The 72089-nt window shown below is 44.7% G+C and overlaps 2 protein-coding genes across 2 annotated transcripts; one reads left to right on the top strand and one right to left on the bottom strand.

The window, feature by feature from the left end:
- Positions 1–17667: 17667 nt before the first annotated feature.
- On the bottom strand, positions 17668–41746 carry COMMD5 (COMM domain containing 5). The gene is made up of 7 exons (XM_088482801.1): positions 41500–41746; positions 40559–40719; positions 40449–40477; positions 32657–32707; positions 30869–30964; positions 19960–20035; positions 17668–18978 (listed from the first exon to the last, which is right to left on the bottom strand). Exons 1-7 carry the CDS (start codon positions 41660–41662, stop codon positions 18877–18879), a joined length of 678 nt encoding a protein of 225 aa, XP_088338927.1. The 5' UTR covers positions 41663–41746; the 3' UTR covers positions 17668–18876.
- A 180-nt stretch (positions 41747–41926) lies between these two features.
- Positions 41927–70182, top strand: FAM199X (family with sequence similarity 199, X-linked). Its single transcript, XM_088482891.1, has 6 exons — positions 41927–42509; positions 51570–51789; positions 55262–55411; positions 66705–66866; positions 67592–67849; positions 69287–70182. Exons 1-6 carry the CDS (start codon positions 42340–42342, stop codon positions 69455–69457), a joined length of 1131 nt encoding a protein of 376 aa, XP_088339017.1. The 5' UTR covers positions 41927–42339; the 3' UTR covers positions 69458–70182.
- Positions 70183–72089: the final 1907 nt, after the last annotated feature.

Genomic DNA, 72089 nt, shown 5'->3' with positions numbered 1-72089 from the left:
AACTGTGCCAACGGTTGTAAAACTGAGTTACAAGAGGACACTATGGGACGACCAGGAGGAGCTGTGGTTGATTTGTGGATTTTGGGAATACTATAAAGAATGAGACACAACACAACCACAGCTCCTCCCCTATCAGCCATCCATATAACAATGTCATCATTGTTTTTTGATTGAAATGAATCTGATGTTTTTTACATTCACTCTTATAGTTATGCTCCACCATTCTAAGAAAAGTTTTAATGCTGTGATTGGTAGAATTAGGATCGAACATACTAGGCTGTTTGGGCAACTCATTCATTCTCTCATCAAACTGTGGGGTCATATCACTGAAATGTTCCCTTAACCTCAATTTGCATTCTGTTTTGAACAGATCTACCTGAAAATCAAAATAATGTCCTTTAAAGGTGGGTACAAAAGTGAGACCTAATGACAAAACTGACTCCTCATGTTCAGACAATTTGTATTTGGACATGTTAAAAACACTGTCCTTTACCGTCTCCATCTTCCTTTTCTTCCTACCCCCCCACCCTCCTCGTAATGGACCTTTTTCTCCGCCTGCACCTGGGTCTATAGAGGTCCCCTCTAGTGCTCCTAAAAAAGGCACCACCCCACTAGGCAGTAACTGTTGTTCAACATCCGTGGGGGAATAGGACGAATCTACCGTAAATGGAGTTCTCCTCCTATTTATTCTGAACCTAGGTCTATTAAATTTAGGTCCTTCACCTATGAGCCAAGGATACACCTTATGTGTCCTATAGTAATTTAATACTACTTCCAGTTTGTTCCTTTTAAAAGCTATCAGATCTTTTTATAGCATTCAACCCTTGACGTAAGTTTCTCCAACCATCTTTCAGACCTATCCTCAGTTAACTAGCCTGTGATTCACTCCTAAACTGTGACAAGTCAGCCCTCGTTTTTTTCAGCTCACTCCCTACCTCTTCCACAACCAATAGTATCAGGTCCAAGGAGCACTTATTCAACACCCCACACCATTTACTACAAAAAGCCGGATTAGTACGGCATATGGTGGGGGTCTTGTGGACCCTAAATCCCCTCGGGATCTTTTTTTTGTCTGAAGTAGTTGAATAAAAATTGCCCGTGTAGCACCAGATCTACCTCCCATTTACTTCATTTCAATATACTGTGATAAAGATCTAGTGCTGTCTCAACAGGCAAATCACCAAACTCCTCCACTTCAAACAGAACTTTTTCTGCATCCTCATCCGTAAGGCTGAGCTGCACATTTTCAAGTCACTGATCATCCAGAAATCTAAATCCACTTTGTGACATTATTCACAACAGTCTCTGGCGGGGAACGCCTGGCCAAATCAACAACAAATCACAATATCCTCTAGCATAAAGAGAGACACTTTTCCTTTTTAACCTCAATTTTCTATATAAAACAAGGAAATTTATATGGTTTATCTGGCACAGTAATATGATTTGTGTATGTTGCTCCAGCGACACCTACTGTAATATATGCACAGTTATTACAGTAGGTTTTACTAGATCACATTATATATTGTATATATTTATATAAAGCAACGGCACTCGCAGGACTATGAATCAGAAGAATGACACCATGCTGGAGTTCTGTTCAACGTCTCAGTCGATAGACTTTTATCAAGAACACAAGTGAAAAAAACACAGGTACATACCTTTATAGAACATAATTGATGGTGTGGTGCACAGGAGTCTGTCCCTCTCTCCTGTTGTCGGGCAGCTGACGTAATTGGCGTGCGGCCAGCGCGAGGACGCTGGTATTCTGACATCCGACGAATGACACTGCTTCATGACGCAATCACCTGGATGTCTGACACAGGAAGGGGAGACGGCAATGTGAAGGGGATAACCTGAGGTAGGGAATACAAATAGTGCAATGTACATGAAGGAATATACTTACTGGAGGGAAACATCATGTGGGCTAAAAGATATATGTGGAAAAAGGCATATTAAGGATACTGTAAAAGATGAAATAAAAAGGTTTAAGAAGTGCAAAAATATGCAAAAAAGTTTTTACGTAGGTCATAAATGTATGCGTCAAATAAATGTAAAGGGTAGACCAAGGATCACTGTGTAAGGGACATACATACACCTAGTGAATACGTGCACAAGTATGAATGAATATACCTGATCATAGACATAGTATATATATATATATATATATATATATATATATATATATATATATACACACACAAGAACGGTGGCACTCACGGGTCATACAATAAGGTAGAAATAATATACAAAAAAGTTTTTACACATGTCATAAATGTATGCATCAAAGAAATGAAAAGGGTAGACCAAGGGTCACTGTGTAAGGGACATACATACACCTAGTGAATACATGCACAAGTATGAACGAATATACCTGATCATAGACATAAAGTGTGTATATCCAAATTCAATGTTTCGGTTTATTCAACCTTTGTCAAGAATACAAAACAACTAAACATACGCACCTTATATACCACCAGTTCACTCTTGTGTCCCGACGTCCACCCGGCGTCTGAGGATGACGTCACCTGCACGCGATGATGGCCGAGGCACAATCACGTCACGCCCACTAGCCCGGCGCCCTGCACAGCTCTGCCCCCCGACACTCAAAAGGAGGATCTCCATCACCACGGTAACACCCAATGTAAACAAAACTGTGTTGTAGCAAAGACTCTAAGGGGCCCATTTATCAAAGTGCATTTGAGGTAAATTCCCCGAAAACACCTGTTTTCGGGGGTTTACCTCAAATACTAAGTATCCCCCGAATGTATGAAGGAGGGACCGCAGCAGGTATCTCTGATACATGCTGCGATCCCTCCATTGCCGCCGGCAGCCGCCTCCCCCATAGGTTTCTATGGGGGATGCGATGCTGCCAAATGTATCAATATCGGGAATGCGAAGCATTCCCGATATTGACCCCAGCAGCTAACGCTATCTGAAGATAGCGTTAGCCGCTGTATCCTATGGGCACTTACCGCATTTCAGCCGGCAGAGGGATCTTCCAGATCCCTCCGGCGGCAATGGGCGCCGCTCATGTGCAGTCCTCGGGACTGCGCATGCGCAGTAGCCCGGAATGCGCTCCGGCCACATCGCAGGGATGGGCTCTTTTCGGAGCCCGTCTCCCTGGGCGGTACTGCATGCCCTGATACACACATATCGATGAAAACAAAGTGTCAATACTATTAAGAGCAATGTAACAAAAATGCAGGTTATAAAAAGCAAGCAAAAGACAAAGTTTCGTTGAGGCTTTATGGCACTAGTGTGTTCATGGAATGTATCCATGCAGCCTCACGCTGTAACAATATACGGTCACAGTCCCCCCTCGTTTCAACATCGGGATATGATCCAGAATTTTATAGGACAGAGAAGCCAATGAGTGTTGTTGATCTTTAAAATGTTTGGCAACTGGTTGGTCCACCTCTCTACCATTCAGAGCCAGGCGGAAGGCTGATCGATGCTGCGCCATCCTTTTGCGAAAGGTTCAACTGGTTTTCTCTATATACATCAATCTGCAGAGACATTTAATACAGTAAACAACATATTTACTAGTGCAGGTAACCACATATTTGATCGGGATCCTTTTGCCAGATCTTGGATGTGACACAAAATTCCCTGTTTCAAGATATCTGCACGTGGTGTACCCAGTGCCCTTATAACATCCAGGCTATTTGGTAAGAAAGTGGGACGTGCTAGTTGGTGAGCAAACTCCAGTATCGCTACGAACCAACCAGTCTCGTAAATTCCTGCCCCTCTTGTGGCACATCATCAGTTTAGACTTCACCAGTGGTTTTAGTGAATTACCAGTATTAATTATGGGCCATCATTTTTTGGCTGTATGTTGCACTAGATGGTTAGTTGTGTTAAAGTCACTAATGAAAAACATCCTCTTTTGCTCATTTTTCTTTGTGGCTGTTGAGTAAGTCACAACGTTTAATATTCAGAACCTTGTTTTTAGAAACTATAAGATCTGTCTCTTTGTAACCCTGTTGTAAAAATGTAGCAAACATCTGGTCTATTTCGCAGCAGCCAGATTATCATCATTTGTAATGCATCATTGTAAATTTTGTTTATTTCTTTGGCTATAATTGTCTGATACCTGTAAATATACCAGGCATAGAGCACCAGGAAGGAGTATTGGATGTTTGAAGAGGAATTTTTCCTACATTTATTCTCCAAGGTGGTTAGAGCTATACTACTTTACAATTCTAGGAGGTTATTTACAATTGTGTACTTACTTTGAGAATACTATATTCATCGTTACACAACTCCAGAATTCTAATTGGCTAAATACAATTGTATATTTATTTGAGAACATTATATTTCGCCGCTACACCATTTTGGATACAATGTGTTTTTTGTTTTGGGGCGGACTTACCATTTTTTCTTTAGTCCGAATACTTAAACCCCTATTATTTTAATGGTACGAATAAAGGTTAAATTTTAACACATATCATTTTGATAAACTTACATAAAATAACATTTGAGACAACTAGTGCCCCAAATAAGGAAATTCTTCTTTTTTAGCACCTTTGCTAAGAACTATATAATTGTGTATTTACTTACATTTTCCTAGGGAGCACCGCCATTATATGCATTTAGATTACCTCATTCACATTTAAATAGCAAGTTGGTTCATTATATACTGTTACACTGTTGTCCGGTGTGGGATCACAAACAATTGTGAGTAAGTGACCTGTATGATGTCATAAATAGTCTGTGCTAGACAGTGCCGTAAATTCATTCCAGAGGCCTGGAGGCAAGTTATAATTTGGTGCACACCCATCACAGCCGATGATGCTGTAATTTAGCATTTGGTAAGCAGATACACCTGCAGTTACACACAGACTATAGGCATGCCATGCAGGAGTGAGACAGAGAGTTGTAGGTGAAGGGTGTGCCAGACGTGTCACACTGACATAAGAAACTGCTGAGGAGCAGCAACACCAATGAGTAGGGACAGGCTATAGATAGATGGACGTGGCAGCTGATGGTCTGACACAGAGCTCTCCACCAGTGTATAGTGGCTTCTCAGGTGCCAGGTAGAGGTGCCATGTATTGGGCATCTGTGATGGTACTCTTTGGGTACATAGTTACAGCCCTAAGTGGAATGAATATATTGTGGGCAATGAATGAGGTGCCCCTTCAGTGCTGGAGCCCGATGGCAGGTGCCTCCATTGCCTCCCATAGTTCTGCCCCTGGTGCTAGACTTCTAGCCAAGAATACAGTACGTAGTTCTACCGGATCAGAGGCAACCTCTTCAGGCATGTCTGATGGCGTCCCTACCTGTCCACACAGCAACTTAGAATGACACAAGTATAAGAAGTCACAAATGAAGCCCCACCAGCCTTAGGCCTTCCATTATACAAAAGCATAGGAAAAAGAGGAGGAAAAAAGAGAGATACAGTGTACACAGTAAGAAAAAGTGAATCAGGTGTAAACAGGTACAAGCAGAAGTTGTGCAGAAAATAACGCCCACACACCAATGCAATCCCTCACCAGCTGCAACTACTATTGCAGGTGGGAACACACAAGTGTGCAGGAGCAGCTGGTGCAATGTCCTCTTTAGTTTGGTTTTCTGTATATAGCTGTAAGCATCCAGGGGGAGGTGCAATTTATGCCACCTGAGGTCTGCAGCTTCCCCAGGCCCAGACACTTCAGTAGCCATTATCCTGGAGGACAGCCCCCTTGTGCAACAATTGTGCCAAGTGTAGGGCACCCACATAACTTAGCCTCATGAGTGGAGACAGAGCTCATGCTTTACAGCATGGAAGCCCTCTGACTGCAGTATTCCCCCTCCACCAGCACCAAGACATAGGAGGGTGAGGTAACAGAAGAAGCAGACATTGAGGATTCTGGAGCCTCTGCCACTGAGTACACAGATGTAGTGGTAGAATGAGATACGGCCCTGAAACGGTCGCAACACGCCTGCGTTTGACTCCCACAACGGTCACTGACTGTCAATCACTCTGCGACCACCAATCAAACTTTCCACATGCGTAGTGTGACTCATATGCATGTATAGTAAGCTAGCTGGAAACTTCCAGTTGCTAAATTAAACACAGGGAGGGGGGGGTTGGGTGGAAAGGGTCCAGAAGCAAATCCTAACATTTTTTCCTTAAAAGAAGGATTTAGGTAAAAATTAGACCTGCTCTGGAGGCACTCAAAAAACAAAACAAAAAAAACCCTGCACCCAATTGAATACCATAAATCATGGACGTGTGGGAAAAACCCTGCAGGTGTAAGATTGTTTGGTAAACATACACCTAATTGGATATGTCCCTTTGTAATCTTTATGTAGGTGGTCAATTTTTCATAAGAGTTGTACTTTATGTAAGGCAGAAGGATCAGTGGTGTAAATGTTATTTTCTGTACAATATGTGGATTGTGGCACTTTATATATTAGATTATTTTTCTTTCATGTTGTAAAATATTCTTTGGAATTATGGAAAAGTAGAGTATTTTGGTTATGCTGTATCAATTATTTACATGTTCCTCTATTCTACTATTAAATGGGAAAGATTATTTCATAACAATGACTTCTTGTTTTGTAAGTGACTGTTAGAGGTAAGCATATCAGCTTGTTATATACTGAGGCTCTAGCTGTAATCTCCGTACAGCTTTAGTGCGGGAAGGTATTGTGTTACTGGTTACATAGTGCCACTGACTTGCTACATAACCAACCTGTTATGCAGCTACGGTTAGAAAAAGTCTATGCATCTGTTTTTATACAGCTGCTTCTTACTCATGCAAGGCTTAATGGTACTTGGAGATATTGGATTTTTAAAGGAGAAGCATACATTCAATTTTATATTGTGCACATTGGAGGGAACCAACTACTAATTCAAATATGTAATGAATGAATTAATAATCCAAAGTTAAAGGTAATGAAAGATAATTTTGACGTATTGCAGTTGCTACTTTTTGCTGTTGTAGTTTATGGTGAGGTCTGGCAGCCAGTCAAACACTTGGGGGGCGGGCGAGGTGGAGAGAGAATTTGTATTATTTCTGTAATACCATTTAGGCCTGAAAGGATTAGTAACAAATGGTTGAGATCACATACAAAAGACAATATGTTAAATATTCTTCCATAAAGCAATCAGTGCTTACACTGGCTGCATCCTAATCTAATCTTCTGCAGCTGCCTCTGGGTAATAGAAGTGGTCAATAGCCATATAATCATGGAACAGAAGAGGTTCCTCCACATTTCATTAGAGGTATTCTTATAGTGTCCGATGTCAAGTTGAAAAGAAATGTATATTATTTAAAATTATATGGTATGATGTATCCTAGGTCATGAAAATAAGGTGCTGGCTCCTTTAAATAGGATTGCACCAATTCTTTAATTGTATTTTATTTAGTGACTAGTTAGCCTGTCACAATGACGGGACATTGTCGCGCTCGCGAAAGGTCCTGTTTGAGCACTGAAAGGGGTCACTTTCTGGTCATTTCTGCGAGTAGAATTGTCAGTTCCAGTGGCTGTGCGCGCCCGAACGGAGCAACAATTGAACTGCTCCGTCGGTCGCCATCTAGTGGCCTCCAGCTAGCAAAACACACTTGAATTCACCCCTCGGAGCAGCATTAGCCGTGTATATATATATCTCTATCTATCTAAAGTCCTCTCTCTACTTTGTATTGTTTATGACTGCTGCTTAAATAAGAAAGTTGAAAACATTTATGCTTGTAATAGCCGTGCTGGAGAATTGGACTGCGTTATGGGAGTGTGGCGGTTGTTCGCACACAGAAACATAATCGCTACATTAGAGGCCATACTCTGACTGACAATCTGCACTTACCATAGGACAGGTGCAAGGTTTGATGTGAACAATGGTTGCGTCTAAAGACACTGCAAGCAGTATTTGATCATCTAAAGGCAGTCAAAGTGGGAGTCTCAGTCCTTGCATATTCAGACACATGCTTGCGCTTAAGGGAAGACCTGGGTGCAGTATTTGCATCAAGTCACAGAAGCAATTAATTTTGCTGAAATATTAAGTCAAATTAGTGGAACAACCATCGGACTTTCAAAAGTATTTTGAGAAAACCATGAATAAAGCAAACATCATAGTGCTGAAAAAGTTTTTGCCCCCTTCTCAATTCCTTCTATTTTTGCATACAGTATTTATCACATTTCAGATCTCCAAGCACGATTGAATACAAGACAAAGACAACCTTTGTAAACAGAATATGCAGTTTTTAAATGATTATTTCATTTATTGAAGGAAAAAAAAATCCAACATAAACAGGAATTAGTGAAATAATATTTTCCCCCCTTAGAGGGCCTATAAACTTACTTTTAAGGGCCCCATCCATAAGGCAGCCATTTCACAGATTCCCCAATCCGATTGGAAATGCAGATCGGCGGCCATCAATGATCGTCGATCTGTCGGGGAATCTGTGAAATTCTTCATGTTAAAAATCCCTGATTTGCTCATCATGATCATATCTTAATCGCGATTAGCAAATCAGTGAGATCCAACTTTTTGGATTTCACTGTTGCCTCAATCCCGGCGTCTGTGGGTTGGAGAATTGGCTCAATACATTGTTGATGTATTGGGGGGGGGGGGGGGGTAGATTTAAGATTATCTGTCCAATCTGGCTGGTTGTAACAAAAATCTGGTAATGATTGAAGGCATGCCAATAAACCATTTGCTCCCGAACTACAGAAAACAGATTTAATCAATTTGTCTGAACGACCATTTGTGTCTGTTTTCCGGTGTTTGTGAACAAATGATCATTTGTCATTTGCTACATACATTACCAGATTTGTGTTCCAACCAGCCAGATTGGACAGATAATCTTAAAGTGTGTAGGCCCCTTTAGTTAAGGTCCCCATACATCAGCAATTGATTGTGTAAAAAATCGGCAATATATGGGGATTGAAGATTGCAACCAAAAAGTGAATGGAATTGGTAAATCAGGTTGTCCAACATGTTGGATTTCACAGATCAATTGGGTCTGTAGATTGCTAGTGTATGGAGAGGATCAGTAGATTTGCAGACCGTTACTAGTAAAATTATGGGCCTTTCAAGATTGGCAGATCTGTGTTAGCTGAAAATGATCTGAAAATCACTGAAAAAGATCTGTAATGTATGGGCGCAGATTGCTAGATTGGGATATCCTAATATCAGGCAACAAATCTTTAAATTGTTCAATTGTGGTTTTCAGACTGCTGATGTATAGAGGCCTTCACTCATTCAACCAATGAACCAAATAGAATTGATAATTGGGTTCAATTAGACTAGACACAAACAGGCTTGATTACCGCTAGCCCTGTTGAATCTAAAAGCCCCCATACATCAGCAATCAATTAGGGCAATTTCTCATTTAGCAGATGATTGTGTAAAACAATCTGCAATGTATGAGGTTCACAGATTACAGATTCTGACCAAAAAGTGATCGGAATTGATTAATCCAATATGCTGGATTTCACAGACCAATTGGGGCTGTATTGCTAGTGTATGGCAACGATCAGCCGATTTGCAGACCATTACTAGTAAAATGATGGGCCTTTTAAGATTGCAGATCATTTTCAGGAAAGACAGATCTGCCAAAGGACTAAAAAAATATCTGTAAAAAGTATGGGCGCTTTTTTTTTTTGCAATTGCTGATGTATGGGCCCCATTAGCATCACTTAAATAGAGACTTCCCAGCAATATGAAGTTGGCTCAAAGTAATCAACAAGCAGCACAGTATGGAAATTATTGAAATATATCAGTTTGGAAAGGGTTACAAGGCTGTTTCTAAAGCTCTGGGACTCAATTGAACCAACGAAAGTGATTATCTTTAAATGGAGAAAATTTGGAACAGTGGTGAATCCTCCCAGGAGCGGCCGGCCTACCAAATTCCTCCAAAGCGCATCAACAAGGAAGTCATAAAAGAACCCAAACAGACTTCTAAGGAACTGAAGGCCTCGCTCACTTCAGTTAAGTTCAGAATTAATGATTCCACCATAAGAAAGACTGTGCAAAAATAGTATCCATGGGGGAGTTACAAGAGGAACAAAAAGACTTGTCTCACATTTGCTAAAAAACAAAACAAAAAAAAACAAACACATTGCTAACCACAAGCATTTTGGGCTTATGTTCTGTGGACTAAAGGTGCCTACACCTTTGCGATGTGGTCACAATGCGATATCATGTCAGATTTCCCCTTGAACTCTCCCCCAGCAGCTCCCTGGCAGTCGTGGGCACGATTTGGTGTTAAAAACTGTCAAATGTAACGGACAATCTATTGTGCCTCCTAACTATTCCAGTGCATCGTGACTGAGATTGTCAGATCTGCCCTACAGCAAGGCAGACCTGAAGATGCGATGTACAACCTGCGGGGACATGCATCAGCATCGTGATCTTGAGTGGACACTCACGATTTGGGCATTTTTACACGATTTGTAGTCACGATGTGTCAGAATCGGGCAAATTGTGTAAAATATCGCTAAGTGTGTAGACACCTTAAGGAGTCAAGAATGTAACTTTATGGAAGCCATGGGTCCCATTATATCTGACATAAAGCCAACACAACATACCACAATAATTACATCATACCAAGGGCCATATCCAATTAGCCATTTTTTCACTGTTATAGAAAAATGCATATAAGCTGCATACAGATGTGGCCACATACATCTATCCTCCGTGTGCTACATGTCACGTTACACAATGAGCTCCATGTGACTCGTAGCTTGTGTGTCTTTTCATGCAACTATTTCCCTTAAAATGCATCTTATACGCAAAGCATCTTATGCTGATGAAAATGATATTTGGCATGCCTATATTCTGTGTGAGTGACTGCTGCTATATCTGCGTTCACAATGCTACAGTAGTGTCAGTAACGTACCATTTTGAATGCAGATTCGGCCGCAGTTGCACACAGAATATAGGCATGCCACATATTTTAATCAGCATAATGTGCTTGTGCGTTCTATTTGCATCACTTTGTGTACAAGATGCATTTTAAGGGAAAAAGTTACACGAAAATACCCTCAGCGCTACAGAGTCACGCCACGGCATTGTGCGACTAGAAGAGCTGTTTAACGTGCAAGGAGGCTAGATGTATGTGGACACATCTGCAATTTAAGAACCCCAAACCCTTTGTTTATGCCCACTGACACTTCTATACTATTCACCCATCTTAAATTACAGGCTGATCTCTGCATTTTCACCTGCACTTTTCGCCAGTCCCCAATGCAAGAATTATCGGGCAAATGTGTTATTGCATCTTTTGCAAAAGGGTTGCCCAATGAACGGGAGCGCGTAAACATGCAAAAAGCGCCAAATTTGGACGAATGGTCCTATTAATTTTCTCCGGAAAAAAAAAACTTCACAGTATTGTGGCCAATTGGTGGTAGTATGATGGTGCAAGTATGCCATCCTGCTTCGGGAGCTACACTTTAGGGTGGACGCTAATCCCACCGCGGCTACGTGTTTGTATGCAGCAGTACTGAGAAAAATATGAGATATGGTAAGAACTTACCCTTGTTATCTCTATTTCTACGAAGTCCATAGGGTTCCACAGGATACCTTGGGTATAGGTGTGACGTCAGTCGCTGGGCACCATAGAGTTAAGCTTTTCAGCCTCCCAGGATGCACTAGGGTCCCCCTCCTATACCCCGCCCCCGAGCCAAGGCACCTCAGTTAGTTATCAAGCCATAGGCCGGAGGAGGAGAAGGAAGAGAGAGAAAAAAGATCTGGACACATACAAGAATCACATTCTCACCAGAGGGAGACGGAAAACCGGTGACCAGAGCAAAGCCCATCTGCAGCACAGGTGCGACAGGGTGGGAGTCCTGTGGAACCCTATGGACTTCGTAGAAATAGAGATAACAAGGGTAAGTTCTTACCATATCTCATATTTTCTACTTCAGGGTCCATAGGGTATCCACAGGATACCTTGGGGATGTCCCAAAGCAGTATCCTTTAAGGGTGGGGACGCTCCTGTGCAGAAAGGAGAATCCGCCGCCCGAAGGAAGCATCCTGAGAGGCGAAGGTGTCAAACCTGTAATACCTCACAAAGGTATGGACAGAGGACCACGTAGCAGCCTTGCAGATCTGAACTGCCGAGGCACCACGTCGAGCTGCCCACGAAGGACCCACAGACCTAGTGGAATGAGCCTTCAGAGAAGGAGGGACCGGTAGGCCTTCATGAAGATAAGCTTCAGAAATAGCCATACAGATCCAGGCTGCCAAAGTTTGCTTTGAAGCAGGCCAACCCTTTTTACGGAAGCCATAGAGGACAAACAAAGCGTCCGACTTCCTAAACGAAGAAGTGCGGTCAACATAAGTCCTTAAGGCCCGCACAACATCCAAAGAGGCCTCACCCACGGAAAGACCCGGTGAGTTAAAGGCCGGAACAACTATTTCCTCGTTAACATGAAACTGGGAAACAACTTTGGGAAGAAACTCGGGCCGAGTGCGGAGCACTGCCCTGTTCCCATGAAAAACCAAGAAAGGGGGTCTACAAGAAAGAGCCCCTAACTCAGAAACACGTCTGGCCGAAGCAATGGCCAGAAGGAAAACAGTCTTAGCTGTTAGCCATTTAAGATCCACTGAGCCCAGTGGTTCAAACGGCGGTCCTTGGAGAGCCTTCAGGACCACAGCCAAATCCCAAGGCGCCACAGGTGGAACAAAGGGCGGCTGAATGCGGAGAACACCTTGCATAAAGGTGCGCACATCCGGGATTGTAGCAATCCTACGGTGAAACCAGACAGATAGGGCCGAAACCTGTACCTTCAAAGAAGCAAGGCGAAGCCCATGATCTAGTCCCGCTTGCAGGAAGGCGAGAATCCGAGACAGACGAAACTCCCGCGGTGCATAACCTCTCGGTCGACACCACTGGAAGAACGTATGCCACACGCGATGGTATATCCTCGCGGAAGACGGTTTCCGAGCTCGTAACATGGTACGCACCACAGAGCTGGAAAACCCCCGGGACCTCAGCATGACCGTCTCAACAGCCACGCCGTCAAAGACAGCGGAGTCAGATCCGGGTGAAGGCAAGGACCCTGAGACAGAAGGTCCGGTCGTAGCGGCAACCGCAGAGGACTGTCCACGGACAGACCCTGAAGGTCTGAGAACCAGTGCCGTCTGGGCCACGCGGGAGCTATCAACAGGAGCGTCCCTCCTTCCTGTTTGAATTTCCGGATTACCCGTGGAAGAAGGGAGACCGGAGGGAACAGGTATGCGAGCCGGAACATCCACCGGACGGACAGAGCATCCACCAGAGACGCCCCTTCGTCTCTTGTGCGAGACCCGTACACCAGCAACTTGTTGTTGTGCCGAGACGCCATGAGGTCGATTTCTGGAAGACCCCACCTGTCCACCAGTAGTTGAAAAACGTCCGGGTGCAGGGACCATTCCCCCGGATGAACGTCCTGGCGACTTAGAAAGTCCGCCTCCCAATTTAGCACTCCCGGGATGAAGACCGCTGATATGGCCGGAAGATTGCGCTCCGCCCAAACCAGGATCCGAGAGACCTCTACGAGAGCCGCCCGACTGCGAGTTCCTCCTTGCCTGTTTATGTAGGCCACGGTGGTAGCGTTGTCCGACTGGACCTGCACCGGGTGACCCTGGAGAAACCGCTGTGCCTGCTGGAGAGCATTGAAGACTGCACGGAGTTCCAAGATATTTATTGGAAGCTCCGCTTCTGTCGGCGTCCACCTTCCCTGGAACAAGTGTGGACCCGAAACTGCTCCCCAGCCCCGAAGACTGGCGTCCGTTGTCAACAGGACCCAATTTGGAACCCAGAATGGACGTCCCTTGTTGAGGTGGGTCGTCTGTAACCACCACGCAAGGGACAGGCGAACCTCCGGGGTGAGCACAATCGTCTGGGACTTCAGAGACTGAGGCAGCCCGTTCCACTTGGACAGGATCAGGTGCTGCAGAGGTCTGGAGTGAAACTGGGCATATTCCACCATGTCGAACACCGACACCATGGAGCCCAGTAACCTCATCGCCGAGTGTAAGGACACCCGGCGGCTGTGCAGACAACTGCGCACCCTTGACTGTAAAGCAGAGATCTTGTCCTCCGTCACGAAGATCCTTTGCTGTCCCGAGTCCAATAAGGCTCCAAGATGCAGAATCCTCCGAGACGGGATTAGAGTGGACTTCTGCCAGTTGATTAACCAGCCATGCCGTTGCAGCAGTGCAATGGTCAGGTCCAAGTGGCGTAACAGGAGCTCTGGAGATCCTGCCACCAATAACAGGTCGTCCAAGTACGGCAACATGCGGACTCCCTGCAGCCACAGAGAAGCCGCCATGACCGCCATCACCTTGGTGAAAACACGTGGTGCTGTCGCCAGGCCAAAAGGTAACGCCCGAAACTGGAAGTGGTCGCTGCGGATTGCAAACCTGAGGAACTGTTGATGGCGCAAAAGAATAGGGACATGCAGGTAAGCGTCCTGTATGTCCAATGACACCATGTAGTCCCCAGGTTCCAGCGCCAGAATGATGGACCGTAGGGTCTCCATCCGAAACTTCGGGACCCGCAAAGACTTGTTGAGTGCTTTGAGGTTGAGAATCGGACGATATGACCCATTGGGTTTCTGTACCAAAAATAGATTTGAATAGAAACCCTGGCCCCTCTGGGAGAATGGAACAGGCACTATAACTCCAGCCTGGAGCATAGTGTGCAATACCTTCCGCAGCTCCGTAGCCTTGTTCCGGTCTGATGGCAGACCCGTGGTGAAGAATCGAGCCGGGGGTCTGTGCCGGAAGGAGAGGGCGTATCCGTGGGAAACCACCTCCAGAACCCAAGTGTCTCTCGTAGTGGTCGACCAACACTGGGCGAACTGTAGCAGGCGGCCTCACACCCTGGGATCCCCCAAAGGGAGGCCCGGACCGTCAGGCCGCAGGCTTGTCATCTGGCTTGGGGGCCGGACGTCTGGTACTCCATGCCTGCTTCCGGGGCTTGGCCGATTTCTTAGGACCAGCCTGTCGAGGTAACGACTGTGGTTTGGGCCTGCCCTGGGCCCTAGATGACCGAAAGGACGATGGTCCAGAACCAGAAGGAGCAGCGGCCGACGGGAGACAAGCCGATTTGGCTGCCGCCAGCGTGGCCACAATCTTATCCAGATCCGGACCGAAGAGAACTTCTCCGGTAAACGGCAACGCCTCCAGACCCTTTTTGGAATCTGCGTCCGCCTTCCAGGATCGCAGCCACAAGGTGCGACGAGCAGCTACCGCTGCTGAAGAAATCCTAGACACCAGAGTACTAATGTCTAGGGCTGCCTCGTTGATGTAGGTGGCCGAATCACGGAGATTGCCAATCAACTCCGCCTGTTCGGCCGGACAGTCGGAATCAAAAGAAGCCTCTAATGAATCCGCCCAGCGCTCCATCACTCTGGCAACCCAGCAAATGGCCATAGCCGGCCGTGCTGCCCCCCCCGCAAGGGAATAAGCGGACTTCAGGCAGATTTCCACCTTGCGGTCCGTAGCATCCTTAAGGGAGGACATGGATGGCATCGGCAAAGTGGCACTACGGACAAGACGGGTCACGTGAGAATCCACCTGTGGAGGGGATTCCCACTTTGCAAAATAATTATCCGCGAACGGATAAGCCACCGCCAGGCGTCTCTGCGGCTGGTATCTTTTGCCAGGCTGTTTCCACGCCTCCTCTAAATGGTCCACCAACTGACCCGAAAGAGGAAAGACTGTGGCATCGCCCTTCACATCCTTGAAAAAGGCATACTTAGATTTAGCCACTGGGGGAACTTCGTCCTCAATCACCAAGGCTGTGCGGACCGCCCGAATAAGTCCAGGAATATATACTTTGGACTTAGCATCAGCGTCCTTAGTATGGAGAGGTTCCTGATCGTAAGGATCCAGAATCTCCCCATCATCAGACGTCCCCTCGTCATCCTCATAAGGAGCCGACAGAGACGCCACCGGCCGTTTATGCGGCCGCATCACAGACTCCCCTTGCAACACATCCGACAAGTGCTGTACAGAACTCGTCAGGGAGTTAACCCACGCTGGCTCCTGAGAAACCGGGAGCGGGGAAATAGGGAGACTGTGGGGCACCACCAATTGTCGTGGGAAACCCTGCATGGGTGACGACACCACTGACTGCTGGGATAACCCCATCGGTGTAAACGCGGGCTGCGGAGCTAACTGGCCCACTAAGGCTGTAAGCGCCTGAGCGAAACAAGCCCAGGGCGGCTCCTGTACCGGTGCTGTAACCGTAAGAGGCCGCGCCATGGACAAACACTGCCGGCAAAGGCCCTCCGCGCTACCCTCCCCCTCCGCTAACGGTACTTTACACGAAGTACACTGTAGCCGGAGGGGAAAATCACATTCGGACATGATGGCACCACGTATGTGACCTCTCTCACCAATTATAACTTAAATAGGCGAGAGACCACCCTGCAGCACCGCACCGCAAGGGCTTCGCAGAAAGAACAGGGACAGTAATAAAGCTGACAGTTTAGAGAAAAGTTACAGGCAGCAGCGCTAGCACAGTCACATACAATGCAATGAAAATCAATTTCTGCACTAACAGCGCTGATCACTCAACTACGCAGACACAGGGCCTGGTAGGACACAGCGCTGCATACACAGACCTGACCACAGCGGAGGAGAGGTATGCGGGGGGACCCAGACCACGATGCTTCCGTCCAGCGTTCACCATGCGTTCTGGAGAAGATGGCCGCCGAGGAGCAGAGAGGAGGCTGGCCTGGGGGAGGAGCGCTGCCACAGGACCAGTCGGCAGCATGCAGAGAGGGCTGTGTGCAGCGGGGGAGGCGCCGGCTGTGAGACAGGGAAGGCGCGCTCCCCTGGCATGCATTTAACCCCTGGGACGCCGCAGCGCTACCGCTCTGCTGCGGTCCGCTGTCCCAGGGGGTAGTGGAAAGCGCAGGTTGGTCGCCTGGCTCCACGCTGCAGCCAGTCCCCAGGGAGCCCCCTGCCTGGGGACTTAGGACCATGTGACCAGCGGGGACCCACCGCGGGACCCCGCTGCTTACCTTTGTCCCCCTTGGATCCGGCCATGGTCCGGAACATCTGGGGTCACCGCTAGCTGTGACCCCAGATGCTCACCAGCATCCCCGGATCGGTACCGGCGTTCTGGTACCGGCGGGGGTGTAGGGAAGACAGCATGGACGTCAGGACTGACTGTTCATGCTGTACATCCAGATGTGCAGCCACAGCTGCACTGAAGAAAGCTTCAGGGGCTCTTCTAGCCCCCACTCCGACAGGTGCACCCGACGCCGGCCGGGCACCAAACTAAACTGAGGTGCCTTGGCTCGGGGGCGGGGTATAGGAGGGGGACCCTAGTGCATCCTGGGAGGCTGAAAAGCTTAACTCTATGGTGCCCAGCGACTGACGTCACACCTATACCCAAGGTATCCTGTGGATACCCTATGGACCCTGAAGTAGAAATATGTTAATATCACTGCCGCCGGGATTTGTACAAAGACACAGCATCGGTCGCACCATCAAACTTCTGAGCAACCCTCTCCGTTGTAACATAGCCGCCGTGGCTAAAGATGCAGTCGCTGGCTGAGACGTGCCCAAAAAAGCTGGATACACACCCACGGTTGAATAGCCACCTTTCCCATTACCTCCCATAAAAGCTCACTAAATGTCAATCACTCTGCTCCCAATCCACACTATGACCGTCTCTGAGCCATATGTGCAGTACAAAAAATATCGGCCAAATGCGCAAACAGACTCTGCGTCCACATCTGAATCAAGCGATTTCTTTATTATTGGTCTGTTCATTTTCAGTATATTTTTAATGACAATCATTTTTCTAGTTAAGAATAGAGCACAGTTCAGCGCTACTCATTTTACATCAATTAGGATAGAATTACAATGTGCACTTTAAGATTTTTGTAATATGAACACTATAAATTTTTAATGAAATAACAAACATATGTACATTACATACAAATTATATATTACAGGTAAAATCTGTAGCTGAACAAATATTGACATGATATTCCTTAGATAGTGACATAGTGGATTCATTCCAAGAGGGTCTGCTTCCATTACACCCAGTGCTAACCTAAGGATTGTCCATGGAAGCATTAAAGGCACTCTTCCTTGAAACGTTTCCCTTTGTATTAGTCCATCAGAAATACTCTGTAATGACTGCAAAATAATCAACATATTATGGTACTTCATTTTTTATGAAGGCGATACCAAGGCTTTTCCCCTTCTAGAGACCTCCTACAGATGTCCTCATACATTTAGCCTCCTTGCGCGTTAAACAGCCCTTCTAAGCGCCATGCCATGTCAGGACTCGGTAGCACAGAGCGTCTTTTTGTGCGACTTTTTACCTTCGTGTTACAGCCACTGAGACTGTAAGGTAGCGTTTCGCATGCAGATACACCCACAGACACACAGAGAACATAGGCATGCTGCATATCATTTTAATCAGCAGGAGCTGCTTGTGCTAGCTATCCGCATCACTGAGTGAATAAGACGCATTTGAAGGTAAACAGGTTGCACAAAAAGATGCTCTGTGCTACTGAGGTACACTGAGCTCCCGTATTGTGTGCCACGACCTGCAGCACATGGAGGAATGATGTACGTGGACACATCTGTATCACTCCTATTAAGGTATAATAATGATCTCACAAATAGCTTGGGGAGGTGGCCTAGCGGCAAGTGTCTCATCTAGGGCAGGTATTGCAGCACTGGAGCCGTGTGGTCAGCCTTAAAATGACCATGAACAGAGAGGTGACAGACACAACAAAACTGTGCACTCTCTTTTTTACAGGCAATATTTTGCATATGATTTGCCCTGTATTAGGCACAAACAAACAAAGACCTTTCCAGCGTAGAATGCCTGTTAAATGTCAGCTCCTGTTGTATGATTTAATGCTGGGTATGGAGACACTTAGAATGGTATTCGCAGAAATAGGAACTAGAGGTAGTGATACATGACTCAGTCCTGGATTTTCAGAATGCTTTTCTTCTCAAGGTCATTCATTTCTTTGAGGATTAAAGCGACGTTATACCTCAGTTCCTGGAATTTAGCTACTGGAATCTGGAATATAACAAGAAATATAGAACATGAACAGGAAGAACATCACTATTTAAAGCAAAGTTGTTTATTAACTATGCAGCACTGGGCACCCATCAAAAATCTGAGGATTCTTGAGAAAACACTGACAAGTTTGATGCGCTTTAAAGACTAATGGGTATATTCATCATCATTAAAATTTCTACAAAAGTAGGTGGAAATTAAGTGCCAGGGTAATTCATCAAACATGTAACGCAGGATATATCACCGATAGCTTCTGGTTACAATTGTCATCCGATAATTTTCAGTCCCCATGCTATTGTATGGGGATGTGGAAATTTTGTAATTCATCAAGTTCCGAAAAAGCATTTTTTTTTCCAGGACCACAGTGATACTGTAAGCCACTCTGAGATGGCGTACAGCACCCAGTGTAGCAGAGGGATCTGAAAAGATCCCTCCCTGCTGTGTCCTCCTACCTTAATGAAGCTCCCTTCTGGCTCCCCGGGCAATCCTCCTGTGAGCTGGGGCCAAGGGAGAGGGTACAGCAGCGGCGGCAGCGAGGGACCTACACGGCGGGGCAGCAGGCCTGCGCTGGGGTCTCAGATTCCAGCGGCGGGAGGTAAGGGGGCGGAGACCTCAGTCTTCTCTCCTGCTGCTTCACTATCTCTTCGCTGCTTCAAGGCAGGCTGCGAATAGTCCACACAGCAGGAGCAAAGTACCCTATTTCCGAAAAACTGTCTCCGTACAAAGAGCAGCTTTTCGGAAGTGATAATTAAGTATTGGAGGCAGGATGATGTTAAATTCTTAATTATCACAGGGTATAATTTTATCACAATGAATAGACCTCTCACTACGAACTGACCTAATAGGAACACAACAGTCTCACAAATATGAAATACAGAAGTCAGATTTGTCAAAGCATTACAGAATCTGACATTGCTACGCTGTCAAGCACAGTCTTCTTGTTAACAAGCATTTCAACGAATGCAAAAACAAACAACTTACTTCTAGTCGATGGGACTCTCCATTGGAAAGTTTCATCTGCATTAGAATGGAAGGCTGCAAGGCCCGCGAAAGAGAACTAGGAGGATTGAAACCATACAAATAGAAATTATTTAATGTTAATATATTGAATGCACAGCAGAAAAATTTAACAAGTTTATATTGAATACAACATTACAACACTTACTGATTGGGACAGGGGCTGTTTTACTCACATGATGTCACAGCAGTGAACGTTGAAACACAATGTAGAGCTACATGTTACGCCAAGCAGTGTCATTGACCCAAGTATCGGGTTCTGTATATTTTGTCGGCGTCTAGAATGTTGACATTCATAATGACGTCACTGACAATGTTGACAATGATAAAATGTTGACATACTAACAATATTCACATATACTGTATATTGAAAATGATACAGCACTGCAGTGGGGTGAGTGCGGGAAGAGGGTGGGGGGAAAGACAAGAGGATTACGTTTAGGGTCACAATGCTCTTTAATTCAGGTGAATTAAAGAGCCCCATGATTCTAAAGCTGTATTAATAATAAACACTGTTTCCCACTCACGTTTTGTATGCTTTTCATTTAAAGAAAATACACATATCACCTCAGTTTATCCCCTCACTCCAGCCAGCGTATATACTTACAACTTAAACCTACTCCTCTTGTCTTTTCCCCATTGCAGTGCTGTATCCCTCTAGTGAGCACAGTATACTCAGTTATTTTACAATATTGACAATCGGCGGTGTTGCTATTCTGGGGTTATGTAAGGTAAGCTTAACCCTGTGGCCAATGTTCCAGTGGTATGCATGTCTATCCCTAATCCTAACATGCACATTTTACAAAATGTTCGCATTTCACATGTTGATATTTTGCATATGTAGACATGTAATCAGTCAACATTTTAACAATGTCAACATCAAAATTGTTTTTGTTTTTTTTAATGAAGTGTTTATTGATTTTTTTTTATACAAAACAAATAAATCATAGCAAATATGCACTTAATTCATAATAAAAAAAGTAATACAGAATAGAGTACTACCACGTATAAGAGTTACCATATCTCATATTTTTAGTGTATATGCTAAGAACTTAGGGTTCCACAGGATACCTTGGGGTATAGGTGATGACGTCAGGCATCGGGCACCATAGAGTTAAGTTTCAGCCTCCCAGGATGCACTAGGGTCCCCCTCCTATACCCCGCCCCTGAGCCAAGGCATCTCAGTTACGTACCAAGCCATAGGCCGGAGGAGGAGAAGGAAGAGAGAAAAAAGATCTGGACACACACAAGAATCACATTCTCACCAGAGGGAGACGGAAAAAAACCGGTGACCAGAGTAAAGACCATCTGCAGCACAGGTGCGACAGGACGGGAGTCCTGTGGAACCCTAATGACTTCGTATAAATAGAGATAACAAAGGTAAGTTCTTACCATATCTCATATTTTGTACATCAGGGTCCATAGGGTATCCACAGGATACCTTGGGGATGTCCCAAAGCAGTATCCTTTAAGGGTGGGGACGCTCCTGTGCTGAAAGGAGAATCCGCCGCCCGAAGGAAGCATCCTGAGAGGCAAAGGTGTCAAACGCGTAATACCTCACAAAAGGTATGGACAGAGGACCATGTGGCAGCCTTGCAGATCTGGACTGCAGAAGCACCACGTCGAGCTGCCCACGAAGGACCCACAGACCTAGTGGAATGAGCCCTCACAGAGGACGGAACCGGAAGGCCTTCATGAAGATAAGCTTCTGAAATTGCCATACGAATCCAACCTGCCAAAGTTTGCTTTGAAGCAGGCCAACCCTTTTTACGGAAGCCATAGAGGACAAACAAGGCGTCCGACTTCCTAAAAGAAGAAGTGCAGTCAACATAAATCCTTAAGGCCCGCACAACGTCCAAAGTGGCCTCACCCACTGAAAGATCAGGTGAGTTAAAAGCCGGCACAACTATTTCCTCATTGATATGGAAACTTGAAACAACTTTGGGAAGGAATCCAGGACGAGTGCGCAGCACCGCCCTGTTCCTCTGAAAAATCTTGAAAGGCGGTCTACAGGAGAGAGCCCCTAAATCAGAAACACGTCTGGCCAGAAGGAATATTGTTTTAGCTGTGAGCCATTTAAGGTCCACTGAGCCCAGTGGTTCAAACGGCGGTCCTTGGAGAGCCCTCAGGACCACAGCTAAATCCCAAGGCGCCACCGGTGGCTGAATTCGAAGAACACCTTACATAAAGGTGCGCACATCAGGGATCGCAGCAATCCTATGATGGAACCAGACTGACAGGGCAGACACCTGCACCTTCAGAGAAGCAAGGCGAAGCCCATGGTCTAGCCCCGCCTGTAGGAAAGCTAACACTCTAGACAGACGAAACTCCCGAGGGGCATAACCTCTCGGTTGACACCACTGGAAGAACGTTTGCCACACACGATGGTATATTCTTGCAGAGGATGGTTTCCGAGCTCTTAGCATGGTATGTACCACAGAGCTGGAAAACCCCCTGGACCTTAACATGGCCGTCTCAAAAGCCACGCCGTCAAAGACAGCAGAGTCAGGTCCGGGTGAAGACAAGGACCCTGTGATAGCAGGTCCGGGCGCAGCGGCAACCGCAGAGGAATGTCCACAGACTCTGAAGGTCTGAGAACCAGTGGCGCCTGGGCCACGCGGGAGCTATCAACAGGAGCGTACCTCCTTCCTGTTTGAATTTCCGGATTACCCGCGGAAGAAGGGAAAACTGAGGAAAGAGATAAGCAAACCGGAACGTCCACTGGACGGACAGAGCATCCACCAGAGACGCCTTTTCGTCTCTTGTTCGAGACCCGTACACCGACAACTTGTTGTTGTGCCGAGACGCCATGAGGTCTATCTCTGGAAGACCCCACCTGTCCACCAGAAGTTGAAAGACGTCCTGGTGCAGAGACCATTCCCCCGGATGTACGTCCTGGCGACTGAGAAAATCCGCCTCCCAGTTGAGGACTCCTGGGATGAATACTGCTGATATAGCCGGGAGATTGCGCTCCGCCCAGACCAGGATGCGGGACACCTCTACGAATGCCGCCCGAATTCGGGTTCCTCCTTGTCGATTTATGTAGGCCACGGTGGTGGCGTTGTCCGACTGGACCTGCACAGGGTGACCTTGGGGAACCCGATGTGCCTGCTGGAAAGCATTGAAAACCGCGCAGAGTTCCAAGATGTTTATTGGAAGCTCCAGTTCTGCCCGAGTCCACTTGCCCTGGAACAAGTGTGGACCCGTGACAGCTCCCCAGCCCCGAAGACTGGCGTCCGTTGTTAACAGGACCCAGTTCGCCACCCAAAATGGACGACCCTTGTTGAGATGGGTCGTCTGCAACCACCAGTCTAGAGACAGGCGAACCTTCGGAGTGAGCACCATTGTTTGGGACTTTAGACAATGAGGCAGTCCATTCCATTTGGACAGGATCAATTGTTGCTGAGGTCAGGGGTGAAACTGGGCATACTCCACCATGTCGAATATTGACACCATGGAGCCCAGCAACCTCATCGCGGAGTGCAGAGACACTCGGCGACTCTGTAGACAACTGCGCACCCTCAACTGTAAGGCAGAGATCTTTTCTTCCGTCACAAAGATCCACTGCTGTCTGGAGTCCAATAAGGCTCAGAGGTGCAGAATCCTCTGAGACGGGATCAGGGTGGACTTTTGCCAGTTTATTAACCAGCCGTGACGTTGCAGTACTGCAATCGTCAGGTCCAAATGGCGTAGAAGGAGCTCTGGAGATCCTGCCACCAACAGAAGGTCGTCCAGGTACGGCAACATGCGGACTCCCTGCAGCCGCAGGTAAGCCACCATGACCTTGGTGAACACTCGCGGTGCTGTTGCCAGGCCAAAAGGTAATGCCCGGAACTGGAAGTGATCGTTGCGGATTGCAAACCTGAGGAACTGCTGATGGCGCAAAAGAATAGGGACATGCAGGTAAGCGTCCTGTATGCCCAATGACACCATGTAATCCCCAGGTTCCAGCGCCAGAATGATGGACCGTAGGGTCTCCATCCGAAACCACGGCATCCGCAAGGACTTGTTGAGGGCCTTGAGGTTGAGAATCGGACGGTACGACCCATTGGGTTTATGCACCAAAAATAAATTGGAATAGAAACCCTGGCCCCTCTGGGAGAATGGAACAGGTACTATAACTCCAGCCTGGAGCAGTGTGCAAAACCTTCTGCAGTTCCAAGGCTTTGTTCCAGTCTAATGGAAGGCCCGTGGTGAAGAACCGGGATGGGGGCCTGTGCCGAAAGGAGAGGGCATACCCGTGAGAAACCACCTCGTGAACCCAATTGTCTGTCGTGGTTATCGACCAACACTGGGCGAACTGCAGAAGGCGGCCTCCCACTTTGGGATCCCCCAAAGGGAGGCCCAGACCGTCAGGCCGCAGGTTTGTCATCTGACTTAGGGGCCGGACGTCTGGTACTCCAGGCCTGTTTCCTGGGCTTGGCCGATTTCTTGGGCCCAGCCTGTCGGGGAAAAGACTGTGCTTTCGGCCTACCCTGGGCCCTGTAAGGCCGAAAGGACGACGTACCCGAACTTGAAGGGACCGCAGCCGACGGGAGACATGCAGATTTGGCTGCCGCCAGCGTGGCTGCAATTTTGTCCAGATCCGGACCAAATAAGACCTCCATTAAAGGGCAAAGCTTCTAAGCCCTTTTTGGAATCAGCGTCAGCCTTCCAAGATCGCAACCATAAGGTGCGACTAGCAGCAACAGCTGCCGAAGAAATCCTAGATGTGAGGATACTGATATCCAAGGCCGCTTCATTGATGTAAGTGGCCGAATCCCGGAGATTGCCTACCAACTCGGCCTGTTCAGCCGAACAGTCGGAATCCAAAGACGCCTCCAAACTATTAGCCCAGCGCTCCATAGCTCTGGCTACCCAACATACGGCCATAGCCGGTCCGGATGCCCCCACCCGCAAGGGAATAAATGGATTTAAGGCAGATCTCCACCTTGCGGTCCATAGCATCCTTCAAGGAGGACATGGAGGGCATGGGCAAGGTGGCACTTCGGACTAGGCGTGTCACATTAGAATCCACTTGTGGAGGGGATTCCCACTTAGAAAAATAATTGTCCGCAAACGGATAAGCCACAGCTAAGCGCCTCTGAGGCTGATACAGTTTACCAGGGTGTTTCCACACCTCCTCTAAATGGTCTACTAACTGACCCGAAAGAGGAAACACTGTGGCGTCACCCTTAATATCCTTGAAAAAGGCATATTTGGACTTGGACACCGGAGGATCGTCATCCTCAATAACTAAAGCCGTGCGGACTGCCCGAATAAGGCCAGGAATATAAACCTTGGACTTAGCGTCCGACTCTTTAGTACGAAGAGGTTCTTGGTCAGATAGATCCAGAATCTCCCCATCATCGGACGTCACGTCGTCATCCTCATAAGGAGCAAAGGAGCAAACGGACGCCACAGGCCGCAACACAGACTCCCCTTGTAACACGTCCGACAAATGCTGTACCGAATTTGTCAGTGAATTAACCCACACAGGCTCCTGTGAAACCTGGGGAGGGGGAAATAGGGAGACTGTGGGGTACCATCGGTTGTCTCGGGAACCCCTGCATGGGTGACGACACCACTGACTGCTGGGACAATCCCATCTGGGAAAACACAGATGGCGGAACTAACTGGCCCACTAGGGTTGTAAGCGCTTTAGCGAAACAAGCCCAGGGCGGTTCCTGTACCGGAGCCGTGACAGTAATTGGCCGCGCCAATAAATAACACTGCCGACATAGCCCCTCCACGTTACCCTCCCCCTCCGCTATTGGTAAATTGCACTTAGTACACATAAGCTGGAGAGGAAATTCACTCTCAGACATGATGGTAAGTATGTGACCCCTCTCACTGATACTCGTTAGTATAGTGGGAGAACCACCCTGCAATCACCGCACCTCAAGGGCTTTAGCAGAGGAAGAGCAGGGACAGTAAAATGGCTGACAGTAGAAAGTGAAAGTACAGGCAGCAGACGCTAGCAGAAGTCACATACAATGCAGAAGAAATCAATCCCTGCACTATCAGAGCTGATTCTCAACTACACAGACACAGAGCCTGGTAGGACACAGCACTGCATACACTGACCTTAAGCCAACGGAGGAGAGGTATGCCGGGGACCCAGACCGCGATGCCACCGATCAGCAGCTTCCAGCAGCGTTCACCATGCAAAGATGGCCACCGAGGAGCAGAGAGGATGCCGGCCTGGGGGAGGAGCGTTGCCACAGCACCAATCGGCAGCGCAGAGAGGGCTGTGTGCAACGGGCGAGACGCTGGCTGCGTACAGGGAAGGCGCGCTCCCCTGGCATGCAATTAACCCCTGGGACGCTGCAGCGCTTGCCGCTCAGCTGCGGCCCGCTGTCCCAGGGTGATAGTGGAAGCGCAGGTTAGTTACCTGGCTCCACGCTACAGCCAGTCCCCAGGGAGCCCCCTGCCTGGGGACTGTGGACTATGTGCTCAACAGGGACCCACCGCGGGACCCCCGCTGCTTACCTGCTGCCCCTTGAATCCGGCCATGGTCCAAAACATCTGGGGGCACCGCTAGCTGTGACCCCAGATGCTTACCAGCATCCCCGGATCAGTACCGGCGTTCTGGTACCGGCGGGGTGTAGGGGAGACAGCATGGACGTCAGCAGTGACTGTCCATGCTGTACTCCCAGATGTGCAGCCACAGCTGACTTGAAGAAAACTTCAGGGGCTATTCTTAGACCCCTCTAAACATGTGCTCAGACTCTGAGCCGGGCACCAACGAAACTGAGATGCCTTGGCTCGGGGGTGGGGTATAGGAGGGGGACCCTAGTGCATCCTGGGAGGCTGAAAACTTAACTCTATGGTGCCCAATGTCATCACCTATACCCCAAGGTATCCTGTGGATACCCTATGGACCCTGATGTAGAAATTAAATATTTAATCGTCACAGTAGTGTAATACACTGGAATAAATGTAAACAAATATGAAGAACAAAAGTGGAATGACTGGTAGGAAAAAAATAAATTAAAAAAAACAGCAACTGCATTGAAATATATGGAAACTACCCAACATTATCAGAGTAATCAGCATCTGCGTTACATTTCCGGCAATTAGCATTTGACCGTAAACCAGCCCGTTGTAAGGAGAGAGGAGTACGATACACTATGTGCAGGACATAAAAGAAAATTTGCTGATAACGAGCATATGGAGTGGTAAACTTAATAGAGCCCAAAATCTGCAACCACTGCTCATCTGAATTGGACACAAGGCCAACTTCCCATTTAAAGTTTAAGAGCTTCTAATACCCCTTTTACACAGACTTGAAAATCCCGGGTTGACGCACGTGAACGCGCATCAACCCAGGATTTTTGTCAGTGTAAATGGATCCACCCAGGTCCAGGGACCCGGGGATCCTACTCTGGTAACTTGCAGGGGTGGCCACTGTTCATTCTCATGCCATCCTGCAGTGTAAACGCAGCGATCCAGGTCACAATGACCCGGATCGTGCCACATGCTATCCGATTGGGTGGCTCCAGTGATACTTGGAGATTACATCATCTCCAAGCGTCCACTGCAACGCAAGAAGAGCCGGGTCTCTGCAGACCCGGCTCAGGTGTGAACGGTGCCGAACCGGCCATACCCCGGGTTGGCGCCACAGTTGGTAAGCGTTTGTCCCAGGTCTGACCTGGGTTGAAAACAGGTACCAAATCCCAGTTCAGACCCAGGACTTCGGTGTATAAGCAGTATAACAGGCACGGCATAAAACTGGAATTGGGACTAGTATTAGCACAAAAAATCTGACCCCTGGAGCCCAGGCACTTAAGCAATTATTTACCCGGACAGCGTGATAATGAGGGAGAGAAGTTACCAAATTGAGCTTGTATTGCATGTCTCAGCTTTAAGTATCTGAAGAAAGCTGTATTTGGGAAACCAAATTCACTCTGCAGTTGTAAAAAGGATTTAAAAGAACCCTCGCTATATAACTGACCCAATTTAGAAATCCGTTTCACTATCCAGACATTGTCAGATGAATTTTCTTTGTAATTTAGGATAAGAATTATAAAACCATATGGGAGAATCTTCATCATGGTCAGATCAATCAAAGTATGAGCATAGTACTACACCAAAAGGGCTTGTCGCAATAAAGGAGGAAGAGCAGATACAGACAGACCAGAAAGTAAAAATTGCAAAGGAGAAAGAGAGGACCCCACCCGCTCGGCTAAAAAAAACAATTAGAGTACGAGTCCCGGCTCCAGAAACCCAATTCGATAAATGGACCAATTGGAGGCCATATAATACAAACGGAGATTGCGAAGACCCAAGCCACCCCGAAGCCTTATCTATACAAAGTTTTCATAGCTACATGGGCAGCAGGGCCGGGGGGCAGGGTGACAAATGCCCCTTGGGCCGGGCCGCTGGTACTTGCATTGTTACATCATGGGCTGCGCCGAGCTGTCTATAGCCAGAGGCAGTATCCAGCCATGAAGTTTACTTTCCACAAGTGCATTGCAAATGTGTGGCCCCCTTTCTATTCTCTCCTCCAGTCTGCTTTCTGAGGGCAGTGCGACCGTCGTCAAGTGTCAGTTAGCCTCAGTTACTGAATAGCAAGGCGTCTGCCGGGATTCAGGATATGCCAGCACTTCGGCCCCAACAGTCCCTAACTCTTTGCCTCTAATGCCTGTGTCCCTGTCTCCTCTTCACCACTAATACCCGGCACCTCGCCTCCTCAGGTCCCTGCCTCCCCTCAACCTCTAATAATAACCAGCTCCCCGCCTAATCCTCCTGTTCTTTGCTCCCCTCCATCTCTAATAACCACCTATATTTCCTGTCCCCGGGTTCCCTCCACCTCTAATCCCCCACTCCTCCTGTCTCCGCCTCCCAAACATCAAAGAAAACAATGATCCATCATGAACAGCAGCTTTAGTGCATCTGCCCCCAGCCAGCTCACACAGAATGCAATAAAAGGACAGAAGAGTGCGCAGCTAGAATCTGAGAATTAATTGCAATTATTGCATTTTTGTTCAAAGGTAAGAGAAAAAAATATTTTTGGTATATATTTAAAATGCATTTATTGATTTGTGGTTTTATGCAATAAAATACTGTGATTTGGTTGCCTATTTATCAAGGCGGTTTTTCAGAAAATTTTTCAGAAACTACAGTGTTTGCATAATTTTATGTATACTACTCTGTAAGAGCCTAATGCAGCTGTCTGAGAAATCTCCAGCAAAAAGGCTAATTAGCGCTACAAACCAGTCCCCATTATTATCAATGGGGACTATGGTATGACCCCTACATGCTTTTGTACGAAACTCCAAAAAGCTAAGCAGTTCGGAGTTTGGCCCCATTGGTTTATCTTTATGCCGATGGGTGCGTATTCCGCAGCCTCTACCCGGATCCAGAAACTGATACTGCTGGCATGTGTGGTGTCAGATCCCCCTCCGATACGCTGGCATGTAACTTGCAGGGACAGCGGTTATCGCTACCGCTATCCATCAGAGTTAAATTTATTACATCACAGGGATACTCCTGTAAAAAATTATCCCAACTGTCATGATTTTTGCTGGACAGTCCCAATTTGAGGCATCGTCCCAATCAGCTGGACAATTGGGGGGTATATTTTACAGGTTGTATAGGTGTGCGTTATTGCAAAAATTAGAGTATAGGACTGGTGGTGGTCAGGTATGTCAGAAATGCTGTACTATGCCTCAATGATCAATGTTCACATCTGCTTATCATGACCGTAAGCACCCAGTTGCCCCAGTTCATCTGGACGACATGTTGGGAGGCATAACGCTACATTACATACATGCTTTATTCCAAGAATGAAGTATTAAAAAAAAAAAAATATCTGTTCTTCTACCATATCTGGGGATGATGTTATCAGAACTTGGAGTACCACCTTGATGCTTGGATATTGTGTACTACAATGGGGTTACTTTAAGGATGGGCTGCCACTTATGGAACAATACTTTGTGCATGCACCCAAAGCTCAAATTTGCCAGCCAGCCAGCCACTGACGGGCAGGCCTTTCTCCCCATATAGAAGCAAACAAAATACTTTTTTTGGGGAATATATACTGGGGAGTGTTACAAAAGGTACAGGTATTTGGATTGAACTGACATTTTAAAAAGATTAATTCACCCCACAACAGTAAGGGGTAGTTTCTTCCATGTATGAGCCCTCACCTTCAGTTAACATCGTAACGGTTGACAAAATGCTTGTCAACATGCTGACTGCGTCCTGTGAGTGTCTAGTTAGAGACAGAAGGAGCTCTGTTTACAGTGCAGCAAAAGGATGTTACTAATACCAGCCCCGACTTGGCAGCTAGCTGTGACCACCATAAGCAATTAATGGGGGGTAGAGATTGTATTTGCCAAAAATTAGATTGTAAAGGGGCGATGAAGCCTGTGCAGCCGTTGAAAGACAGGAGCAGCTTCTACCCATGCAGAAAAGCCTTCTTTATAACGGTCTGAAATAGCCATCCAAGTCTTTCTCCCTTATAGTTTTGGCCATCACTACACCAAGGCAGCAGCCAGAATAGTTTTTCTGAAATACATTAGCTTACACATGGCATTATATCATTTGTATTTCACTAATAACAAACACTTATACAGCTATATTCTGCTTTTAACTTCACTATATTAAATGGATTGACAGAGCCTCGTTTAGAGATAGGAGCAACTCCAGCTAGAATGTTGCACTTTGGCAAAGCCAAAGGGATCAATTTTTCACATTAACATGTGAAGACCGGTTTGGAGATGGTAAGGGGAAGGGGGTGGATCCAGTGCTGTATGGCTTTACCAGTTCTACTTGTTGGTACATCAGGAGTCATAGCTACCAATCATGTTTTCATTTGTACATTGCTTTCCCTTTGAACAGTGCAAAGTATTTTAACTAAAAACAAGTATGATATATAATATATTACCTTGTAGAAATTGCAACATCAACCCTCCACCTCAGATCCTCAACAGTTGCCAATCTAATTCCTTGCTTCAAAGCCGCATCTTCAAGAATTGGCCGCCTGTAGATAATTCAGATTATGACCACGCAAAGCTAAACATTTGTGCTGGGCAGCCAAAATGTAATCCTATAACAGAGAACTAATTCATTGCACTATTACATTGACGGTGATGCTCAGGCAGCCGGTATAGCTTGTTTGCCAAACAGTAGAATGTGAAAAGGCAAAATAATGTCTCAATGTCCTACTTAGAAGAGTACTTTTACTGTAATGACAAATCCAGTCCGCATGCAGTGATCCATGCGGGCAGAGGCACAGGGCCAATGCATTGATGAAATTCACTTCATATGAAAAGTGGATTCATCATAACCCTTCTATTTCAGGTTTACTCAACTTGCATACAGTGATAAATAATTGTAAAAGCTTTTGAAGAGGAAAGAATGCTGAAGAGAGTATAAAACTGATTTCCCTTTTACATATTTAGCTACATTCTTACTATTTACATAATGATCTAGCAGTCCTTTGTGTTTTAACAATTTAAATATTCTATTACTTTCTGTAATTTAGAAAAAAAAAAAACACACTTATTTGGGACACATTCCCAGTCTACCAGCGTCTATAGCAGTGTTGGCTAACCTTGACACTCCAGCTGTTATGGAACTACATAACCCAGCATGCGCTGCTACAGTTTTGCTATTAGGGCATGCTGGGATATATAGTCCACAACAGCTGGAGTGTCAAGGTTAGCCAACACTGGTCTATAGTTTTCTGAGCCGATTAAATTTTGCCCTTCAAAAGACTTATACTTTTTGTAGCTCTTTCAGAAGTCATTTTATAGAAACTCAAGTCAAATGTTACAATGTTATTACTATACCTTTATGCCCTGTCAATGATTAGAATAGCTGTTGTAAGAAGTAGTAATACCAAGCCCAGCAGAACGACCCCTCTAGCTGGGTCTCCTACCACTTACAAAGGGATGTAGTTAGCAGACCAGCGGAAGGGCATGCCGCCGGTCTGAATCCTGACGGTGAAAGCCCGACACGGAACTTAACATAGGCGTCGAAATACTGACGACTAACTTAATCCCGACGCTGGAATACAGACTACGCCAGCCCGAACTAGGTAAACCGGGAGTGGGGTTAAGCATGAAGGGGGGAGGCTTAGGTTTAGGCACGGTGTGGGGAGGGTAAGTATACTTGCCCGACCCCAGTCGGGATACCACTGACGGTATTTTGACAGGAGGCATCTCGACTGCCGGCATTACATACAGATTCCCTTATAAAAGTCTATAAAAAAAACGTTCTTCCTTTCCAGAAATACAAGATTATATATATAGTTTCAATTACACAGGAGGAGGCTGGCATTCTTTGTTAATTATTACTTTATAATGCTGCTGCTGCTGCTGCTACTACTACTACTGCTACTACTACTACTGCTACTACTGCTGCTACTACTACTAGTGATTTATGCTAGGTGGCTTATAACAATCCCTATTCAGTCATTTATTTTTCTCAAAGTATGAGGCTCTACAATTTTATACATTTCACAGGTATCCTCCCACTGGGCAGAGAACAGGCTTACATGCAGCCAAACCCCTCACCCTCATTCTGGTCTTTCCTAAACATGCTACGTCCTTCAATTTATAGTATAGTGCTGCACATTGTAAGTAATGGGAAAAGAAATGCTCTATGAATAATTCTCAGAAACAAAACCGTGTATAAAATTAGCTTATCACCTTAATAATTTGCTACTGACCTGTTTCCATACACAATATTAGCAAAATCTGCTATGAAGTCATCTGGAATTCTACAAAAAAATTAAAAAAAAACAATTTAACTCAAAAGTTAAAACAATGATGATAATAATAATAATAATCAGTTGTTTAAAAAGGGTGTAAAAAATAATAAAATCAGGGTAAATCATTTCAAAAATACTTTCATTCATAATATGTAATGATGTGTGATGACAACTGTTTCTTATTTCATTAATTGACAAACAATACAATTTATTATTTATTTTTATTTTCTGGTGTGGCATCATAACTATACAAAATTAGAAATGTATTGTAGACCATTTACACTGCGACTCCCCTTTAAATTAATGTTTTAAATGCTGGTTATTCAGAGTGAGTGCTGAGAAAGAGTGCTACATGTAGGAAGCAGCGGGATATAGGGCCTGATTCAGACCCACTCGCAAGTGGCTGTCCGCTCGCAAGTGGGTCGATGTTGTGCACTGCGCATGCGCACGACGGCGGGAGCTCCTTCGTGCGCATGCGCCAGACGCGACGAGCGAAGGAAAGTCCTTCGCTCGTTGTGTCTGTTCAAAGGGGGCGTGCTGTCGATGTTGATTGACAGCACGCCCCCTTTGGTGGGCGTGCCTCCCTGCCGGGGGCGTTCCCAAGGGAACGCCTACCATCAGAAGCCGGCCCACTGACATCACTAGTGATGTCAGTGGGAGTGATTTTGGCTCTGATAGAGCCAAAATCACTCCGGGCCTTGCGGTTGAAAACCTCAACCGCAGGCTCCGGCTCGCAGTTTCGATGGTCGCGATGGTCACGACCATCGCGGCCATCAAACTGCACGCTCGTATAGGCTGTGGGTGGTGACCCACAGCTATACGAGCGTCCAGGAGGACGCTTCAGAATTATGGAGGGCGGCCCTCATTCAGAGCGTGCGCTCTGCTCAGAGCGTACGGCTCTGAATGAGGGCCATATTTATCTGATTACGTAACTGCTAGTGACAAACAAATATTAACATTTTTACAAATACACGAGTGGTTACACATAATTTGCAGTAAGAGAACCAATGCATTTAACATTAGTATTATCGCAACATTTGTTTTTGGAACTTATAATTCAAAATGGTGACGTCAATACATAATTGCCCTCTGGGTTAGCACAGTTATACCCCTTTTACACCGGAGCTAAAACCCGGGTTATTGCAGGGTTAACCCGGGCAGCACCTTGGTGTAAAAGGGGTGAGGGTTGGATCGCCGGGTCGAGTGACCCGGCAATCCAACCCAGGTAAATAGCAGGGTTTAACACGGGCGTAGCCCATGAAACCCTGCTGTGAGTACGGCGCACTCCGGGTCTTGATGACCTGCAGTGCACCGCAAGCCTGCCGACTGGTCCGGCTTCAGTGGCGCTTGGAGATGACGTCATCTCCAAGCGTCCACTTTCACGTCGGAAAAGCCGGGTCTATGCAGACCCGACTGCGGTGTGAACGGCACCAACTCGGGAATATCCTGAGTCGGCGCCGGCTAAATTCCCGTTCTGATCCGGATAGGAACTCTGGGCCTGATTCAAAGCCGCTCGTAAGCGGCCGCTCATTCGCTCCGAGCGATGTTCGCACAACTGCGCATGCGTATGGGTCGTAATGCGCATGCGCAAACCAGTCATTACGGTCGGAAATCGTGCGTTCACAAAACAGCGAGGGGCTGCTAATTTGATTGACAGAATGTACCGTTTGTGGGTGGTAACAGGGGAAGGTGCTTGAAAACGGGGGAGTGGAGATCCGAATGCAGGCGTGCCTAACGGTCCAAACGGCATTTAATGGGTGTGCATAATTAGTAAAGGAGCGTCATCGACCACGTCACTTGGTTGTCTTTTAGCCTGAACTGCTCGCAGTCATAGCGGTAAGAAAAACCTACCACAAGCACTGCGAGCAGTTCAGATGCCTTTCGATGTACCCGATTAATCTAATAAATACCGGAGATGACGTGTGATGCGAACGGCAAAGGTGTGTCTTTACAAAATAGCAGCGCATTTTTCGTTCGCTCGCTCAGACATAGAGGCGTCAACAAACCGCAAAGAGCGAGCGCTCAATTTAATTAGCCAGCCCCTTTTTTGGAACGACCGTCCGCAAATAGCGTCCGGCTCTGAAACAGGCCCCCTGTTCCAACTCCGGGTCAGACCCGGAATTTTGGTGGAAAAGGGGTCTTAGTTTGAACTGTGCCCCACTAAGACATACAAAGCAAGGACAATGGGGGTGATGGAATTAAATAGTTCTCGTTACATCATCAGTAAAGGTCAATTATTAACGTGCCCAAATGCACCCCTGCAGCACATACACAATTTTCTAATATTACGTGCTTCATGCATTTTTGCAGCAAAATGCAAAATTTAGCATCTCAAAGATGACAGCAGTGGTATTGGATCATTCCTAGCAAAAGGCATAGTAATCATACTGCTTGAATTGTGTTCTCGTACAAAAATTAGAGATTTTGCTTTGTGGTTTCAGATATTTATAGGAGATTTAAGAGTAGGAAAGAAAACATTTGTGTTCCCTGGTTAGTGATGGCCATAGAGCCTCTTCCTCCTCAGAATATTAGTAAATGACCCCAAGTCTACAAATCACCCTGGTTTTCATGAAAGCAGATAAAGGTCTTTTTACTCTACATTGATTCTTGCAGCACCTACAGACAAAAAAAAAAAAACTTTGTACCTGAACAAACCATATTGCAATGCAACAGGTGCAAGTACATTTATTATTTTTGCCTGCAGAGTAAATACTGGCTGCTTTTGGATATACCCCAGAAATACAGGGCAGCTTTATTATTACACTGAATTTTAAATTTGCATTTTGGACACGCCCCTCCCATATCTAAAGCTGGGTACAAGCTAAACAATGTGTGTACCCAGCGATGCAACACACGACCCGGCTGCTAACGGGCCGACATAACGGGCGGTCTGTATACACTGGGGGATCCTGTACCCGACAAGCCAGCCCTCGCCGCATAGCACTGCATGGGATCGTCAGCCGCATCGCTTGATTTTACTGCATGTACAAAAGATATGGCGAAATGGCTGACGACCCCACGGGAGCGTGGAAATACACGATATAGTGCATACACACTGTACAATATTAACAATTTGTCATTCCGATGGATCGGAATCAGCTAAATCGTTAATATCATCGTTTAGTGTATACTCAGCTTTAATCTTTCTGTACATTCTAAACACCCTTTTGCCAATGTGCAAAGTTACCTGCTCCTTTTTTTGCTTTCCTCCCAACCTAGAATCACCCCCCATGTCTGCAGAGTATGGGTCTTAGCACAAGACACATGGGACAGCCTCACAGAGAGCCAACAGTGGGCCTGAGTCAGAGATGGATGTAGGAGTGATCTGTGCTGAGAATTTATGTTAATGCAGCAACAGGTGTCTTTTTTAAGACGCAGCATCGGATCACCATTGACCGAACCATCGGAATCTGCATAGCCCTAAGGTTACTCAGAATACCCAGCTGCCGAGGCCAGTGAAGCTGCGTCCGAAAACGCAGTCGCTGGCTTCAGCACACCCCTAAAACGCCAGAGACACATCTGCGTTTTAGACTCTCCTCCTTGATGCCGGCCCCAAGCGTTCGCAACCTGTCAATCAGTCTGCGGCTTCCCTCACACTGTGACCGGAGCCGCAGCAGCATCGCGGCACATGAGCATTGTGCAGTCCCAAAAATATTGTTGAATAGCAACAGAATGGGGATTGCGTCTGGGGCTGAATCAGCCCCACTGTTAGGAGGAGTTGCAAGCTGCAAGTTATTGTGAGCATTTATAAAATAACATCCCCATTGCCATAGCGGTTTCTTCAGAAAATACCATTCAGAGGCAACTATGTAAATTAAGGTTTAACCCAATAGGTATTGCTGAGCATTACACAAGCAAGTGCTGAGACAGAGTGGGACTCTGCCTCAATATTTCCAGCCAGGCTTAGAGTAATCAGTGTGGCTGTATCTGCAATTTATATGCTATTTGCATATAGTCACAAGGGACTATGGGCCTGATTCAGAGCCAGACGCTCTGACAGAGCGCTCGCTCTGAATCAGGGCCGGCCTTCTGGTTTTTTAGAGAGGCCTCCTGGCCGCTCGCATAGCTGTGGGTGACCACCCACAGCTATAGCGAGCGGCCATGATGATGGTCGCGATGGTCAAGACCATCGCGACCATCGGGCTTGCAACGAGACCCTTGTGGTAGGGTCTCGTTGCCGCAAGCCCCAGACAGCTTTCGGCTCTAACAGAGCCGAAAGCTCTCCCACTGACATCACTTGTGATGTCAGTGGGCCCGGCCCCAGACGGTAGGCGTTCCCATGGGAACGCCTCCGTCTGGGCAGCCACACCCCCGGCCCGCCCACCAAAGGGGGCGTGCTGTCACTCAACATCGACAGCACGCCCCCTTTGGTACGAGACCCGGAGCGACGGTTTGCCAGTCGCTATCCGGGTCTCGCGCATGCGCACGACGGAGCCGGCTCCGTTGTGCGCATGCGCACTGGGCCACCATCGACCCGCTTGTGAGCGCACAGCGCTCGCGAGCGGGTCTGAATCAGGCCCTATGTTTAAAGCTCTACCCAGAGCCGTCCCTAGGCATAGGCAACATAGGTAAATGCCTAGGGGCATTCCAAGTCTAGGGCCGGCGGAGGTTTGGGGCACCTGGATGGTTGCTCTAGGGACAGCAACTAAAATGGGCTCTGGTCCAGCAGAGCTAGCGGCTGTACAGCCAATACATAGCACCAGGGACCGCCGCTATGAAGGGGGCCCGCAGCCGGCCGCACCAGACAGGTACTAATAATAAGTCAGACCGACTCATTACTAGTACACTGGCAGCTGTGGGCCACAATGAAGAAGGCAGGAGGCGGTCCGGACCGAGGAGGAGGCTCCTCCCCTCCAGTCATCTATTTTATTTTATTTTTTTATATATATAACCGCTCCCGGCGCGTAAAAAGAAAACAGGGACGAGAAGAGAAACCCTGCCAGCCCAGCACAACGGCCAAACCAGCCGTGACCAGTCTGCGTGTCCTGCCTTGTCTGCTCCTGGTAATTATATATTTATATTATATTTGTGTGTCTCTCACTCTTTCTCATACTGCAATGTCCTGTGGGGTGATTAGGGGGGGCACTCTGACAGCGGATAATGTGTTTGAAATTTATTTTTTTCCTATGGGGGAATGTATAGGATTTTATTTCCTGTGTGGGGCAATGTGTTTTTTTTTCCTATGTGGGCGGTGTATTTCCATTTTTCCTATGTGGGGCAATGTATTTTTTCCCTGTGGGGGCAATATATATGATTTATTTTCCTGTGGTGGCAATGTGTTTGTATCGTTTCCTGTGGTGGCAATGTGTTTGAATTTTTCCATTTGGGGCAGTATGTTTTTCCTGTGGGGGTAATGTATTTGCCAGCCACCAAGCACAGGAAGGACTAGGAGCTGGGAAACAACTGCAGGGGTGGACGCACGGCAGCTGCATTCTCATATTGTGTTTCAGCAATCAGCTTCACAGGTAGCCTGGCAACTAAGAGTGAGTTTTTAATTTATGCCGGGTACACACTAGACGATATGTTGTACGGTCTGGCAGATCGGATCACATATCGTGCACATCGGCCAGTGTATTCCCACTGTCGCTGACGATGCGCGCTTCTGCAGGTCATCAGCGAAATCGCCCATCGGACCTGCATGCAGGTCCAACAGGCGATATCGTAAGCGGGGGCCATGCTGCCGAATGGCCGCCGCTGTAGCTTCCGGCATCGGCAAGTGTGTATGCACTTGCTGATGCCGGCACCCTGCCAGGTCCCGCCGCATGCGACATCAGCGCTGGGTACACATCTCTAAGTGTGTACCTAGCTTAAGTCAACTCAGCATGAGTGAGGGGTGCGCTGTGCTGGCCAAGTGAGGAGTGACGGGTGCTGCTGCTGGGTGAGGGGTGCTGGATGAGGATTGTTGTGGGCGAATGTGTTGCTGGCTGCTGCTGTGATCTGTGCTGCTGGGAGAGGGTGCTGGGTCAGAGGCGGAACTAGTGTTAGGAGGCACCAGCCAAAATTTTGCCTAGGACATCAAAATGGTTAGGTCCGGCTCTGGCTCTACCTAATCTTTTTGCTCTCTCTGTGAACTTATGATAGAAAAGGGGCAGACAAAATTATGGTCCCGAGATACGATGGGACCAATAGAAACACTGTCAGCGCAGCTAGAAGGGAAATCTAAAACCTCTAGCTCTGAAGGCATGTCATGTTGCAGGTTACTGGACAAGACTAGAGGTCAAACTAGTTAACTGCCTTATGTATTGCTCACTGTCCTAGTGATAGCCACTGGCGGGTGAACCATAAGTGTTTAATATTGATGGCATAAAACCATTGAAGAAGAGCCTTTAATGGTTTGCACCCATTGATGGACTTCTCTGCTCAGGGGAATGGCAGGTAGCGGGCCAATCAGCAAAAAGGGGCAGGGCTTTGCATACAACCAGGGGTGGGGTTAAGCTCTGTGCCCCCTGTACACATAGAAGAAAACTAAAATATCAGCGCCCTGCTAACGGAGAACCACTGGATCTCCACCATCAATGACAAACCATTGATGGTCATTCCTATCTGTCCTAGCTAGCTGAGGACAAGAGGACAAGTCACTTTAGAAGTTACAACTCTGGGAAAAACATTGTGCACATTTATCAAAGCTTGGAGAGAGGTAAAGGGGCAGATGTACTAAGTTCTAGAAAGTGATATATTGCAGAGTGATAAACTGCCAGCCAATCAGCTCCTAACTGTCCTTGTCCAAACACAGAGTGTAACATGACAGGAGCTGAATGGATGGTACTTTATCACTCTCCAAAGTATCACTTTCCAGAGCTTAATACATCTCCCCCAAAGTACCAACCAATTAGCTCCTGTTATTTTACAGACTGTGGCCCATATTCAATTAGAAGCGAATAGCCGAGATCCGCGAAAAAGTATAGCCGATTGCAACTTTACGCCAGGCGGAAACTTATCTCCGTATTCAATTCCATTCACTTTTCGTGTACGCGAAAACACAATGCAATGTAATAGGCGAAAAAGAGTCGCCTATGAATAGGTGGAGGAAAAAAGTGCAAAATCGTATTTAGGGGTGCAAAGGTGGGTAAACCACTCAGCACCCTTGGGACAGCCCCCCTAACGATAACTGCGTAAAAAAAAAACACTAAAAATAAAAATGCAAAGTGGGGGTACAAACTTAAAAAGTAGCAAAATACACTTTTGGGGGGGTCTGCAAGTATGGGTGAGGTTTTTTCATTGCAGGTGTTTGCTGAAGGTGCATTTTTTACGTTTCTTATAACTTCACTTTACCAACTTTTTAATATGCTTGCACCCATTTTCAAGTACCCCAAATCTGACAGGAATACTTAATTTCTCCAAAAATACTGCTTTATGCCATTCTTCACCACTTGTGTAAAGACGCTAATTAGTGTCAATTGTGTGAACTTAAGTACCCCAAACTGTTTCATTAGGGATAATCGGGCACTACTACATTGATCCCCAAAGTTTCCGCATCTTTTTGGGGCGTTCAGCCTGATTTCCCTGATTCCGACACCACGTATCTCCGTTTTCGCATCTTTTGGAATTGAACACGGTCAAACTAATTGAATACGGGCCTGTGTTCAAAAAATGGCAGTTAGGAGCCGATTGGTTGGTACTTCCAAGGTTTGATACATCTCCCCCTGAGAGAGCTGAGTGTGTGGATTCAACTGAAAGGGTGGGGTAATAAGTGTGTGCAGACGGAAACAATTTATCATTTTACATTTAATTATATTCATATGTCTTTTACCTAAGATCTTTCAAATCTTCTTTAAAAACCTCGAAAAAAAGACACAAGAAAAGGATGAGTGATAGTTAGAATCAGTGTCAAACAATGTGAAAGCTTTTTGCTGTACTCACCTCCTGTTTAAGTGTTGATACTGGGAGTCTAAGTGCCACACGTAGGAGGGTGTATGCGCCAGAGATGACATAACTAAGTTGCTCTTCAGATACTGAAGTAGTCTGCTGTATAACTTTCAGAGCTTCTCTGCTGTTCCTACCCTCAAGAGCACCCACCACAGCTAAGAGGAAAAAATGCATTTAAAAATTAAACCAATAACTCTAAATTACAAGTCAAAAGGGATGCGGTCATAATACCGACTGCGGGAATGCCGATGCCAGGCATCCCAAAGGTAAGTAGCGGGGTTAGGGACTAGAGGAAGAGTTAAGCACTAAGGGGTGGGAGCGTTAGGTTAAGGCACTGGGGGATGGAGGTTAGGTTAAGGCACCGGGGAGGGAGGGCTAAGGAGAGGGGGAGAGTTATGATACCGACAGACAGGTGTCAGTATCCCAACCCTGTCGGAATTCTGACCGCCGGGATCCCGAGCGTCTGCATCCCGTACAAACCCAGTCAAAAAAGCTATTAACATTCTGAAATAGACCAGTAAAAGCTTATGTATACAGAGGGAATTTTGGCAATTTGACAGTGCTTATATGTTCTGTGTTAGAGACCCATCTGATGGGCTCACGTTTGGCCAAATACCATGTTATTTGCAGAGTTTATTACATCTGTTTTGAATATCAGTGATCTTAGTGCTTATGCACCAGCATCTTCTTTACATGTTCGGTACAACTGCAAGCTAATGTTCTCTGTTATCAGCCTTCTCAAACCAAAAAGCTGGCTGCAGTTTTCTACAATGGGATCTCAGATAGGAAGTCATCCAAGACTACTGTATGTGACCTCGTAGTCCAAATTTCATCTCAGGTACCTGGAACTCTTAACATCCCTATAGAGGGGAGGATGGTCAATGGGATAACAGTTGTGGCCGCAGCAGATGGGGTGCGGACAGAGCATCACTCACCCTTCAGAATCTTCCTAAATACATCTATGTCCAGGTCCTTCAGATGCTTGGCCATGGCCTCCACCTCCGGAGGTATCCTGGCTCCCAGGTAGCTGGCCCTGTCATTATTCACCATAGAGGAAGAGGAGGAGGGATGTGTGTGTACAGACCTGAAGGCGGCCATCTTCCTCCCTAACCAGCTACTAGGCTGAGCTCCTCTCACTCTCCTGTCTCCCAGTCCCTTGCTCTGAGTCCCGCCTCCAGACCACACGTGACACCATCTGCTCCCCCACGTGACATCCCTCCCTTTTGCCAGATTTGCCTCACACGTGACATGTCATGTTACGCTCGGCAGAGACAATGAGACGTAACAAATTACAGTCCCGTCTTTCCAATGTCAGCGCCCCCTGGAGGAGGATATTATCATTACACCTAGAATACCTTGTGTGTCCAATTCCTGCTGTATCGGCTCTGGATCCCCGAGTTCCCGGGCCGCTGTCTGATGTACCGGCTCGGAGAGGTGACACACACATGTACATGGTGCTGCTGGTATAAGCTGGAGGTGCACTCTGTGTGCATGGTGTCACAGCCACCCGCAGTTTCCCTGCCGCTGCGCTCCTCCTGTCCTGTAGGGGGCGCTAGGGCCGGCGTGCAGTGCCGTGCACACACCTCCCTCAGCTGAGACTGAGGCGCCGGACACACACACAGTCACACCGAGGCCGCCGCATCATCATCACCGCCAGCCCCGGGGACAGCTGCCGTGCCCGGAGAGTGGCAGAGACCGGAACGCGGGGAGAGGACGCGGCATGGGGCAGTGTGCGGGCAGAGCGGCGACATAGGCCCCGCACCCCCGTCCCCACCATGTCCGAGGGCCTGTACGAGAAGTTCCTGGCCCCGGACGAGCCCTTCCCCCTGCTCTCCCAGCGGCCGGGCAGCATGAGCGAGGAGGGCTGCCTGGATGTTAGTGACTTCGGCTGCCAGCTCTCCTCCTGCCACCGCACCGACCCCCTGCACCGCTTCCACTCCAACAGGTGAGTGCCCGCTGCCGGGGAAAGCTGTGTCCGCTCCTGGGGTCCCCCCACTACCAGGGGGCTGAGGCTGCTGCTATATACACTCAGGGACGGGCCCGGGGGCTGTGAGTCCTGTCCCAGATCATCTAGTGTTATTTGTTACTCCCTGATCTCAGTATTGGTTGGGAAAGGGCTTTCTAAAATAAGTGTACTGCTGATAAGCATACAGGACATGCTGGGGTTTGTAGTGCACCAGGGTCTTACACCCACTCAGCAGCAAAGCTACCTTAGGAAATATTTTGGAGTAGCACATTTATACCGTAACTGAACAATGATGTATTATATGGATTTGTTTCATTACTTTGTTATAGCAGAAGCAATGGAGTCACTTCCCATGTGTTACCGCATTATATATCATATGGGAGAGGAGTTTTCTGGCAGTTATAGAAACTTCAGCAGAAAGTATAAGCAATGACTCGGTACATACCCCTTCCGCAGGTGACACAACCTGCGGGGGGGGGGTATTGTGTTCAGAACTCACACTTCTAACATTACAGTGCACTCAATGTACACATTTAAGGTCTTATTCTTGAAAAACTAGTAAAAAGACAAAAAGCACTACAAAATATGATGCTGCTCTATAAATGTTAATAATGTGTGCTTTAGATGCTTTTTAGTAATACTTTGCCAGTACAGGCTATATGTTAATGCATGACAAATAGATTGTGCCTTGTTTTCTAATTTTAGTTGCAACATGCAGTGGTGGGGATTATTTGCATTATCATTCATATTGCAGCACCAATTTATGCACCGTTGTACAGGGAATATTTGTCACCTCCATGTGCCCCATTAAAATGGCATAAATTCCTCTTATACAACATCTCCACCAAAATCCTGGGTCTGACCCGGGATTTGGAACACTGTTCCAATCTGGGCCACACGTGGAATTTAACCCATTTCCACTGCCGCGCCGACACGGGAATATCCCTGTCGACGTTGTTCACACTGCACACGGGTGCAGTGCCTGCGCTTGGAGATCATGTCATTACCAAGCGCCGGAAACTCCAGCTCTCTCCTGAACGGAAGACCCAGGTAACCCGTTTCCACTGAGCCTGAACAGGGTTTTTTCCTGCTAAAAACCCTGCTCGATACCTTGGAAGAAATCACGGGTCAATCGACCCCTGATTTTTTTTCCTAGGAGCCTTTTTCACTAGCCACTACCTGGCTTGGCACGTCAATAACCCGGGTATTTTGGTCAGTGGAAAAGGGGTATTATTTGACGTGTTTATAATACACTTCTCAAACATTTATTCATTTGAACAGTGCATGATCCCTAAATGTGTAACGCTTAGTGCACTGTTTTTATAATTGTGACTGCCATTTTTATTTGGCTGTAGCATTCAAATGACTGTACTAAGCACTATTAATTTATGCAACTTTATAGTGTAGAAGACTGGAGAAATACATGCTTAGTGGTATTGCTGGGCACGAGTTACTTCAGCGCTTCAGGAATATCAAACATAGGGCCTCCACACTTATCACTTGGTAAAAGAGGGATTAATTGCAAACATTTTAAATGAGATATTTAACGACTAGTCCAAATCTTGGGATGTACACATTTGTATGAATTTACTGGCTTCAATATTATGTTTAAACTATTCCTCCATTAAACTATTTATTATATTCTCTGAAATTCATATACGCTATGAATCACTCAAATAGAATGAGAGAGAAAATATAGTGCAAAACTGGTATCAAAAATGGATCTGTTGGAAATATTCTCGCAAATGTTAAACTGAAGAGCATATAGGTAATTCAGCAATAAACTCTAGTTACCAGCGTTTGATTACGCTTCTCTGTTCCATGTTTTAAACAGAATAAGGGGTATATTTACTAAAGTGCTGGTTTCAGAAGTGGAGTTGTTGCCCATAGCAACTAATAAGATTCTACTTATTTAGCACCTTCTAGAAGATAATAGCTAGAATCTGATTGCTATGAGCAACAACACTTCTAAATACTCGCACTCTAGTAAATATACCCCTAAGAACCAGCGAGGATTAGCTGACTGTTGTTCTGGCTGAACCCCTGTGATTCCGGGAAGTCCAGTCTGCCTATATTCTGTAGTAAGATGTCTTCTGCACAAAGTCAGTCACATAAATCTACTATATGGTGTTAAGCCAGAGTCACGGATTTGCTTACTTGTGGATTTTTGATGATAAAACTGGACATTTGTTATTTAGATATATTCTCCATTTGTACTCTTACACAACTTTGTCCAATTTTCTTGTTTTCTCGCTCTTTATTTATTTTTGGTAGTTTGCAATCACTTTATTTTGTAGAGGTGTCGGTGCTGCAAGATGAATGTGTTTTTGTCAAAAGATTATATTGATCTTGCTCTATAGACACAGTTCATGTTTTAACATGTATTTGTTCCAGGTGACAAACTATCTAGTAAAAATATATTGTTTTAGCATGTATAGTTAGAAATAATAGGCCTTTATAGATGTAATATTTTATATATCATAGATTAACTTGTTGCTTTCCTAATTCAAGAATTCATGATGATATTTGTACCCGGTTTTATGCAGGTAGTGAAATACTGTACTGCTCAGATTACCACGAATGCGGAAATGTCATAGTGGGGACATAAACAGTTATGATGTCCCTGACAAAATACGTATACAATCTCATAGGTGTGGTGATCACTTGATAAATGAGGCAGCGGAATGATATTAGTATCTGATGGTAGGAAAAGCATCCTTGGCTGCAGTAAGTATGCAGTTATTGTAATAAATTCATATATTCAATGCGTTACACTATATGTAGTAGTATCTCACTCCCTTTCAATATTTTGCACAAAAACCATCTAAAGTACCCTTCAGACCACTCCTCTTCCCCATATGACAGTTTGAGAATTTAACATAGACACTGTGGGGATGTAATTTTCTACTCGTCAGGTACTTAAGGTCATGGTACACTATTAATGTACCCCCATGTGCCTTTTGAGGGGGAGCACTATCGGATGGCTGGGAGTTTAAAATGTCTAATTAAGGCATTTAAACTTAATTCCTGTTCCATTTTCTATTATTGTGCAAACTTACAGGCAGTTATGTTCATTTCATATGTTTGAGATAGGATGATCGCAAACCTAGGAGAGTTATGACATGTCCTTTTATTACAACCAACTTGAATATTAAGCCAACAGACAGCAGTGGGAGAACCTTCCAGCAATGGGTAATGTAGCATTTCTTGTAGCTGTCGCTGGTCGGAATGTTGATATACATTGTCAACTACAACATGGCAATGTCAACATTTTCATATGTCATATTTTGACACTTTGTCTATGCCTACCTTTTCCAGATGGCAACATCATAACAGTCTGGTGTCAACATAGTGAATGCATACAATTATGCATTGTTTGACTACTATAAAGTGGAGAAAAAAAAGAGAGAAATTCTGCACTGGAGTGCAAGTACAATCAATTCTATTTATTCATACCATATATAGGGCCAGATGTACAAAGCTCTGAAAAGTGATAAACTGTAGAGTGATGAACCACCAGCCAATCAGCTTCCAACTGTCATTTTTCAAACACAGCCTGTAACATGACAGTTGGGAGCTGAGTGCCTGCTCGTTTATCACTCTCCAGTTTATCACTTTCCAGAGCTTAGTACATCTGCCCCACTGTCTCAATAAAAACAGCATAAGTACAACATGTTGTACTTATGCTGTTTTTATTGAGACAATATATGGTATGAATAAATATAATTGTACTTGCACTCCAGTGCAGAATATCTTTCTTTTTGTCTAAATTTGTGAGGTTGGCAACGCCTCATATCATTCTGCTGCAGGTGTGAGTATAGCCCATTTATCAGCAGTTGGTCAATTAGCTGAGATTACTAGAATTACTATAAAGTGGAGCAGGGAGATAGAAAGAACACTAGTGGTGTCTTTGTGGTACATGTTATCTGCATATCACCTTAAACTTATTTTGATGTAAGGGAACCTTTTGAGTTATATAGTCCAAAGGTTCACAGTGTTGACAATTATGATGTTGGCATTTTCAGAATATCGATAAATGAAATGACGACATTACGGCTGACTGCTGGAGAGGGAGGTCAGTTAGGTACTAGAGGGTTAGGGATAGAGGAGAAATACTGAAATGCCGGAGGATTGGAGGTCTGACCCGTAAGTCACTGTCACGTGACTGCCAGTACCTGGAAGATGGCGCTGCACACATTGGCAGTATGTCCACATTTTACCACTAAGCCTAAATATACATTTTTAGAAAGTGTATCCGCGAAGTGAAGACACTTCCAGCACATTGCAATGCTGTTTACACTTAATAATACTTCAGTTTTAAATGAATTCAGTTTAATAAACAACAGGAGTATGAGTACCGGAAAGATCACTCCGGAGTCCTGCCGCTGCGTCTAACCACGGCGAAGTATCCAACCACGCTACAGTGTACTGGGGTCAGAGCAAGGCGCTGGGGCAGCTTCCAGGGATAGGTTAACTGTGTATGACACTCTCCGATCAGATCGGAGAACGTCTTACACAGTTACCCTATCCTTGGAGGCTGCTCCGACCCCAGTACACTGCAGCGTGGTTGGATCCTTTGCTGCGGTCAGACGCAGCGACAGGACTCCGGACTGATCTTTCCGGTACTCATACTCCTTCACAGCTTGGCCAGCGTGAGCACGGTATCTCCGGTTATAGAGGTGCAGGGGGGCGCTCCGGACCTCTACAAGTAAGATCAGCCCGATCAACTTACTGGTGTTTGGTATAGTTTAATGGCATTCAGCCAGAGACTGTAACGCTAGTGACATTAAAGTTTATTCTTTCTCCTAACAAGTATATTGAGATTTTTTATATACGTAACTTTTTGGTGGACTCTCTTGGTTATGTATAGTGCAGAAGAGGACTATATAACTTAATTGAATCATGGTGTAGATTTTATATCTGCTTAGCTATTTTTATACCAGTAATTGATTTATTTTTATTGTGTCTTATATGTAATGCTGCATTTGTGTTTTTTATGAAACAATTTATTTAAAACTGATGTATTATTAAGTGTAAAATGTGCTGCAATGTGTTGAAAGTGTTTTTCACTACGTGGATGCACTTTCTAACAATTAATATTTATGTTTAGTCTTTGTGGGGTTGCAAATTCTCCTATATTTGCATGCTGTAGGTGCACTTTATTTTAGTCAAAACATCTATTCTAGCCGACCTATTTTTTTTTTCTTTTCTTGTTGACATTTTATCACTGTCTACATGATGAATGTTGACATGGTCAACCAGGGCCGGATTATGGACGGGGCGGTCGTCCAGGGGTCCCCACACTTTGGGGGCCCCCACAATTTTGCAAACATTGGCTGGAACCTGGCCACTCTAGAATTTCCCTGGCTGGCTCCCGCCCCTCCCAGCAGCATCCCACAGCAAAGCACTGCAGCAACACCCTAACTGATGGACATGATGACCGTAGCTGACTGTGGAAACCCCGTCCCCTTTGATAACATAATGCAGCGATTCGCAGGTGAGTAGGGAGCGGGGCCTAATGCAGCGAAGTGCCTGCACCTTTAGAAAAGCTGGAACTATAACAGGTAAGTGTGCTACTGAGAGAGCGTGCACACACTCCTTTTCTCCCTCTCAATCTCTCTTCCTCACTCCCTCTCTCCCTTCACCTCTCTCTGTCCCCCATTCTGCCCCCTCCCTCTCTTCCTTTATCTCACTCTGTCTCTCTCCATCTCTCTCACTTTCTCCCTTACTCCCTCTCCTCCCCCCCCCCCCCCCTTCCCTCTCTATTCCTCTCTTATGGTGCATACACACGGTCAGATTTGTCAGATTTGTCAGATCTGTCAGATGAACGATTTTTACCAAAGATTTGAACGATTTTTGACTGCATTAAAAAATGGAATAGTCCAAGTCTGACTGCAAACACATCAGATGTCGTTATCTGACCATCGGGAACGCGCATCGTTCATCTGACAGATCTGAAAGATATGTCAGATATGTGCAAGGGAATGTATATTGGAACCGCACTGAAATAATTCTGCTGAAATATAATGAATAATGTATCTCTTGAATATACCTGAAACAGACTTAATATATACACACACACATATACGTGTCATAATACTTCTATCATGGATCATAAGACCACAGTCTAACAGGCCTATCAATAGGAAAGTCTATGGTGCTCCCCAGAGTCAGTTTATAACGTATAAGCCACAAAGAGAAAGAGAAAAAAGGACTCTTGGTGGGGGCACACAATAGGTATAGAGATATAGCTGATACCCTAATTTGCTGGTATCAGCTATATCTCTATACCTATTGTGTGCCCCCACCAAGAGTCCTTTTTTCTCTTTCTCTTTGTGGCTTATAAGATATGTCAGATTTTCTTTCAGGTATGAACGATTGAACTATTTTTTAAATCATTATCGTTCAGATCTGAAGAAAAATCCGACCGTGTGTATGCACCATTAAGGGTCTATTCATTATGTTAAATATCGGACCCCGATAATTAACATTCTAACTCTACGCAAGCGCCGTAGCAATTCATCATTGCTCCAGCACGGAGACAACTGATAGAAATCCGCTGTCTCCTTGAAGTGTTTCACTGCTCCTTTCAGAGCAGTGAGACAAGTGCGCATACATAAACCTACGGGTCACGCATGCGCACAAGAGCCGACGGAAGGAGCTGGACAGAGGCCTCTTCGCAAACCCGGGACTCCTCATGAAGAAGGAGCGGGTTGCGAGCCACAAGCGGTAGCAATCGCCTCTGCTTTTGTAAAAATTAATTGACTATGAATAGGCCCCTATATATCTCACTCCCTGTCCCTCCCTCTTTCTCGCTCCCCTCCCTCTCTCTGTCTCTCCCTTCCTCCTTTCATCCCCCTGGCAATTTTTTTGATGGGGCCCCCACAACTTAGTTGTCCCGGAGCCCCCACAAGTCTTAATCCGGCCCTGTGGTCAACATCAACTTTATGACCGTCGACATATCCCCACCCCCTCCTTTGGATGTATAGTGTGACCTTTTCCTTTAGAGTTGCTACAGTGAGATTGGTGCCATCCATGTTATCCATCTATAACAGTGGTCGCCAACCTTAATTGGTATGTGAGCTACTTGAGAAAAATTAAACCTACTGAAGAGCTACTAAAATTGTATAAAAAGAAATTTGGCTAATAACCGAACAATTGAAGATCATTTACTGAAAATGAAAATAACATTGCATTCAATTGTGTCAATCATATCGTTGTCATTTGTAAATAAAGTTTAAGAACAGGCACATTGTTAATTACCAGCTCGAAGGAGGAACGTGCAATAGAGGAGCAAAAGATATAGGCAGGGCTACTGTGTGATTTTCCGGCAGGGCTGGACGGGAGTCACTAGCTCTGCCGTGGAATAGATACCGTGGTTGGAACCACGGGGAAGCACATCAGGTGATTGCTGTAGAGGCTGCGGCAATCACCTGATGTGCTTCCCTGTGGCTCCACCCATGGCATCGACGCCACCGAGGAGCGTGTGTCAAAGGTAATTTCTTCCTGGTTGACTCTGCAATCAGGAAGCTAGGTGAGCTACCAAAATTATGGCCGCAAGCTATCAGTAGCTCGCAAGCTACGGGTTGGAGACAACTGATCTAAAGATTAGACACATATATATTGTTAAACTATTATTTCAAGTTTGCCTCAGAAGAACAAATACTACTACTGCCAATAATTTACATATCCATTCTATCACATGTAGTTAGACAACAGCGGCAGAGCCACAGGTTGCCTAACTCAGGTAGTAAACATGATAGTTATGTAATACCTGTTACATTACTACTTGAGGATTGGTAATGATGGAGCTATAGTCACGTGATACATACTTTGTTGTTTTGAAGCTTTTCTGTCAAGTCCTTGTACTTGCTTGGTGGTTTGGTGTGATTTTATTTTCTTATTTCTTTGCATCATGATATAAATACACTATATGGACAGAAGTATTTGGCCACACCTGTTAATTATTGAATTGGGGTTTTTTCACTTAGACCCGTTGCCACAGGTGTATAAAATCAAGCACCTAGCCATGCAGTCTCCAATTGCTAACATTTGTGATTACAAAATGGTTCTTTCTGAAGAGCTCAGTGACTTCAAACGTAGTCCTCTGGCATTAATGTAAGCACAAATATGTGTGGCGGGAGCTTAATAGAATGGGTTTCCATGGCCGAGCAGCTGCATGCAAGCCTCACATCACCAAGTACAATGCCAAGCGTCGGATAGAGTGGTGTAAAGCTGTGGACACTGGACTGTGGTGCAGTGGAAATGTGTCTGTGTTTGTCAGTCAGATGAGTGAGTCTGGGTTTGGCAGATGCCAGGAGAACGTTACCTGCCTCACTGCATTGTGCCAACTGTGAAGTTTGGTGGAGAAGGGATAATGGTATGGGGCTGTTTTTCAGGGTTTGGGCTAGGCCCCTTATTTTCAGTGAAGGGCAATCTTAATGCTTCAGTATGCCAAGACATTTTGGACAATGTTATGCTTCCAACTTTGTGGCAACAGTTTGGGGAAGGCCCTTTTCTATTCCAACATGACTGCCCCAGTGCACAAAGCAAGGACTATGAAGACATGGTTTGATGAGTTTGGTGTGGAAGAACTTGACTGGCTCACACAGAGCCCTGATCTCAACCCCATTGAGCACCTTTGGGATGAACTGGAACAGAGGTTGCGAGCCAGATCTTCTCATCCAACATCAGTGCCTGATCTCATAAATGCTCTACTCAATGAATGGGCAAAAATTCCCACAGAAACATTCCAAAATCTTGTTGAAAGCCGTCCAGGAAGAGTGGAAGCTGTTATAAAAGGGGGACCAACTCCATATTAAAGAATATGTATTTGAATACAATGTCATTACAGTCCCTGTCGGTGTAATGGTCAGGCGTTTGAATACTTTTGTCCATATAGTGTATATTTCATAATTACACTTTCTGTACATTAAAAACAAGCTCATTATTTTAAAAGTAGTAGTGGTTAATGTTTGTCTTCTTCTCTTGTTTTGCAGTCATTAGGTAGTAGTATATTTATCCTGTTCATGTTTGTAGGTGGAATCTAACGTCATGTGGAACCAGTGTGGCAAGCTCTGAATGCAGCGAGGAATTATTTTCCTCTGTGTCAGTAGGAGACCAAGATGATTGCTACTCCCTCCTGGATGATCAAGAGTTCACTTCCTTTGACCTGTTTCCTGAGGGCAGTGTGTGCAGTGATGTCTCGTCATCCATCAGCACATATTGGGACTGGTCTGATAGCGAGTTTGAATGGCAGGTAATTAATTATCTCACTTTATCATTTTAAAACCAAACTCCCTTTTTTGAATGTGGCTTATGTACATTCCCCAGTAGAATCACTAACCAAACACTTGTATAGGACAATATACCCACAATGACAACTTTGGGCCAAATTAATTAATTTTGTGCGCATATTGTGGGATATTTTTGAAGAAAAAAAACCCCATCAGATTAGCTAGCCTCTATTAGAAACGGCAAGTTTCGGGCATCACCTTGGTGTCACGAGATAACTCTGCAGTGTGCAAACTAGGTGCATGAAAGAATAGGGAAGTCATCCTGAACACCACAATAGTGCCAAATAAGATAGCAGGACAGTGAAGAAGGCTGGTAGTGATCATATGCAAAGTATAGGAGGTGTCAAATGGTTGATTTTTTTACAAATTTTTAAAAGCAGGAAAAATGTTAGCCAGAAATTGTATATCAGCAAATAAGTGTTTAAAGTATTTTGGGGTGTATTTATATGTCTCTTGATTTTGATGTGTTTGTGTGCGTATATAGAAGTTTGTAAAATATTGGGGGAAAAACACAACTCCCATCTGCAAGTTCAAAAACCCATTTCCCATAAACACAACACCAACCATGATAAAAAAAAAAAAAAAAAACCCACAAATTACATTAATACAGATTTGTAATGATATTTCGAACTGGTTCTGTTCCTTCCAATAAATGTCTGTAATATGAGCACTAACTTCAGGATATATTTTTTGGTGCTATAATGTTATCATACAGATGTTTTTATTTTAATAAATATGATTTCATTTTGGAACCTTTAAACCACCACAAGTACATTATCTAATTGTGAGTAATTGAAACTACCCATCAGTCAATATTTATTTTAATGAGTATTTTCATTAAGGTTTCCATGTGTATACCTTGACAGCGCGTCCCTGTCTAATATGTCTGTTAAATGGAGACTTTTGTAGGAAAACTCCCTCTAGCCTTTGGTTGCACTACTGACTATACTTTGGTGCCAGTGACCGACCCCTTTGTGCCACTGATATTGTTGAATGATAGCAAGCTCCTGTGCATGTCAGCCCTGTTATTGGGAGTATGCGGAGCACAATGTAATCTAGTCATCTGAAGTTTCTCATAGTTGTCATTTTGAGATGTAATATAGTGTATAGTCAGTAGTGCGCTACACCTCTGGGAAAACCTCCCTAATAATGAGACAAAATCAAGAATAAGGGCACCCACTCTAACTATCCAACGCAGGAGCTGCAACTAACTTAGGGGTCCACCAACACCCTATAAAGCAACAAAGCTCCAGCAAACAAGAAAAATGGTAGTGCCTAAAACTCCTAGCAAAAATAACAGGGGTAAATACCCAGAATCAATATATTAAATGATAAAAATCGAACAACAAGAAAGATCTCCAATCCACAATTAAAAATACAAGATAACTGACTGTCTTCTACATAGATAAGTTTGCAACTAGAAACATATTACTTGAAAAAGATAAGTTTGCAAATAGGATATATCATTCCCAGTGATTTCCATATGAAAAAGAGCTTTTAGAGTTGATCTATAATCACCATCAAGGAAATGTTCTTAGTGTTCATTCTAGCACCCTGCACCTGTCACTACCTGTGCAGTTCCTCTTTCCTGCCTGGGGTGTCACTCTCTGCTCTGGTGCTTCTAGAACACTCTGGTCTGTATCTTAAAAGTATATTGCATTAGCTGAGTTTGCTAGAAGCACCAGAGCAGAGAGTGACACCCCAGGCAGGAAAGAGGAACTGCACAGTTTGTGACAGGTGCAGGGTGCTAGAATGAACACTAGGTTCCTATTAGATATTGTTAATAAATGTTCTTCAATAGGTATGTGGCAAAAATGGCAAGTTTGCAATCATCGCGTAGCAGATTAATAGTCACGAGGTATTAACCAGCTCTCTGGATCAAGACTGGATAGCACACTTGGTGAAGGCGTTGATAGTCAATCTATGTAACCGACTTTAGACTGAGACTTCCAGTGTGTTATGGAGCTCCGGCTAACAATTGTAATAGGAGGACTGATGCTTTGAGCTGCAGTGCAGATAGTACTGATATGCTCAAACCGTTTGGTATCTGCCTTTTGATTAGATGCTACTCGGCCTCAGTTAGCAATCCAGGTGGAGCAGGGAGGTCCGTGTGATGTGCTGCAGTCCAGATAGCACTGGTGTTGTATGAATTACCCGGCTCAATATAGGCCTAGGATAAAGATAGTAGTAAATGTGCAGCAGTCAGTCAGGATCTATCAGTGGGACCGACTGTAACGGCTGCAATAGAGCCAGCCCAACTGACCTCTCCTCATATCCTGGTTATGTGGGCCGGTGGACAATGTGATGATACAACAGCCGAGGCCCAAAGTGAAGTACATAAATAAATGTTGATGATTATTAAATTCTATTTAAAACTCCAGAATAATACAGTACCAACACTTTAAACACTCAAGATAAAGTGTTTGATTCTGGGTATTTACCCCTAACTAGGAGACCTCTGAGCTCCTGAGTTGGATAGTTAGTGGGCACCCTTATCCTTTTGCTTCATTGTTTTTGGTTCAACCGGCTAGGGCAGCACCTCTGTTGACATATCCTGCTACTTATTTAATTACAGGTTGAGTCTCCCATATCCAAATATTCCGAATTACGGAATATTTTTAGTATGACTGAGAAAGTGAAAGCTTCGCTTTCTGATGGTTCATTGTACACAAACTTTTTTTAAAGCACATAATCATTAAAATACAGTATACAATAACCTTTAGGCTGTATGTATAAGGTGTATATGAAACATAAATAAGTTTCATGTATGTACACAAACTTTTTTTGATGCTCAAAATTCTTAAAAATATTGTATAAAAAGACCTGCAGTCTGTGTGTATAATGTGTATATAGAACATAAATACATTCTGTGTTTAGATTTGAATCCCATACCCAAGATATTTCATTATAGTATGCAAATATTCCAAAATACGGAATATTCCGATATCCAAAATACCCCTGGTCCCAAGCATTTTGGATATGGGAGGCTCAACCTTACTATTGCTATTTTTATTTGTTTCCATTGGAATATGAATTTATCATAATATAATGAGATGCTCTAGGAGACAAAACCTTCTTCCTAACTTGAGTTAACGGAGTTTTTGGCGCTACCATTCTTCTTGTCTACTAAGAAGATAGTCTGAGCTATTGCCTGAAACTAGCAAATAGACAGAAAACGGGCATGCTGGTTATATTCATATATTTCCATTTTATATCCAGTTCAGCCTCCCATATTGGGTGTATGTTGTCAAAACCCACAGTGCTAATACAGGTTACAGCTATATTAAATAGTGTAGTATTGCACTTGTAAATATGTATATTTCCTTTCTGTCATGAGAAAATAGATCAGTAACATTTAATTATTTTTGGGAAATGGCAAAATCAGTTAAAATAAAATGTTATGAATAAACCCTGCATGACTTCTGCTCCCTCCAGTTGCCTGGGAGTGACATTGCAAGCGGCAGTGATGTGTTGTCAGACCTTATTCCCAGCGTACCCAGCTCTCCTTCTTTGCCTTCCAAGAAGAAGAACAAACACAGGAACCTAGATGAGCTCCCTTGGAGTGCTATGACAAATGATGAGCAGGTAAGTTACTAGCACTCATACTCATACCTACAACTCTTAGGGCCCCATTTAGCAACTAATTTTATTACCAGCGGCATTTCTTCTTAGGGTCCATAGGGTCCACAGGAATTACCTTGGGGTATGTGATTGGAGTGATCCAGGCACCAGTTAAAAGCGTTAGCTCCCAGGATGCACTGGGTCCTCCGCAATATATACCCCGCCCCTGGCTACAGGCACTTACTGTTTGGTGCCCAGGATCAGTGCACCTTGTAACAGGGGTCCCAAGCTTTGTTTTTGTTTCTATGAGTAAGCAGCACTAGGCATCCGATGGATGCCTGTGCTGTTTCTCCATCTTCCCCCACCGGCGCCGCAACACCAGTGAGGGAACTGTTGATTTTGGCGTGCGCCAGCGGAGTTGACAGACCCTGGGCCCGGGACTGCAGCCAGAGACATCGGGGATGCAGGTAAGGTGGTTCCCCGCTGGCGTGGAACCACGTGGAAGTCCGCCGGAGGCCGCTGTTGTGGGGATTCAGGGGCGACTGCTTCCCCACTAGACCACCGGGGCATAAAATTCTGGCGCCGGGGACCGTAAAATGAGGCGGCCATGTAAAGCAAGTGCGTTCGGTGGATCCCATACAGCCTAGGGGAGGTAGGCTCTCCCCAACGGCCCCTTCCCCAACCCAGATGCTGGTCCAGAGACTAGGTTTCCCGCGTCTGGGTTGCTCCTCCTTGCCTCCCTGTTATGAGACGCCCAGAGACCACTTTCATGTGCTCTACTGTAGCTGCAAATCTCAGTAGGTTTGGTCAGTCTCCCTGTATCTCTCTCCTTAGGTGGCCAGGTTATACAGAGCTCAATATCCTACTAAGCTTTTGCGCTGTTCGTAGTTGTAGTTATATATATTTCTTTGCATTGTATGTGACTTATGTAAGTTCTGCTGTGTGTTATACTGCCCTTTTTCCTGAATAACTGTCAGTTATAACGATCACTGTTATTTCTCCTCATAACCCTCTGCTACAGTGTGGGTTATTTTTGGGGTGAACACTGTCACATTGTATTGTATGTGCATAACATTATATTGTTTTGTTATGTCTAAAGATAAAGAGAAGCAGGAGGCTAAAGCCCCTGTGCTGGTTTCATGTATGGCCTGTCAGGCGAGCTTGTCCCTTCAGGATTTCATACAGGATGGATTATGTGGTCGCTGTTATAAGGAGTCACCACATCAGTCCAACCTACCAACTCCTGGGCAGGAACCCCCTTGGGCTTCTTTTTCTCAGCTTATGGCACAGGTTGTGAACCGTTTATCTATACCTACAGTACCAGTCAAAAGTTTGGACACACCTTCTCATTCAATGGTTTTTGTTTATTTAAATCATTTTCAACATAGTAGATTAATACTGAAGACATCAAAACTATATGAAAGAACACATATGGAATTATGTTGTAAACAAAGTGTTCAACAAATCAAAATATTTTAGATTCCTCAAAGTAGCCCCCTTTTGCTTTGATGACAGCTTTGCACACTCTTGGCATTCTCTCAAGCAGCTTCATGAGGTAGTCTCCTGGAATGGTTTTCCAACAGTCTTGAAGGAGTTCCCAGATGTGCTGAGCACTTGTTGGATGCTTTTCCTTCACTCTGCGGTCCAACTCATCCCAAACCAACTCACTTGGGTTTACGTCGGGTGATTGTGGAGGCCAGGTCATCACATTCCGTCAAGGACCACAGGTCGAGGTTTCTGAAAATAAAGATACCTTTATGTCCATACATCGCCCTTACAAGTAAGCATACATGTAAGGAACTCCACACAAGACATCCTCATTCACATCTGGGTGATTCTTATGGGAGTTGGGACCATACTAAGCCGGGAGAAGATCTTCATAGTCCACCATATTCTCCTCATATTCACATCCCCGGGTGGCTACATCGTACAGTGACGACGTGTTTTCCATTTCTTCTTTTTTATACCGGAGTATTACCCATACCGGAGGACGTGGGACAATTCATTATTGCTGACTTGTTGGACAATCCAGAGCGCAAGTGAGGTTGATTTGTTTTGTTATATGCGATTAGATATAAGGTGGTGACTTATTATTAACCTCTGCAGCACTGGAGTGCAGCGCCATAGGATTTGTACATTTTTTATTTGTATAAAGAGCTCCACAGATAGAAGACTTGAAGCCTGTCTCAAGGCGTTTTTTTCTCTGTCAGGAGCAGTTGCCCGCCCGGCCATGGCCACGGCCTGGGTATCTAAGGCCATTGAAGAATGGACAGGGGCACTGGAAAATACTCTTCCAGAGGCTTCCAGAGAGCAGTTGATGATCATCTCCTATATCAAGGAGACAGCCTCCTATTTGGGAGAGGCGGCATTAGATGCCGGCATTCTGGCTTCTAAAGGCCCCCATACACGGGGCGATTTGTCACACAATCTAGCCGTTTTCGACTGATCGTAACGACCAATCGTGTGAAAGATAGGGTTTTCATAGACTATTCCGATGCGCTGCGCGTCCACGGCGTCGTGGATCTGCATCGTAAATTAGATGGAAAAAACATTTCATCTACGATCCGTGATGCTGTAAAATAGGTAAACGAAGCATCTTGTAAGGTGCATCGTATACCATTTACAGCATGCCGCAATGCATCGGACGAAACTTGAAAACGTAACGAGGTGTCGTACGTTTTCAAATCGTTTCGTGTATGGGGGCCATTATTAGGCATCAGCTGCCTCAGTTGTTGCTCGCAGAGCCCTATGGTTAAGGGACTGGAAAGCAGATGCAGGGTCCAAAAAGGCTTTGGAATCCCTGCCGTTTGCAGGGGGCATTCTGTTTGGCACAGAATTGAATAAGATTGTAGCTACTTTGGCGGCTTCCAAGGCGGCTGGTCTGCCTTCAACGACTACCCCTAGACCTAGGCAGTCATCATTTCGGGCATTTCGCCCACAAGGAAAAGCGAAAGGTCAGTCTTCCTTTAGACAAACCAGGTCTCGTAAGAGACTGCAAACTAAGAGATCTTGGGCAATCAAACGTCCGGCTTCCAAGTCAGATGATAAACCCTCGGCCTGATGGGGCGGGACACCCAGGGTGGGAGGCCGACTTCTTCAGTTTTCGGATACCTGGCATCACAAAACAGACGCCTGGGTCCGGGAAGTGGTCTCTCGAGGGTACTCCCTTACTTTCTAGAAAAGTCCCCCACAAAGGTTTTTTGCACAACTCTGCAAAGGCCTTAGCCCCCCTCCAGCAGGCCATTTGTTCCCTGCTGGATTCAGGGGTAATAATCCCGGTTCCGTTGGATCAACAAAGAAAGGGTTATTATTCCAATCTATTTTTGATCCAGAATCCCAATGGGTCCCACCGGCCTATTCTGAATTTGAAAGGTCTCAAAAGATTTATCCGGCTGCACAAGTTCCGTATGGAAACTCTTCGGTCAGTTGTTCTGGCAATGGAACCAGGGGATTTTATGATGTCTTTGGACATTCATTCAGGTTGCGTATCTGCATGTGCCACTTACACCTTCCCACCAAAGGTTCCTGCGGTTTGCGGTTCTGCAGCAACATTTCCAATTTCAGGCACGGCCTTTTGCTTTGTCAACAGACTTTACCAAGATAATGGCAGTAGTCTTTACCAAGATAATAGCAGTAGTCTTTACCAAGATAATAGCAGTAGTCTTTACCAAGATAATAGCAGTAGTCTTTACCAAGATAATAGCAGTAGTCTTTACCAAGATAATGGCAGTAGTCTTTACCAAGATAATGGCAGTAGTCTTTACCAAGATAATGGCAGTAGTCTTTACCAAGATAATGGCAGTAGTCTTTACCAAGATAATGGCTGTAGTCTTTACCAAGATAATGGCTGTAGTCTTTACCAAGATAATGGCTGTAGTCTTTACCAAGATAATGGCTGTAGTCTTTACCAAGATAATGGCAGTAGTCTTTACCAAGATAATGGCAGTAGTCTTTACCAAGATAATGGCTGTAGTCTTTACCAAGATAATGGCAGTAGTCTTTACCAAGATAATGGCAGTAGTCTTTACCAAGATAATGGCAGTAGTCTTTACCAAGATAATGGCAGTAGTCTTTACCAAGATAATGGCAGTAGTCTTTACCAAGATAATGGCAGTAGTCTTTACCAAGATAATGGCTGTAGTCTTTACCAAGATAATGGCAGTAGTCTTTACCAAGATAATGGCAGTAGTCTTTACCAAGATAATGGCAGTAGTCTTTACCAAGATAATGGCAGTAGTCTTTACCAAGATAATGGCAGTAGTCTTTACCAAGATTATGGCAGTAGTCTTTACCAAGATTATGGCAGTAGTCTTTACCAAGATAATGGCAGTAGTCTTTACCAAGATAATGGCAGTAGTCTTTACCAAGATAATGGCAGTAGTCTTTACCAAGATAATGGCAGTAGTCTTTACCAAGATAATGGCAGTAGTCTTTACCAAGATAATGGCAGTAGTCTTTACCAAGATAATGGCAGTAGTCTTTACCAAGATAATGGCAGTAGTCTTTACCAAGATAATGGCAGTAGTCTTTACCAAGATAATGGCAGTAGTCTTTACCAAGATAATGGCAGTAGTCTTTACCAAGATAATGGCAGTAGTCTTTACCAAGATAATGGCAGTAGTCTTTACCAAGATAATGGCAGTAGTCTTTACCAAGATTATGGCAGTAGTCTTTACCAAGACTACCTCAGATGTCAGGGAGTCAGAATACGACCTCCTGATATTGGCACAGTCTCCACAGCTATTTCAGCATCATCTCAGACTGATGATTGCCTGCCTACACAGTCACGGCTGGATCATAAATTGGAAAAAGTAATCGCTTTCTGCAGTACAGCAGATGGTACATTTAGGTGCACTCCAGGAGTCTCTGGCACAAAGGATATTTCTGCCAGGAGACAATGTTGTGGCCCTTCAATTGCGGGTTCACAGATTTCTCCGCAATCAGACTGTGTCTATCCACTCAGCGATGCAGGTTCTGAGGTCCATCGTGTCGATCTTCGACTTGATGGAATTTGCTCAGTTACTCTCCAGACCACTGCAACAGCTGATCCTCTCCCTTTGGAACGGGGAGTACCAGTTAATAAAATCACAGATGATACGTCTTTCCCCAGAGGTTCGGCTTTCCCTCTCATGGTGGTTGCAGGCGTTTCATCTGAACAGTGGTTGCCCTTTCTCTATTCCAGATTGGGTGATCCTCACTACCGATGCCAGCCTCCATGGATGGGGCGTTACACCTTCAGGGAAGATGGACGACCAAGGAGGGTCCACCTATCCATAAACATCCTGGAAGTGACAAACATTCTGGAAGTGACAAACATTCTGGTCTGGGTAGAATGTCATCTTCCAGCAATCTCTGCAGTATTCATACCAGGACTCCTCAACTGGGAAGCGGACTTCCTAAATCGGCAGGATATACACACTGGGGAATGGGCTATTCATCCAGATGTCTTTCATATCCTAGAGGACAATTGGGGATTACCAGAGGTAGACCTCATGGCCTCAGGCCACATTCACAAGGTCACCAGGTACAGGTCCAGAACCAGGGAGCCCGCAGCCTTTTTTGTGGATGCTCTAGCAGTGAAGTGGGACTTCAAGTTAGCGTATCTTTTTCCTCCGATTTCCCTCCTCCCAAGGGACATCAGGAAATTCAAGCAGTCCAGACTCCATTGGTTCACCGACCTTCAGAGTCACTCCATAGCTTCTTCCTCTAAGGTCGAACCTGTTAACACAGGGTCCCTGCCTGCATCCGGACGTCTGTCTTTGACGGCGTGGCTCTTGCATCTTCCATCTTAAGAGCCAAGTGTTTTACTACTTCTGTAATTCAGACGATGCTTAGTGCACAGAAGCCGTCCTCTGTCCGCATCTATTACAGGGTTTGGCACTCGTATTTTCAGTGGTGTAAGCATAGAAAATATGATCCTGAAGTATTTAGGGTCTCGCGAGTGCTTGCTTTTCTCCAGGCTGGGTTAGACCTAGGTCTCCACCTGACCATCCCGAGAGTTCAGGTATCTGCACTCTGTTTTGGTTTCAGCAAAGGATCGCCCCGCAGCCTGATGTTAGGACATTTTTTTCAGGGTATTCTGAGGGTTCAGCCTCCTTTTGTCCCTCCGGTAGCTCCGTGGGATTTGTTTTTGGTTCTCAGGGCTCTTCAGGCTCCCCCATTTTAACCCCTGAAATCAGAGACCTTAAGTGGTTGACATCAAAGATGGTTTTTCTTCTTGCTATCTCCTCTGCCAGCAGGGTCTCTGATTTGGCAGCCCTTTCTTGTTGGTCTCCCTTTTTTGATTTTTCATCAGGATAGAGCTGTTCTTCGTACCATGGCGGGTTACCTTCCTAAGGTAGTATCCCGTTTCCATGTAAATGAAGAAATTGTTGTTCCAGTCTGCAGACCTCTCGGTAGGTGAAGCTTCTCTGGATGTGGTGCGGGCCCTATGTATCTACGTGGATTGCACCAACTCCTTTAGGAAATCTGATTCTCTTTTTTTGTTGTATGGCTGTCATAAGCGAGGCTGGCCAGCTAACAGACTCTGGCTAGATGGCTTCGTATGACGATTTCTCAGGCTTACACACAAGCTGATCTATGTTCCAAACACAGTGACAGCACATTCTACTCAATCTATGGGACCATCTTGGGCGTTTCGTCGTGGTGCCTCTGCTGAACAATTGTGTAAGGCAGCCTCGTGGTCTTCTGTCCACACTTTTATCAAATTTTACGCATTTGATACTATTGCCTCTCAGGATGCTTCCTTTGGGCGTCAAATTCTCCTTTCTGCTAAACTGGAGCGTCCCTACCATTAAGGGAACTGCTTTTGGACATCCCCAAGGCAATTCCTGTGGAACCTGAAGAAGAAAATAAGAGTTATGGTATAACATACCTTTTTGTTAAATCTTTTTTTTCTACGAGGTTCATAGGGTCCACAGGGCACCCACCCTAACGCACCTGGTGTTTTTGGGTAATCTTTTTTTTCTTTTGTATTTCAATGATTCCCTCTTCTTAGAGTGAGTGTTTCTGATGTACAATTGTCCTTTCTTCTCCTGCCTTGGCAACAAACTAAGTGCCTGTAGCCAGGAGCGGGATATATATGAAGGAGGACCCAGTGCATCCTTGGAGCTAAAGCTTTTAACTGTTTGGTGCCTGGATCACTCCAACCACATACCCCAAGGTAATTCCTGTGGACCCTATGGACCTTGAAGAAAAAGAGTTAACAAAGGTATGTATGTTATACCATAACTGTTAGTATCACTGCAATACTAAAGGGAATAATAACGAATATGCCACTGGTATTTAACATTACTTACCCCTCCATTGAGGTCCAGCAGCGTCGTCCTCCTCGGCAACGGGCTGCTGTGACATGTGCAACGGCCAGTCAGCACATGTGCGCAACACTTTCACCTGACGAGGACTTGACAAAGCCTTAAAGGCTTTGCTGAAGCTTTAACCCATTTTTGCCCAAGTTTTTTATTTCAAACTTATCTTTTAAATGATGTTGCTACGTATATACGATTCATAGATACAGGGAAAAGGGAAAGGGGGAGAAAAATATATCTGCACTCTGTTGTCGATGTACTAATAAACCCCTATATAATCAATGAATCAATATTACATTTGTTCACGGGGGTGCAGCCCTAATCAACTAAGTTGAATCATATAGTAAAAAAGGGAAAAGTAGTTGTGAAGAATGGGCGCACAGAAAATTATATTTATATAATTATAAAAATAAAATATAACTTTTATTGGTTAATACCTAAAAATAGTTTAGCCCCCTTAAAGGGGAATATAAACAGTGAAATATAAGGTTAAAAAATTGATATCAACAAAACATACAACATATTAAAATGGCAGGACCACTAACGTGTTGCTGTGTTGAGTCTATTGTTATCTCAATACCTATCTCAATGATATTAATTGACTCTTCCCTTCTTAGATGCTATGATATCTCATAAATAAACATCCTTTCATGATTATTAGAATGTCAAGTTAACAATATAATCAAGATAGTTGCTTAAATAATTATATCAGGCTGGTTATTTCTCAGTCCACAATAATTCATAAATGCTAACTTTGCTATATATAGACAAGGAAAACTACCAGCGCTGAGAATCATACATTCACTTAGTATATTGTTCAGTACAACAGTATCAATGATATATTCTCAAAGGTATTAGAAAGATAATAAGATAATTTGCAACATTGTAGCTTAATCAACAGGTATTGGATTTTTATTACACAATGCTTCCTGTATTTGTAATACTTAAGTATGATTTCAAAATCTGGGACATCTAATAGCTTTATCTATAATAACAGTAAGGTTAATTTTTAATCAGTCCACATCTGATCAGATAATAGTCATTGACACTGTATGTATCATCAATATCGATCTAATAGTATGAATTGAGTCCCGTATATTCCAAGTCGCTGGCATCGTGTGTGCCAATTAAATTAGCATCTGATATAGATAGGGAAATATTTATACAAACAACAAACACATATTATGGAGCTGCCAGTGACGCCGGCGCGCGCGTTTCACTGTGAGCAGCTTTCTCAAGGCTGAGGATATTGATGATACATACAGTGTCAATGACTATTATCTGATCAGATGTGGACTGATTAAAAATTAACCTTACTGTTATTATAGATAAAGCTATTAGATGTCCCAGATTTTGAAATCATACTTAAGTATTACAAATACAGGAAGCATTGTGTAATAAAAATCCAATACCTGTTGATTAAGCTACAATGTTGCAAATTATCTTATTATCTTTCTAATACCTTTGAGAATATATCATTGATACTGTTGTACTGAACAATATACTAAGTGAATGTATGATTCTCAGCGCTGGTAGTTTTCCTTGTCTATATATAGCAAAGTTAGCATTTATGAATTATTGTGGACTGGGAAATAACCAGCCTGATATAATTATTTAAGCAACTATCTTGATTATATTGTTAACTTGACATTCTAATAATCATGAAAGGATGTTTATTTATGAGATATCATAGCATCTAAGAAGGGAAGAGTCAATTAATATCATTGAGATAGGTATTGAGATGACAATAGACTCAACACAGCAACACGTTAGTGGTCCTGCCATTTTAATTTGTTGTATGTTTTGTTGATATCAATTTTTTAACCTTATATTTCACTGTTTATATTCCCCTTTAAGGGGGCTAAACTATTTTTAGGTATTAACCAATAAAAGTTATATTTTATTTTTGTAATTATATAAATATAATTTTCTGTGCGCCCATTCTTCACAACAACGTATATATGATACAAGACAAAAAAATTTCTTTGATTTCGAGAGCCATTTAGATAATCAACATTGTTCCCAAATGGGAAAACCAGGATCGAAAGGGGGCATATAATTTTTTTTCCCAACACCAGGACAAGAAGTAAAGTGTACCCATTTGGGAACAATGGGAAAAAATGGATTAAAAGCTGTTGCTGGATCCACAATGCTGGCAATGGAAACACTATCGTTCTCACCATCTATAGATGGTGTAAGCGATACAGTGACAAACAGGTGTAATCTTAGGGCCTGATTCAGAGCCGGACGCAAGTGGCTGCTCGTTCGCTCCGAGCGATGTTTGCCCAACTGCGCATGCGTACGGATCGTAATACGCATGCGCGAACCAGTCAGTGCGGCCGAAAATCGTGTGCTCGCAAAATTGCGAATGCCTGATAATTTGAGTGACAGGATGAGGCGTATGTGGGTGGTAACAGGGGAAGGTGCTTGAAAACGGGGAGTGGAGATCCGATCGCAGGCGTGCTTAAAGGTCAAAACGGGCGTTTTATGGGTGTGCATAATTAAAACAGCAGCGTCATTGACCACGTCACTGGGGTTTTTTTTAGCCAGAACTGCTCGCAAAATTGTGGTAGCAAAAACCAACCACAAGAATAGCGAGCAGTTCATACGCTGTTCGATGTACTCGATTAATCTAATAAATAGAGGACATGACGTAGGATGCGAGCGGCCAGGGGGCGTAGTTTCCCAAAAAACGACTGCAAGTTTTGTTCGCTCGTTCAGACCTAGAGGCGTGAACAGACCGCAAACAGCGAACGGTTCATTTGAATAGCCACCCCTATTTTCTGGACGAGCGAGCGCAAATAGCGACTGGCTCTGAATCAGGCCCTTAGTTCATCTCTGTTAAATACTGAAAGGAGGACATAATCCCTTTAGCAAGTGCTAAAGGGGTTATGTCTCGTTGCTAAATGGGGCTCTTACTCTCTTCCTATCTAGGCCTGTAAAATCTAGCATGCGTAATAAGCTGTAATACTATGATCCTGCTTTATTTATGAGTTGGGTACACTCCTAAACAACGCAGCTATGCGATGTAACAATATAGTTCATCTCTGTACACACTAAACGATTCGTCGCATGACGATAAAATATCAAAATATCAGGACAAGCCTCATGTAACAACACAATATCAGCCATGGAATATTCCCACTGGCCATGCAGAACATCCAATGGGGCGATGCAATGAACAATTGGTGAAAATGACAGATTGGGGGTACACACTACACGATGGTCCTGCAGATTGGTCGCAGGCACCAAGATTGCGCTATATATTGTATAGTGTGTACCCAGCTTAACATCTGGCATTACCACACAAACAATTCATAGTTGATACATTAACATATGCGCTATATTTTTTTTTATTCTTTCAACAAAAATCTGAAATGCCAGTCCCTGCTGAATGAATCATATATGGATCTAAATTCTGGCACTAATCTTCCTATGGGCCTGATTCAAATGTCGATGAAATGCCAATATTTACGCAGATTGAGCAATTATTTGCCATTGCGCATAAGCCACACTGCGCACTTGAAGCGATTGAATTGCGATTACGCTCACACATAGGATTCACTCGCAAGGCATGCAGAGATATGTAGCTAAACGGTAGCTGGAGGGAGGCTTTTTGCCCATACCTGATTTAAACACTGTCTTCTAGGCGTCCATAAATTAGTCACTGCATTCTTGCTCGCAGCGAGAGAACCTTCTGCGTGTCTGGAGACCCGCTATGTCTGCGTAAGCTTAGGTTTACTCTTAAGGTTAATGGCCGCCTGATCTGCATTTGAGGTTTCCGGTTTTGTGCATGAACAGCGGATGTGAGATGCTTTCAGTGGGTATCTCTAATCACTGTATGGTGAGTGAGGCATCTTTACGCAATTGCGATCTGTGAGAGATCACAGCTGCGATGGTATTTGCTTCCACATCTAAATCTGGCCCAATGTTTGTTGTGTAGACCTGCTATCTTGTTATTATTTTAAATTTATTCTTGGGGACAAATGTTTCACACTTTATTCTTCCAGGTTGAGTACATTGAGTACCTCAGTCGAAAAGTCAGCACAGAGATGGGACTTCGGGAACAGCTTGACATAATAAAGATAATTGATCCTACAGCACAAATCTCCCCTACTGACAGCGAGTTTATCATTGAACTGAACTGCTTGACGGATGAAAAGCTGAAACAGGTTCGTCAACCAATGTGTAAAGCAAAACAACTACAAATTATATTACAAGATACATGGCTATGCTGGGAGTTTGCAGTTGTTACACATTTTAATATACAACAATCTTTTCACATTAGGCCCTGAGTGGCGCTACACACTGCATTCTGTATACCATAAAATGGATAATGCTCCATCCTTGTTACGTAACCAGTAAAATTGCTGGTGATTTAGTGACGGACTATTGTCTTTCTGTGTGTTGAGAAGTATAGAACTGAGAGCTGCTTGATGTACAGCAGTTGGTTTTTAGAGATTCTTAGGTCCTGTCCATTTAAAACCGGGTTCTTGGTTATTAATAAAGTCTGATATATAGCAATGTGAAATAGCAGCTTCACTTGCTCTTTAAATTCTTGAAAGTCATTGTTGCGGAACTACGAGTTACAGGGGGTTCACTTTATACTGGCTTTGTTATTGATGTTGCTTTAAATCTGTTACAGTGAATGTCTCCTCCCTTACACGAGAAGCTGATTTCCAGTAGAAAAATGTGCTCTCATTATGTATTGTGGACTGAGCAGATCAGGAAACAGTGGCCTCATGAGAAAAAATAGACAAAGTATAACGTGATCCCCTTACACTTTTTGTCAACATATCCTGGTTTAGTAGCAACTAACAAACCTGATTTGAAACACTAGGCATTTCCTTTCTTGGCATTTTCCTGTTACCCATTGTCATTGTTGTTTACCTTTCAGGTGAGGAGCTATATCAAGGAGCATAGTCCTCGGCAGCGATCCACACGAGAGAGCTGGAAAAGGACCAGTTACAGCACAGCCAGCACAAGTGGTGTGAGTGGGGCGAGTGTGAGCAGTAGCAGTGCCAGCATGATCAGCACAGCGAGCAGCTGCTCTAGTGGTGGTAACTCCGCCTCCAACTCAAGTGCCAACATGAGCCGGACTCACAGTGACAGCAATCTATCCGCAAGTGCAGCAGAGAGGATCAGAGATTCAAAGGTGACTCTATCGGTACATGATTTGTGTCAGCTGGGTACACACTAGGACGCCTCTGCAGCAAGTACACACAGCACGATGTGCGGATATATCTGCCATTGGCTATGCTGCCCAGCCGACGTGATGTGTCTGTGAACGAGATATCGCTGGTACACAACCGATGGCACGCCCATGATATACCTGCCGTTCAATTGAACGGCTGATATATCGCCCAGTGTGTACCCAACATAAGGGTGGAAAGGTCTTTTAGCTTTTGAATTTGTAGATGCAACTGATTTACATTTCCCACACTCTCTAAAACTGGGTACACACTAATGGTGCATACACACGATCAGATTTTTCCTTCAGATATGAACGATAACGATTTAAAAATCGTTCAGTCGTTCATATCTGAAGGAAAATCGTTCATATCTGACATGCCTGAACGATGGACGATCAACGATGCGCGTTCCCGTTTGTCAGATAACGATATCTGACATCTGATGGGTTTGCAGTCAGACTTGGACGATTCCATTCATTTTAATGCAGCCAAAAATCGTTCAATCGTTCAAAACTTTGGTAAAATCGTTCAGATCGTTCAGATCGTTTAATCGTTCAATCGTTCATCTGACAAGTCTGACAAATCTGACCGTGTGTACGCTCCATAATGGTGCATACACACGGTCAGATTTTTCCTTCAGATATGAACGATAACGATTTAAAAATCGTTCAGTCGTTCATATCTGAAGGAAAATCGTTCATATCTGACATGCCTGAACGATGGACGATCAACGATGCGCGTTCCCGATGGTCAGATAACGATTTCTGACATCTGATGTGTTTGCAGTCAGACTTGAACGATTCCATTCATTTTAATGCAGTCAAAAATCGTTCAATCGTTCAAATCGTTCAAAACTTTGGTAAAATCGTTCAAATCGTTTAATCGTTCATCTGACAAATCTGACAAGTCTGACAAATCTGACCGTGTGTATGCTCCATAAGACGACTGACAATTGTTCAGATTTCCAGACTGTTTCCCTTGAGCACAGAACAAGCAAAATTGAGTATACACACACTGCGATCTTACAAACGACAAAACGATATATTGTATTGTTTGGTGGTATACAATTTATACCACCAAATGATACAATATCCAGCAAGGTATGTTTTCATTAATGTCATTTGCATGCTAGGAAAGCCAGTAGGTAGTGTTGTGGATAGAGAGAAAAAAAATCTCAATGAAAACTGTAATGTAAGCCTTCCTTTTTTGTATTTCATATACAATCAACTTATAAATTCTATTTATAACATCGTTTACGTTAATGACCGATACATCATGGAAAAACCTAGCGGTGAATTTGGTGGACATATTGGGTGATGTTGATAGCATTCATGGAAGTGATTAAGGGTCACTTAGATAAGCAGGTTCCTGTAATATGTGTAATATATTTCTACATACAGAAGCGGTCTAAGCAGAGAAAGCTGCAGCAGAAAGCCATGCGGAAGAGGCAGCTGAAGGAGCAGAGGCAGGCCCGGAAGGAGAGACTCAGTGGTTTATTCCTAAACGAAGAAGTGCTCTCATTAAAAGTGAACGAGGAAGAACATGACCCAGATATCGATGTGCTCATATGACAACGGTGGTACTAGCAGTGTTCTTATTAGGTCTCAGTAAGGCTGGGTTGTCTGAGCTCAGGACTTGGATCCCCCACCCCATGCAGTAGCCCCATTTCATATCACTTAGCGGGACGAATCACACATTTTAGACATGAGTGTGGATCCTGTGCAAGCTCTTCTAATCGCTCATCAATTGTTGTTAGGTGGCCACTTCAAAGCTAAGCTTTAATCAACTTTAATACAAAGTTCTTTGTACCAGTATCGGGAGAGTTATTTGGGTAATACCCACATGCATTTGTCTTATGCAGACAGACATGGTTTCTTCTAACCTCTTGCTTCTTGACAAACCAAATGTACAGGTGGGTTTGTTCGTGGTAAAATACTCTGTAGCTGGGTTTTAATGTTACATGCTGTGTGTCATTTGGAAGCTGTTGCCTGCATATTTAGTATGGCTTATGTTAAGAACAACTGTATACCTGTCAGATGGACAATGCACAGTTCTTCAGTTGATAAAATGTGCTCTGCACCTCTCGTGTGACAGGGCTGCAGTGTTTCCAGTGACTAAACATGCCTATAGCGGTCTCTTCAGTGAATTTCAAATATTTGCATTGTGCAGCAGCTGCACACGTCACGGATATGGAATGAAGGTAGTATCCCGGTGGTCTGGATCCCGACACTCAATTCAGGCACCGGAATCCCGACAGCAGTTAGAAGCCTGACTAAGTTAGGCACTAGGGGGAAGGTTAGGGGTAGGCTGCGTGGGGGGGAGGATTAGGGTTAGGCTGGAGGGAGGGGGTTAGGGTTAGGCCCCCAGGAAAGGTGGTTTAGTGTAAGGGTACTGTTGAGATGCCACTGTCGGTATTCTGACCAACTGGATCCCGTACCCAACCCACGGTTATTTAAAGCAGACTAATGTCGCTTCGGTTACTGCTCACTCCTATAGGGGCGTCAAGTAAAAGGTGCCATGTTGTACCTGGTGCTGTTACCACCACCTCTGACCTTTGCAAGCTTCGCTCTTAATTGAGCTGTCCCCTCTGAATGCTATTTTCTTTCCTATGGAACAAACCACTAGCCTTAAGCTATAATATATGTATTCCAATAGATTATTTTCCTGTCTAGATTCTGCTTCCGAACCGTTGGTCACAAGGAGTGCTTGCATCATGCTACTACCACATACATTCATTATTCCTTTGCTATTTCAAATATCCCTATTACATGGAATAGTTAGCTTTTCAAAATAGGTTGCTATTCTACCTATTTGTAGTGTAAACTTTGTTAATATCAATTCGCTGATACAGAAGTGCAAGCCAAATACCTTGATGAAAGGTGTTTTAACTATGAAACTTCTATGTATTATGATAAAAACATGTTTAAGAAATCCCTCATTTCTTTAGGCAATGAATAAATTAAATAAATTAGCTTCTGAACTTGAATAACTCCTGTCAGTAAATGACACTTTAAAAGTCAATAACTTAACTATATTTCTGGGATGAATCTGCATTAAACATCAGAGATGGTTAGACTACAGCTCCCAGCACCTGCATCCATCCACCTGACAATGAGTTGGGAATGTCTGTGATGGTGATTGTACATGAATAGCACCTTAATCGCCTCTTCCCTTGTTCTTATACCAAGAAACCTGCTTTTCAAACAATTAGAAAGCAGTCACCCTCCTATTGTTGATTAATTAGTTTTACTGTATGTACGAGCCAACTTCCGCAGTGCTGAGGATTACATGTCTGACACGGATTTAAGAAGAACACTGTCATTCTTTCTGTGGCTTACTAATCTCGAACGGTGTTGAACTGTCACACAACCTGTTTGCTTGTATCTGTATATAGCAATATTTCTGCATTCAGTGTTTGTAGAACTGACTTGTGGTTGGAGAGGTCTGTGGCAGTGTTACAGTATCTCCCCAGAACATTTATATTGTTTCATGGGAAATATAGGGAATTTTGCATTGAGTACTATTTTATTTTTGTATGCTAGTTTTTGCAAACTTTTGTTTTACATGTCAGCCTTGCATAAAGTGGAACAGATTGCTAAAGAAACTTCATACTTGATATCTTCTAAAATTGCATGACAGGGTTTTATAAAATATGCCATCAACTTCTTCAAATACGGAGATTTATTGAAAGGGCATTCTGTTGGGGGAGGGGTAGATCTTTAGGGGCTAATTCTGAGTTGGGAGCAAAGCGCAAAAAACCAAGTTACTTAGGCCCTTGGTAAAACCATGCTGCACTGCAGGTGGGGCAGATTTAAAATGTGCAGAGAGATTAAGATTTGAGGAGGGTCCTCTCCAAAGTCAAATCTATATTGAAATTTATAAATAATGCTGTCTAGTATTTGTAGGCTACATGCAAAAGTAACCAGTATTTACCCTGCTTGCAAAATAAAATGTATTTGCACCCCCTACAGTGCTGCATGGTTTGTTCCAGATACAAAGTTACTTGCTTTTTTTTTTTTGCTTCCAACTAAGAATCGGCCCCTTAAGCTGGGCATACATTGTCAGATAAAATACAGACATGCAAACTGAAATCTGACAGCCTGTAACCCATGAACTCAGATATGGTGGCCATATACTGTGAGATATGTCACTGTATGGCCACACAATTTCTGGTTTCCTCACCTGGGGAGGAGACACTTCCTC

This window comes from Taudactylus pleione, unplaced genomic scaffold, assembly GCF_031769625.1.
Source record: "Taudactylus pleione unplaced genomic scaffold, aTauple2 ptg000296l, whole genome shotgun sequence".
Taxonomy (NCBI): Eukaryota; Metazoa; Chordata; class Amphibia; order Anura; family Myobatrachidae; genus Taudactylus; species Taudactylus pleione.
Note: the sequence above shows the minus strand (reverse complement) of the source record. Positions and strands in the feature narration are given on the sequence as shown.

Coding starts and splice junctions, on each gene's coding strand:
- COMMD5 (XM_088482801.1), bottom strand. CDS start 41,662: ATGGCCGCCTTCAGGTCTGTACACACACATCCCTCCTCCTCTTCCTCT. Junction 32,708..40,448: donor GAAGATTTGAAAGATCTTAG/GTAAAAGACATA, acceptor ATTTTTTTGTAG/AATTCCAGATGACTTCATAG. Junction 20,036..30,868: donor GATGTTGCAATTTCTACAAG/GTAATATATTAT, acceptor CAATCCTCCTAG/TTCTCTTTCGCGGGCCTTGC.
- FAM199X (XM_088482891.1), top strand. CDS start 42,340: ATGTCCGAGGGCCTGTACGAGAAGTTCCTGGCCCCGGACGAGCCCTTC. Junction 42,510..51,569: donor CACCGCTTCCACTCCAACAG/GTGAGTGCCCGC, acceptor TCATGTTTGTAG/GTGGAATCTAACGTCATGTG. Junction 51,790..55,261: donor ATAGCGAGTTTGAATGGCAG/GTAATTAATTAT, acceptor TGCTCCCTCCAG/TTGCCTGGGAGTGACATTGC.